Source organism: Ischnura elegans, chromosome 8 (assembly GCF_921293095.1).
Source record: "Ischnura elegans chromosome 8, ioIscEleg1.1, whole genome shotgun sequence".
Taxonomy (NCBI): domain Eukaryota; kingdom Metazoa; phylum Arthropoda; class Insecta; order Odonata; family Coenagrionidae; genus Ischnura; species Ischnura elegans.
In genome coordinates this window covers 105,032,007-105,104,095 of record NC_060253.1, presented here as the reverse complement: position 1 = coordinate 105,104,095, position 72,089 = coordinate 105,032,007, and the positions used below count along the sequence as shown (strand labels likewise).

At 38.3% G+C, this 72,089-nt stretch overlaps 1 protein-coding gene across 1 annotated transcript; it reads left to right on the top strand.

The window, feature by feature from the left end:
• The first annotated feature begins 21,558 nt into the window (after positions 1-21,558).
• Positions 21,559-53,934, top strand: LOC124164166 (flavin-containing monooxygenase FMO GS-OX-like 3). Its single transcript, XM_046541366.1, has 8 exons — positions 21,559-21,667; positions 24,467-24,698; positions 36,228-36,372; positions 39,191-39,351; positions 41,603-41,780; positions 44,924-45,074; positions 49,595-49,758; positions 52,585-53,934. The coding sequence occupies exons 2-8, from the start codon at positions 24,481-24,483 to the stop codon at positions 52,921-52,923; spliced, it is 1,356 nt and encodes a 451-aa protein (XP_046397322.1). The 5' UTR covers positions 21,559-21,667; positions 24,467-24,480; the 3' UTR covers positions 52,924-53,934.
• The last annotated feature ends 18,155 nt before the right edge of the window (positions 53,935-72,089 follow it).

The window sequence follows — 72,089 nt, the reverse complement described above, 5'->3', positions numbered from 1 at the left end:
GGTGTGGTGTGCATGTGGGAGTCCAATTGCATGCTGCATGCTGATGATTGATCACCCACTGCCAAACACCCTCGAGGTGGCTCGCAGGGTATTATGTAGATGTGGAATCATGGTGCGTCAATACGGTTGAAATTTTTGATCAAGGGGCTCTTGAATGTTATCCTAGAAAACGTTTTATTCCGGTCGAAAAACTAAACATTCAAAATAACTACATTCAGGCCCTGTTGGTGCGTTTAGGCGCCTCAGGCACGGCTATCCGGCGACGCACAAACGTGGAAATTTTTCATAATTTTTGCCTCACCAATTCGCACATGTTGAGACCACGAAATCCTAAGACGGATCATTTTTTAGAAATAAATGCCGGCCTATTAATGCATGTTGGTTATTGATCATCCCCTGCCAAACCCTAGAGGTATCTCGCAGGGCATTATGTAGATTTAGATTTAGATGCATTTAATGATCACTATTAACGATGTGCAAAATGCTTAGTATAGACATTGACGGCAAAATGTACAAGTCTTGGATCCCAGAAATATTTATCATATGAAATATAGGGTTGATTTTCTTACGTAATACAAACGATCGAGCAAAAATTACGTCACTTCCAACTAGTGTGGCTGTATAATCTCTCGCATAAGTTTTTTTTTTTTAACTTTTTAGTAATTTCATTTGACTAATTTAGGGGAGAGTTGCCTAAAATCGCACCGCTATCCTAGAAAAAAAATGAAAATTACAATGAGCCGAAGTTCCACTACATCGCGCCTGAATCGGTTGAACTGAATCGGTGATCATGAATTCGAGTTAGGGTCCTGCCGATTCAAAGTATTTTTTTACATGAGCATGAAGTTTGAATGTGAGCCACTTTTGGACTTGCGGACTCTACAACAGATGCAAGACTGGTGCTGAGGAGCGCAAGACAGTTCGAAATGTGTTTCATATTCTTACACCTGGCCTTTCAACTTACCGTTAAAACAGACTCTCACATCACGCATATATGTTCGCAATTTACTACACAATGTATTTGCAATATACATAGGAAATCTCTACACTGCACAGTAGTCTGAAATCGGAAAAAGCCGGACAAAAGTCCAAAATGGCTTTTTTCGAGATAGAGACTTAAAACTTAGCATAAATACTCATAAATGATGGCTGATTATAATCAGCCATAATTGGCTGATTATAATCAGCCATCATTTATGGCATATGCATCAGCCAATCAGCCAAATAATGGCATATGCATCCATAATTATGGATGCATATGCCATTTTACATACATTTGATCCGTTGCTGAGATACAGCAGCTCAAACATGACCAATTTTTTTAAAAATGCGCGCGATCTCGTTTTTCTCCGAAAATCTTTGAACTTAAGCAGGTAGCGTTGCAGTTGTATGATTTTTATGGAATAATATCACAATATTCCTTTGGTCAGATGCTTTGGCTATATTTTTCATGATTTTTGTAGATTTTGGTTCATATCTGCATGGTTTTACTACACAAAATGGCGTACCCATTTTTCGCGTGAAATTTTAAATAAAGTAGGCATTATCTTTCGTTTACGAAATATGGTAATCGGGAAATTTACATCACAGTGTGAAGTAGACATTTCTTAAGAACACTGCGAAGAAATCTTGGAAAAAAGTTTGCGACCAAGGAAATGAGAGCGATTTTTCGATCGCGCGTCAAGCCTGAGCTACGCGACGCGGGTCCCTGAGGCTCGGTAACTGCGGTCGATTTATCAAGTTTTTTTCAGAATTAATTCTTGAAAATCGTCATTTGAAGCATGGCACATAGTCAGCATTGACATAAAACACTATTACCAGAATAATGGATCGATCGACTTGACCGTTTAGGTTTTAGACTTCTGTCCGGCTTTTTCCGATTTCAGACCACTGTGCATTGTCTCCTTCTTACAGATATGCCTGATAAAAATTGTAGTGATAGACTTGATGCTTTATAGGCTAATAAATCATTCCGATATTGCTGTCTTCTTTGTTAAAAATAGATATTCCGGATATTAAATCATAACTACTGTACTATAGTAGAATAACAAATACTTTTCTGATTCATTCGCACTGGTTGTTCGACTTGCCGTCAAAATAAACGCCAGCACATCCTCACAAATATATTTATTTATTTCAAATTTTATAATATATGTTTCATTCCTGTGTGAGTGTTCCCTTTTTGTTTTATATTAAAGTGCTTGGGACTTAATGTTTTAATTATTATGTAATACACGGGTCATGTCCTGTAAAACTGAGTGTGTACATGAATTCCAATGAACGCATAGAAGAATTTAACCTTTGACTGATATGAGAATGAATGCTCGCAGCCCTAAGTCAGCCCTGTACTCCAGAAATGGAGGGACAGTTTGAGCTCTGTTCGACCGGAAAATCATAAAGCGATAATTTATCTGGCTCTTAATTCTTAATAAGCTTTTCAATGAAACGAAGAATTCTGCGAAATAGTCGTGACAATAACACCAATTTGTCTTTTAGATCATATCACATTGACTCATTAAGTTTACGAAATTGGGTTTTTAACTCCTTATTTTTACAATTTGAATTTTAAAAATCAAAAATTCTTAAGGCCCTGAAGGTGATATTTGACTAAGGTTTAAGATATACTATGGGATAAAATTTTTTCCAAGAAAATCTAATGTAAGGAGCGTACATTCATTACAACCATGAGATAAATGGCGTGCACCTCATAACATTATATTCTGAGTTGTTAGCACATTAAAGTACACAATCGAAGTCAAATATGAAACAACCACGCACCATAGTTATTGGAATTCAAGTTTCCATTAAAATATAATCATTGAATAAATTGCTAACTAGCCTGATTTTATGACTGAACATTGAGGCATCACGTGTTGAAGAACAGCAAAGAAAAAAGAACGTTAAGGAAGAGTTGGATTATTTGGTTTTCCGTATTTATTTTTGACTCGCCCAGTCGCGGTGGAAACTTATAAAATGAGTAAAACTTACCCCGTTAGTAGAAGACTCATTCATCGCCCGTTCCGTTTTGTGTGGAGCATGGCAAACTGAAGCTATCCTTGCACTTAAACCTCACAGCCCAGACACAATGTGAAGAATGACGGAGTATTGAGCTGACTGCCAAGTCCCTCGAATGAGACCTTGGGTGGAAAAGATGTTGGCGTAAGGCAAATGAGACCTGGATTATGATCTCTGGTCTAATAAGGAAAACAATTCGAGGAAGAGTACGGAGGATGTAAATAACTCGCACGTGGCCCTTGAAGACATACGAACGTAATTAGCCCGAAAAAAGGACAGTAAGAGCGAGGCCAGTCGAGCCCCAGAAGGACGAACGAAAAAAATCATGGGAAGGCGAGGAAATATTTTGAGAGCCTATAAGGTGGGAAGGCATCTTAAGACCTTATGAGGACGCATCACTCCAAACTGACCTGTTTATTCGTCCCTTATAACTTGCTGAAAATTTAAGCCGTCATCCTGAAATTTTAAGTGTTTCATAAGATTCCCTTCAACAATTGCCTGTAACTCAAGTTTAATTATTGAATCGACTTAAATTGCAATTTCACGCCGTATTATTCCAAGCATAAAGTTTTTAAACTTGAGATGAAGTCAAATTTCGACAATGTAGAGAATATATCTCGAAAATTTCGAGTTAAAGGACAAGTTTTGACTGGGCAAATCATCTTAAAAAGACTAAGTGACGTTTTAATTTGTTTTGGATCCCATATTTGAAAATTTTTACCTCAGTGCAGTCTGACATCTACTTATATTAATAAGGTCTGCTTAATGCTCCATTTGATATAAACATTTTAAGACGATAGCGTTAAATTTAAAGAAATTATTCGTCGCGAAAAAAAGCAAATACGATTCGACGATGATGAGTGATGCGTCTTGTAATCCTAGTTGTAAAACAGATATTTCAAAGCTTGAAAAAGTTTAAATAAAGGTAAACAGGTATACTCTTGGGAAGCATAACAGAAGGGACAATGTCACAGCCATGCTACGGTGTTTGGGATGGAAACCATTGAAATTAAGGAGAACCATTTACGGGGTAAAAGGTTTACGGGGTATGATGTCAAAAAAAAGTCTTACTCACTGGATTCACATTATTACATGCGAGGGAACGACTACAAATTCGAAATTAAGTTGAAGAAGTAATGAACGGATATTTGCATCAATCCTTGCTGTATAGAGAAATAAAGGAGCGGAATGGCCTACGTGGAGAAATTTTTAAGATCTTCCCGCAAATATTATTTTTTTTTAAGAGTAACTATTCGTCGATTCTTGATTGATGTCACTGTGGTTCATTAGGGAGTTATGGAAATAGGATAATTCGATTAATATGATATTTTTAATGGTATGGTATTCGTATTAATGTATTCTTCGTATCGTAAAGGCGTATTTTATGTTCCTTTATTTTGCTTTTAAGTAGAAAGGATGTTCATCCATTTATTATGATTCTTATGTTACCAGGCGATAATCTACTCGTAGATATAAGTATTAAGTTGATAAAAAAACACCAAAGCGTCGGCTTCCAGTCATGGATTAATTCGTTGACCAGCCTAGAGTGAAAGAGATTCAAATTGGCGAAAGTTATTTGATTCCTAAAAATTGTTTAATTGTTATGAATTCCAATTTTCTACCGTATTTTTCCAGGTTTTTTTTATTAAACATGAGGTGAGGTTAATTTTGCAAAACAATTTCTAAGATGCAGCGTGCGAGTACGTATACCTTCCTATTCATCGATCGGTATTTTTCGGTTCTAATACCATCATCTTGAAAGTTATAGGGTGAGCAGAGTAGACCCTGCACACCATTAGGTTTCTTCTGATCCCGTGAGATCCCGTGACTAGGTTGAAATGGAAAAAAAATGTTTGGTAGCATGTTGCTTATTTCGATTGGAAGTTTCATAAGCGTTATATTTAATGCCCGCTGGAAAGGAGAAATGTCAGAATTTTTATTGAAATCAATTTGTAAATATTTCATTAGTTGAATTCAAGCCTTGCGGTTTATCGTCATGTTCATGGGAGATAATAAAGACTAATAGTAAGCAATATTCCACGCAAAGTTAATCTAACCAAACCGATTTCTACATTAACTTTATCATTTTCAATGGCATAACTCTTTCAGTTTTTGGAAGTGCCGTCTCTTTTGATACACCACGGTAGAGGTACTTGTCCTTTTAAGGAAATTGCGGAGGTTGCCGCTTCAGGTTGATTGTGTTTTCGGTTCGCGTTTCTATTCCTTATCATTTTATTTGGTTTGCTTCTTTGCATTTCCAATCAAACTCCTTCCCTTCCTTTTCCATGCTTTGAAGTGATTACTGATGATTAGATGAATGTCTGGCACTTTATGAATGCTTACGTCCTCTGTATGCACATAATAAATGTGGCGAAATATGCGTGAGGATTGTAGGAAAAAATGAGGTCATGGGAAGAGGTTTGGATTTGAGTGGTCGTTTAAAACGCCATGGGTCCGGGTTCCATATCTTGGTGGTGGCAGTATGTTTTCGGAGGTTGGTAGATCAGTGCTTTGAGGGGGGAACTTCAAGTTCAACAGTCCATCCGTCGGGTGGGACGTTAAATTTGTGGTCCCCTTCGCGCCTTTTGTTAAGAGTACGCTGATGGTGATGTCGGGTTTCTCTCCTGAATTCCAATTTTGCAAAACAATGGTACTCGTGGTTTCCTATTATTTTTTTTATTGACCAAATCGAAAGATTATTACTCTTGGAGTGCGCATTTCACGCTCTTAGATTTTCGAATGACGATATCTATTTTTCGCGATTAAACGAAAAGTGAAAATTTTCAAGCGCGCGAAAACGCGACGGCTAAGTAGGAATGATGGGAAAAGTCCGTGTGACGTATTTCTGGTCCCAGCTGTCGGCGTGTGAGGTGACCTTGGGGCGAGGCTTGAGCGCTGATACGACGCAGGCTGCTAACAGGTAGCTGAGTACCCTGCTAGCAGGTAGCGCTTGGCTTAAATAAGGATTATTATTCCCCTATCAAGCGAAGGAAACTTTCCGAACTTAGGTAATTTTAATGTGTGATTATTAAGAGATGTTTCCCTGAAGTCTGTGCCTCATGCATGCATTAGTAATCTCAGACAATGTAAAACTCCTATTTACTCGTATAGAAACTAGGTCCCTGTGACGTCACGTGGAGTGGAATAGCATGGGCGCCAATCTGGCCTTTTTCAAATGAGGATCAAATTGACCGTTGCCATTCGTCTAAACTTGGATTTCTTGAACCAAATAATTTGTATATTATGAATCCACTAATGGTGGGTAAGGAATCGCAATCAATGCCTTTCGTTTTCTTTGATGAAGGAAACTGCCCTATTGTTTACCTCTTCACTACCGAAGGAATTATATATCTTGGGATCTTTTCTGTTCTCCTTATTCCAAAAACAGACTCCTGCATACCTGTACAAATTATTCATCTCCCGCAAAAAAGTTACTGGATTTCCACCCGCCGTGTTTCTGACCTTCAAATTCCTCAAGCCCGCACCAATATATATTTCAAATCTTTTCATCCAACTGCGTCTAGATTCTGAAACTCTCTTCCGCCAAATATAAAGACGTCACAATCACTTCAGTCGTTTAAAGGAAGGCTGTACTCCTATTTGAAGTCTGGGGCTTCATTTAGTCTCCTCAACTCATTGAAGCCATCATCTTAAGGTTGTGATGTCATCAAAACTCTCTACATAAATGTGTATATGTATGTGTGTGTTCATTACTGTCTGTGTTAAAAGTTATATTTTTGTGTTATTAGTGTTTAATATTTTAAAATTTTTGTCTAAATATCTACTAGTTGCTAGCCTAGCAATAATCTCCATAGTGCCATATTTTTGTCAAAATGCCTTTTATTAAGAGTTGAACATTTCCTGTATTTTCTATTTTTTGCTCTTATAGGTTTTACCTAGAGCATAATAAAAATATTCATTCATTCACCCTCCCCTCATTACCCTTTCCAAATCGTGCGGTCAAGTCAGTCGTCTCCTCGAAATATCACGCCATACCGTGAGCACAGGGCAGACAAATTGCTCTTAGCGCGTAGAGATGGAATTCCGAGTTATGATGTGCAAATCATCCCGTCGTGGGGCAGATGTATAAGCCGATCTAACCTTTCCGTCCAACTCCACCAACGGAGGCACAACGTTCACTACACACACCCTCTGCAGCAGGGGCGCAGCCAGGAATTTCGTTCGGGGGGAGGGGGATCCAAAACCGGGGAATTTTTTAAAAACGGGGTACTCAGTGGAGGGTTTCAAACTTATATTTACGCTTTTCATAATCGAAAAAAAAGCTTCATGCTTCAAACAAATCTTTTTTTTAATTCATAATTTTTCAATATTTTGTTTTCTTTTATGATGAAACAAAGTAATTGTGCTTTTATATTTCGGGGGGAGTAGGGGGGTTACCATTGCCCTTGCTTCACCACTGCTCTGCTGCGAATTGCTGGAGGCATTCAAATTGATTTTGGGCATCCGATAAATTTCATAATTTGGAATCGAAAATCGTACACATAATGATGGCAGTAACGATTTAGTAGCAGAGAGTATTCGCGATTGCATGTGTAGGGATTATTGAAGTTTGTTTGGCTCAATCTGTTTCGAAACTTGCTGTGCCACTCTCAAGGGTACGACTCCAACGTTTTTGGGAGTGGGTGTCACACTTATACAAGTTTAAGACGAGTGGAGGATAAATAAAAGAGGGCAGAGAATGACTAAGTCGTTATTACTTAACATAATTGTCATAATCATTAGTCACTAATCCTAAGATTGGTTTAACGCAGCTCTCCATTCCTCTCTCTTAACCGCAAGCATTTTCATTATGACGTATTTCTTCTCTTTTACATCCTTTTTAAGCTGTCCTATGTAACTCATTCGCGGCCGTACCTTGCCCTTCTTTCCTTACACTTGTCCATCAATGATTATTTCTACTATTAGGCCATCATGCCTCATTATGTGGCCAAATGATTAGTCCCGACTTCTTATTAGGGTTTTTATAAGACTTCTCTTTTCTCCCACTCTTCTAAGCACTTCTTCGTTACTTACGCGGTCGATCCATTTAATCTTCATCATTCTTCGGTAGCACCCCATTTCGAAAGCTTCCACTCTTGACTTCTCTGCTGCTGTCAACGTCCAAGCCTCGCTTCCACAGAGAGATACGCTCCATATGTAGCATCTGATGCATTGTTTCCTTACTTCCATGCTTGCACTCTAAGCTGTAAGAAGATTCTACTTTTTGTAGAAAGCCCTCTTCGGCTGCGCTATTCTACCATTTCTTTCTTCCTCACTCCGCATTTGGTTATTCGGCTTCCTTGGCAAGAAAACTCTTTCACCTCTCCAAAAATCACCTGTTTAACATCATCATGACGAAATTCCAAAAAGCTTGGCCAGCAACGGTTCAATCATTAAAAATAAGCCCACCAATTGCCCAACCACTTACGGCATCTTTAAAAAAAAATAATCTTCCGTTCCGAATCGTCCATCGCACAACATCGTAAGTCTTCATGGGGACTCCAATTATAAGTGTTTAGAGTCACAATAAATGGCGCTAAAGCCTCTTTCGAGCCAGCCTCTCCCACGTGAGCATAGGAGGACATTCCCTCATGCGCGGAACTAGGGCGGGGCAGAGGGGGCACGTGCCCCGGGCGGCAGATGTCAGGGGGAGGAAAACTTTGAAAATTGGTTTAATTTTTCAAAATTATGATACTTCAAATAATATTGTTTGAATTTATTTAAATTTTTGGCACAATTTATCAACTTTGTTGCACTGATACTGCTTAACAAATTATTTTCGACTAATTTTAATACAAACCAAGTATTTGTACTGGTAATATATTAGTGCATTGTAGTGTATTAATATAAGTTTTATTAACAAGTGTTTTTCGTAAATTAAACTTCTTTATAGCATACATACGGTGTGTAATTTCCACTACTGCGTATCAAATAATAGTTTAAAGGGTAATATATTTTAGTGGTTGGGGGATGAGGGCAGTAGGCGAGGGGAGCGGCCCCCCCCCCCCCCCCGACAAAACTCCTAGTTCCCGCCCTGCATTCTCTTACCAATGCAAGCCCCGGGACGACTGCCAAAAATTGTTTTAAAGCAAGCCACACATAAATTGTATACGATCTCATTAAAGTTGCGTGTCCAAAGTTTCAAAAAAATTGAGGAGCTTCGAATGATATGCGCTACCGAAATGGCTGTCGGCTGGCCTTGTCTCGGTTTCCTGGATATGAGGTCTTTCTATTCTTTATCATTGTTTGCCATGGCCAAATAAGTTTACATTGGCGTTACGACTCAGTTTATAGCGTAAAAACATTGAATGGAGAATCGTAAAAAAAGCTGAATGATACCTCAGCAATAGGGTAGTTTCCTTAATCAAAGAAAACGAAAGGCATTGATTGCGATTCGTTACCCATCATTAGTGTATTCATAATATACAAATTATTTGGTTTTAGAAATCCCAGTTTAGGCGAATGGCAATGGTAAATTTTAACCGCATTTGAAAAAGTCCAGATTGGCGCCCATGCGATGCCACTGCACGTGACGTCACAGGGACCTAGTTTCTACACGAGAGGATAGGAGTTTTACATCGTCTGAGATGCATGCATGAGTCACAGAGTTCAAGGAAACAACTCTCAATAATCACTTATTAAAATTGTCTAAGGTCGGAAAGTATACTTCGTAAGATAAGGTATTAATAATCCATATTTAAGCCAAGCGCATCAGCACTCAAGCCTCACAGGGCGGCAGCGGGAACCAGAACGACGTCACTCGGACTTTTCCCATCATTCCTACTTAGCCGTCGCGTTTTCGCGCGCTTGAAAATTTTCACTTTTCGTTTAGTCGCGAAAAATAGATATCGTCATTCGAAAATCTAAGAGCGTGAAATGCGTACTCCAGGAGTAATAATCTTTCGATTTAGGCAATAAAAAAATAATAGGAAACCACCCTATTGATTGGTGGCAAAACGCGATTGTTCAGGCAAAATGTCTTGCTATCAGAATTGTAGTGATAAGTATGCATATGCCTAGAGAAATTTCTATTTTGACCGAAAATACAATCAAAATCATACGGCTTATTTCAGAAATAAATTAATGGCAATGCAATTTTGTGAAATATATTTCATAATATATAAGTTATATTTGAAAAATGTCGTTAAAAATTTAATGAACGAACTACTGTTTTTTTCCTAAATCAAAAAAGTCTTATTAAAAGCACACCGTGGATCTTATGATTAATAAACCTGCGGAAGATGGAAGGTGCACATTGATGCTCGAAAGGTGTTTTCAAAATTTAAGCAAGTATCGTTTCTATAATTTTATTGGTACTGTTTCAAATGATTTGGGAAATTTGTCAAAATATAATATCAAAGTTCTTTACGGATACTTTGGTTCGATCCCTGTGGTCAAGCGTCCCTCGAAATATCCTGAAATTCTTCTGGCGTATTCCAAATAATGGAATACTGTGCTTAAATGGCATTTTCTCTTACTGTCCCCTTTTCATTGATAGGTTTCTTTTCATTAATTTATAATTAGTTGCTAACTTATAATTAGTTTGGCCTCCGCTAGTGCTAAATTTATTTTTGTCCATCTTGGCATCAATCATAATTAAATCGTAATACCCTTCACGGACTTTACTGTTTTGAACATGACATTTTAGAAGTGATTGTATGGGTCATTATGGCAAGTGGAACAAATAGCAACTATTTGGTAAAATGGGGTAAATCGTAATTTTCGGGGTTATCAACGTTTCTAAACTTACGAGTATCAATGTCCGACCAAAAAATCAGTCGAAATGGGGATCTGATGTCCGAAAATCTCAAGTCCAAAAGTTCTGGAAAATGGTAATTGTTATTGGAAATTATTCCCCTAGAATAATGCTATAATTTTTTCTTTGAAGTTAGTTATAATTTAGTATTATTTTAGAATAAGCCCCGTGCAACTGCGTTTGATAGAATATTCTGCAGGAATATCCCTCTGGTATTGATTAAATTGATCAAACAATTGATATCTAAGCTATAAAATGATGGACGAAGGCATGTATAATGAGTAAAATTTGTTTTCGGACGAATATAATCCCAGAGAATGTCGATTTTTTAATTTCAGAATTCCACTCATGTGTGGTACCTGCAGCTTATGCTGCTTGCACACGATACATAAGTTCACGTTCTCTCCATTTTCTAAGCTCTTAATGTTCACTTCGCTTTCTGTAAACAATCTTTTGGCCCGATAATTGCGACAACTCCCGACCTCGCTGCTATCGACCTTCTGCTCTGTAATCGTGCATTACCTCGTGGAGTACGCGCAATAAAGTGGGTTGAATAACCTTAAGAGACAAATGAGAAGACTAATAAAGATGTTACAACGATACATGTAAGATATTAGAAGATGAGATGAAAATATCTAGCTGATTATAACGAACAAAAAACGCCGTTTAATAGGGTTTCAATATTTAAAAAAATCCCGGATATGGCATGAAATTGAATTTTTTTTCCAAATTTTGAATGGCATTTCTAATGTTGGTTATTATAAATTTTCTCCTATCCAAGAATATGACTTTTATCTGAAAACCTAAAGATTTCTCTAATTATAGAAATGATTTTCACATTAATAATACTATGCAAAAAATCAGTGTGCCAGGTGAAAAAGTGATGATTTCAGGGAAGGATTTTTGCTTATATTACGTATTCCACACTTATCTTTCAGTTGATTATAATTTTTTTTCAGAGTAATACATCTGAAAACATCGAATCGTAAATTATATATTGGAGATCAAGTAACCTTAATGAAAGCCAAATTTGGCTAATGCTGTCATATTAAAACATAATTGGTGTATGTTACCGCAAACACCGGTGGAGGATTTATTTTGACCTTAGTTAGTTACATCTTAGGAAACTCTCACTGTGTTTAAGCGTATGATTTACAAACGCACCATTTGATGTTGTCCATAAATTTGGCGCAAGAGTCCCACTGAAGGATAGATGAGAACGTGACGTGGGTGACTTGAAAGAGTTGTTTTCCTCTGCCATAAGTTCCAGCCGTGCCATAAAACGGTCGAAAAATTTCGGAATTTATTGCGATAGTGACAATAACAAAGTTGTTAGCTAATCCAGTCGGATGATAAAGTATTTCGGAAGTGAGGGAGGATTACTTGCCGGGATAGGGTCGGGAAAAATAATTTGTAACCTCCAGTAGTGAGGAGAAATGAGAAGGTGCGGAAAGAAAGAATAACGCAATGTTTTTCTCGAGTGGCCTTATCAGAAGCAGCCGTGCAAGGGGAGACGGATGAAAACGAGGCCGATTGTGCAGCCAGATATTATGGGAATAGGGTAGTTTCCTTCATCAAAGAAAAAGAAAGGCATTGATTGCGATTCGTTACCCACAATTAGTGTATTCACAATATACAAATTATTTGCTTTTAGAATTCCCAGTTTACACGGATGGCAATGGTCAATTTTAGTCGCATTTGAAAAAGGCCAGATTGGCGCCCATGCGATGCCACTCCACAGGACGTCACAGGGACCTAATTTCTATACGAGTAGATAGGAGTTTTACATCGTCTGAGATTACCAATGCATGCATGAGGCACAGAGCTCAGGGAAACATGTCTTAATAATCACCTATTAAAACTGGCTATGGTCGCAAAGTTTTCTTCGTTTGATAAGGTATTAATAATCCATAATTAAGCTACCTGCTGGCAGGGTACTCTGCTACCTGCTAGCAGCCTGCATCAGCAGCCTGCGCCTAGCGGCGCACATGTCCTCGCCCCAAGGTCACCGCACTTTGCGGAAGCGTGAACCAGAATGACGTCACACGGGATTTTACCGGCATTCATACTTTGCTGTCGAGTTTTCACGCGCTTGAAAATTTCACTTTTCATTTAATCGCGAAAAATAGATATTATTATTTAAAAATCTAAATGCGTGAAATACGTACTCCAGGAGTAATAATCTCTCGATTTAGGCAATAAAAAAATAATAGGAAACCACCCTATTTGAGGTGGGAATCTAGGTTCACTTTGTGGGTTCGGTTCATGGGATTTGATTCGGTTCTTCAAATCGGTCGTAACGAATCGAATGAAACGCGAGTGACTCTCGAATCCGTGTGAACCTCGAATCCACTCTCGAATACACGTGAATCTGTCGACTTACTGTATTTCAAATATCATTCGGATAGCTATTCGTAGTGATTATTAGTTTTTTCATTATAATGAAATTTTCAATGAATTGCTTTCAGATTTGAAACCTCTTCAATTTCCTTGAATAATTTTTTTTTTAATAACTTGTAGTCCACTTGTAGTCCAATTTATTGTAAAGTGTAATTACTTTAATGTTCATAACTCTTTAGTGAAGTTCAATCCATCAGTTTAAAGAAATCTTTGAACTGTTCCATTGCATGCCACTATTTGATAAGAACGTTTACTTATTCAAATAATGCTTCGTAAAATGAAGAATTCACTTTAATGCTATCTTAAAAAAATTCCGTAACTCGAGAATATTTATTTCAATTTTTTTACCAGAACACTTTTAGAATTGATTACACCGTGAAGAAGATTTTATCATTGACGAACGTTCAACGAAATCAGTGTGTACTTTCTGCCATCAACATAGCGCACATACAAGTCAAATCAATGGTAATTAAGGCGAAGAGTTCATTTTCAATATCACCTTTTAGTACCGTAAGTCTTTCGCGAATCCAGAGAAGGGCTACAGCCCTCTCCTTCATGGGTATCCAATTTGCAGTCGATAAAATGGTAATTTTGTTCAGTTGTCGAATATATACAGGAGAGCAGAGTCCCCTTGTTCCTATCCTGGATCCGCTGCTACCGTTAATGAATATAAAATGATGATTCCTTCCGTGGGAAGCATCAACGCAGTCAAGCCGAATTCACTAGTTGACTGATAGTAAATTGAAAAATATTACTTTTTTCTTTTTTCATTAATTTTTAAATTATTTTTTTTTCATCTTTTTCAGACTTATAAAAATCAATTGGAGGAATGAGAATGATAAATAGCCTTAATAATACGTTTTAATCAGATATTTTTTTCTTTTCTCTGTCACTCTGGGTCTGCAAATATTGAGTGCGCTCACCTTCAGACTGGCATGTTTCATCAGGTGCATTACCAAGCAGCAGTTACCGTAACTATTGCCCGAAGGTGGTATTTTTCTAACACCCTTTCCGAGCATTGTTGGGAAAGAAATGACATTTTTAGGTCAATGCCATTCATTCTGGGATCCTGGACTATCGACATGCCATAAAAAAATGTCGCGCTCCATTAAAATACGGGCTGATGCTTCCACTATCGGGTTTTAAATGTCGGTGCCCATGTCAACGCTGGATGCGAAATTGTGCCGTTTGAGTCTGAGTGCGTCGTGCTTCTATGTAATCTTTCACCTCTATTAGATTTGGAACGAGATCATGATAGGGTGGTTTCCTATTATTTTTTTATTGCCCAAATCGAAATATTATTAGTTCTGGAGTGCGCATTTCACGCTCTTAGATTTTCGAATGACGATATCTATTTTTCGCGATTAAACGATAAGTGAAAAATTTCAAGCGCGCGGAAACGCGACGGCTGAGTATGAATGATGGGAAAACGCCGTGTGACGTCATTCTGGTTCTCGCTGTCGCCGTATGAGGTGACCTTGGGGCGAGGCTTTGAGCGCTGATTCAATACAGGCTGCTAGCAGGTAGCAGAGTACCCTGCTAGCAGGTAGCGCTTGGCTTAAATGACGATTATTATAACCCTATCAAACGAAGGAAACTTTCCGACCTTAGGCAGTTTTAATAGGTCTTGCCGCTCCATGCATGTGAGGATTAAAGAACATCAAAGGGCGACCAAGAACAAACAGTTTCAGCTCTCTGCCATCTCTGAACATACATGGTCGGAACCTGGCCACGACATCAAATTTGAGTAGAAGAAACTTATAGTTAAGGAGTGCTGATACTTCCCTAGACAAATCAGGGAAGCAATAGAAATTCAAAAGACACCATTGAACTTCAATAGAGAAGATGGATACTTCCTTCACAGTGCCTAGAAAAGAGTCATCAAAGAGAGAGCCAATCAGAGAGAAGCGCCCAGTCAGACAGCCAATCACAGTGCAGCTCCCATCCAGCCTACGGTATATGAGTGAGGCAGAAACCAACAGCCGACACCTTTCGACCTGAAGACGCTGGCAGGATAGCCAGCGAAACCGTTGTCCACAAACAAGCTGACGCGGAAGGAAACCCTGACGAAATGCAGAGATCAAACCATCGCCGCGGAACCTACATTCTAACAGTTTTAATAGGTGATTATTAAGGCATGTTTCCCTGAGCTCTGTGCCTCATGTATGCATTGGTAATATCAGACAATGTAAAACTCCTATCTACTCGTATAGAAACTAGTTTCCTGTGACGTCACGTGGAGTGGAATCGCATGGGCGCCAATCTGGCCTTTTACGAATGCGGTTAAAACTGACCATTGCCATTTGCCTGAATTGGGATATCAAAAACCAAATAATTTGTATATTATGAATACACTAATGGTGGGTAACGAATCGCAATGAATGCCTTTCGTCTTCTTTGATGAAGGAAACTACCCTATTGCTACATTTCTTTTGTTTCACATTGTCCTTCACGTGGTTTCCACAAGAAATGCATAAATTTTAGCGTTATTTTATAACTTTGCATATGTTTTTTAGATTATGCCAATGAAGTTAATCCTGGGATTAATACAATATTTTGCTGCTGAATGTAAACTAATTACAGTTGATACCACATTTTTAGTAAATTTATGAGCCTCGCCCGAAATGTATAATTCCCAAACATGACACAAAATTGAAATACTGGACATAGTGAAAAGAATCAGCACGTGCGAGTATTGAGTTGCAAGGTAAGGGTCAAAGGTTGGAGCATTGCATCCTAAACCCCACTCCACTCTATTTCCAAGGTCAAATACATATAGGTATCTATGTTCAAACGTCGAGGTCTTAACTTCATAGTTGGAAGCTGTAATAATAATATTTATTGAGATGCGTAATCAGAATAAACATGAATAAAACCACAGGTACATATCCTCTTATCTTGTCGTCAATCTACTGGCCTTTTTCTCCGTCTCAATTGTCCCAAGTCTCCCTACGCTCATGCGGACGAATAAAACCGTGCCTTACCTTCAATAAATCGTACCAACTTGTTTTTACGAAAATCCAATTTTTTATAGAAATCAGAATGTAAATTATATTTAAAAAAAATATTTCCAATATTTTTACGAAAAAAAAATATTGGAAAATATTTCTAATGCGGAATGAAAAATATCTGTTTCGAATACGGCGATTTCAATGAATGAAGTAATATGTTATTGCACGATAAAAGATTGAATATAGATCCTCACATGTAAAATCATCGTTGGGTCCTCTCCTGGCTTCACCTTCCCGCATGAATATGAATAAATACCAAATTATTAGCTCAGGAAGTGATATACAATTATTTCGCTGGCGTTGCTTGAATAATTCAAGTAAAGAAGAAGGTAAGAACAGAAATAAAATTTCAGCACTGACTGTATACTATACGAATCTGTTGTATTCGTTAATTCGAATCTCAAAGTGCAAATCAAAATGTCAAATTTTTAAAACTGCTTCTGAGTTTAAGAAAATTTAATATACTCACAACAGTTATGGCAATCAACTTTAGAGGAGCATAGTGCATTAAGTATATCGCAATCTGGATGGAGTTCATAGGCCTTGTGGTCATGCTTACGTCCTGTGCAGCTAAACTCATTTTATTCCGTTTATTTTATCATGTTTAAGTCTATCTTGCGTTCACATTACGTAAAAACTGTGTGAACACAATAGCCATCGACAACTAGAAATGTTCAATCCCAAATAATTCAAATATTGATCGTAGGCTTTCCCGGCGTATAGAATTGTGGAAGGTTACGCGGGATTTCCACCGGGTCAGGTTCTCCAACTCCATCTCGGCCGACGTTTCGATGGGCGAGTTGTCTATTGTCTTCAGGGCATGAAGACGATGGACAATTCGCCCATCGAAACGTCGGCCGAGATTGAGTTGGAGAACCTTACCCGGTGGAAATCCCGTGTAACCTTCGACAATTCGAATATCTTCGTCCCGTGTGCGGGAGCCAATTTTAATTCTCTCCGATTGATTCCGACGCATTGTTACCATGCATTAATACCTTGAAATTGAGACGGCATAAAACATACAATGTATAGGAAGCAGCTTCATGCTCAAGCAACATAGAAAGTAGAGCATATTGCCAATGGTTTTTTATAATTTCAAGTTCACATTGATGTTATTGTACTCACTCACCACTTGGAGGCCCACAATCGGCTTTCAACGGAAATTGTACAATTTGTAGCGTCTGTATGGGCGGTGATTTCGGTAGTTATCGGTATCCATAGCATTCCATAGCATAGCAAATTTGCTTACAATTATCGATACAATGCTATTCATTAGCTCTTAAATAGTCCAATTCATTGAAAAAAGGGATTGAACATTAAATTTCAACAACGATAATTTGTAGTTGGTAAATATTGGCTCTCGCAAATCTGATGAGCATCATGGAATGGAATAAATAGTTACTTAATACCCGCTATTTCAAATATTTATTGAACGATTCGAATGATCACAGGAATGTCTAGTTTGCTCTCTTTAGTCGCTGTGGGTGAAACCCCAGACGTTAGCATCCAAGTTGACGGAGTTTCCAAGATAAGGGATCTTATCTAAATGATGTCGCCGTTTACTCGGGTAGACATTTTTCTATACAAATACATTTTCCTGCTGCCCAGAAAATCATCTTTATACATTACCCGCCGTTTCCTTTTCAGGCTGAGAAATTAAGTGATTGCATAGCGGTTGAAAATGGGCAAAAGGTCAGGGCTTCCTCAATTTACGTAGATTTGAAAATAGGCTCCTATGCTCATACATGTTTCCCTATTATGAAGTGATGCTACGTGAAAATTTTTTGTTGATAAAACAAATAGACTGAAGCTCGGCTGAATTAAAAGAAACCTAAGGCAACAGCAAAGTAAACAAATTTCTAAATGGAAAATATTGTTTTAAATTGGTTACGAATTAGGGTGCCCTTAGCGTAACAATCAAAATAATTTACTGTATTAAAATACGCCGTATATGATTAATTTTACGCCAGAGTAAATTTTTAGAGTCCCTGCTTATATTTGAATGTAAAACTGATTATCAGAATCATTCCGGATAAAACATTTTGCAGGATGGGAAGAAAATGTCGGAAAATATAGTTGGAAACACGCTCGACATAGCAAAAATCCATGCGAAAAATTATTATAAAGCGATTATAAACGAAAACTGCGGCGTAAGAATGATGACTTTCTACCTAAATCTTCATGCCTACGGTACCCTTTAAAGCAACCTCGAGGTCTATTGACCGGCGTGAGTTTATTTTGCACAACGCGCACTGTTCCGCGAATTGAATAATTATTTTGGATACTATCGTAATAAGGCGTGGATTTTGTCGCACTGGTTAACCCACACTGAGCATACACTATTCAATTCAATCATTTGTGCACAGAAGTTCAATCCTCGGATTACTGTAATCCGTCATAACTTTCTATTCGATGCAGACACGAGTTCGAAATAAAGGATTTCGGGGGAGAGTGGTATGCGGGTTCCTGACCCTCGAAACTTGTCATCAATTCCTACGCAAGAGAAAACTATGAATTTCATTGAACAAGCTCTATGTTTCGTTTTATTACTGCTGAAATTTAGACTTATCGTGAGTGCTAACCTTAACGACCATAGTATTTTTAGTTTTGTCCTCGTAATCGTTTGTTTCGGTAATACGCTTGATTTTGCGAAAAAAAATTAATCAATTGAAGGGGTGAGAAGCCAAGGGGTACAAGAGATTTTCTTTGTAAACAGAGTTAAATAAATAAATTGATTGAAGAAATATACATAAACTTGGTGGCCAAGGGATGCGATTGGATCTCTGTTCTGCGCTGACATCGAGCGGATGTAATCAAATGCTATCACCTGAACCCCTTGTCTTTTCTCCCTCTCAATTGAGTTTTTTTTTCTTTCTCTCGACCTCTATATTTAACGACGACTAGTGCCTTGGTGTAAAGGTCTTGAAGAATTAAAATGCAAATATTTACCACTGTTTTGGTACATTTGTATCCCGTCATCCGGGATATGAATGAATTAAAGTACATAAATTTGATACATGAATGTACAAAATGATATTGAAATATATTTTAAAATATTAATAACAATATTAAGAAAGAGAAAGAATCCAGTGAATTAAAAAATAAGTTCCTTATATCTTTACGTGCTTGCAATGAATTGGTTTTGTTTATTGATGGTAACTAAGCTTATACAGTTCATAGTTAACTTAAGTTTTTTTATTAAATAAAAATAAATTTGATTAAATTGTCGATGTCTGATCTCTTATTACGACTGTTTTTTTTTTTTGAAATGCGTATCATTTCTTTAAATAATATTTTTAAAAACTACTTCCAGAATCTTCAATTTTGGTATTTTCAAAGTCAAACGTATGGCTATTGTTTTTACTGTCGTTTGCAAGGTCACACAGTATTATTCTATTGTTTGCGGATGACTTGAGTTGGGAAATACTGTTATTTAAATAAGTACTGCGATATCTGTCCTATGTAACAATCGCTACAGTCGAGGCATGGTATTTTTTATTATCATATTGCAATACTTTTTATATTTTTAGGGGTTAAATAATGCAAACCTAAAACAATTACAACTTTAAAAAATTTAAAAACATACACTTAAGGCCTCTGGCGGTAAAACTTAGTATTATTTCATTTGGACAAACTTTCGGATCTGAGACTCTGATCTCAGCCTAAAGCTTTTAATAGTTTAGAAAAGTCGGAGAATAATCCCCGCTGGGCTGAGGTGTCTCCTAAGGGCTGATAGACGGATAATTTCATTATAAGGGAAGAAATTATTTGGGGAGGGGGTCCCGAATATCCTGGATAGGTGCCTGTTCCTATGGCATTTGTTTTTCTTCCTTGTGGTCCTCTTCCCCGCCGATTTCTGGGTTACCTCCTGCATTTATTTCTTACTCATCAAAAATTTTATTTTCTTTCAGGTTGTTTTTGAGTTAAGTACATCTTGATGGGACATTATCAATCAACAAGGATGGTCCGCGTTTACGGAGTGCATACTTATATTTAACCTGGATACCGCAAATTTGCTTAATTATAGTGAATAAATTGTTCTACCTAATAATTTATGGTTTTTTCGTCATCTTTAGAATTATAGTCAACGAAGGTTGCAAGAAAGAGACTGTCCGTGATAAAATTATCCACACTTGACGAATTTCTGTCTAATGCTGACCATTTTAATTGGCATCAATGCGAAAAATTCTAATTTAATACCCGAAAGCTCCCTTTGTTTTGCAATAACTCCTAAATTTGCGACAAGCATGTACTTGACCGCTAGAACCATCAATATTTAGGCAGTGTATTGGTAACCACTGCGATCTCCATTCCTTTACTTGGCACATTTCATTTGATGCAAAGATTGATTTCCATAGCTTTAGGTTCTCTGAGCCAGTGGCGCAGCGAGGGGGGGAGGTGTGGGCGATAAACCCCCCCCCCCCCAGAGCTCACAGAAATTTTTAAGTTAAATCTATTTTACTTAAGTGGATTAATATTGCTTATAGTATAGTGTGAGGATTAATGAAATATCCCTCAGAATACCGTAAAAATCTCTATTTTGAACCATTTATCTTTTTTTTCCGGCGGAAGGCCTCCGCACCTCCCGCTAACCCTGGCGGGTATGCAATACCCCAAACACCCCATTATTAGTTGCGCCTGTAACCCCCCCCCCCCTTGCCTTAATTCCTAGTTGCGCCCCTGCTCTGAGTCCCAATTTAAAGTTATTTCAATGCATTTGCCATAACGTAATTGCGTAATTGTTATTTATCTTTTGTTTTTGTACCTCTCTCCATACAATATTGTAATATTTCACATCTATGCATGAAAAATAACTGCGGACTATGATTTTTGAAAATTTTTCCCTTCTTTAGCCTGGTGTACCTCGCTTGTTTTGGTTACGCGGCACGAAGCACGTACCTGACATGTCGAATGCGTCACTCGGTCGAGACGCCCCATTCGACCGTCACTCCCAAGGCCAATCTACGTCGGCGTGGGCCGCTGTCGGGGTTGCGCGTCACCTATCGGGGGAAAACAGTGGCGCAACGTTTTAAAGAGATCACAGCCACTAATGCCGGGGAAATAAGGAAAGTGTGCATCGCGATTTCCTCAGCGGCGTCTTGACTCCTTTACATAAGCAAAGAGCAAGGAGAGAGAGAACGGCGTCTCGGCCAACTTCCGTGGGTTTAGGCTCCCCGTCCAATCACAGCCCCGGAAGCCAACCCCTAACCCCCACTCCACTGTTTGCAGAGGATCCGCTCCGATTATGATTTCGCGGGGGGGAAAGGGTTCACGTCTTGTGGGTGGATTCCCCCCTTATCACGATAGGTACGTCATAATGAACGACTGCTTTGGAGGAAAGGGAACCTATATAATAAGCGCGATCGGAGAGTTCGTCTTACATCAGTCGTGATTGCGTGACAGAGGATAGTGTGGACCAGTTGTACGATCACTGAGGAAGAAGAGGAGACGTGTGCTACTGAACACCATCTCTTCAAGTCAAAAGGTAGGCACAATACTTGTGTTAAAATGCTTACTTCGTTACTCCTGCATGCTCGCTACTCCAGTTACTCTGTTGTTCCATAGCCGAGGAAATAATTTAAAATTTAGGAATGAATTTGGAGGTAGAAGCTCACCATAAAAGTTCAGAATGTCCTCAAAGATACGTCGATATGGGAAGACCTGTTCCGAAGAAAAATTATTTTCGCCTTTGCCTTGACTCAAAAAGTGTAACTTCGTGCCTTTGTAGAGAGGGAATTAAGCGTCTCGAACAAGATTAGTGTGCGGTGCTTACTTTATAATAATTAGGCATAAGTATTGAAAAAATAATTATTTATTGCCTTAAGATATAGAGATATTTATATTTTAGTTAAAATTGTGTACGATTTTCTGGCGGTTGCGTGTGAACGGTAGGGAAGAGTGTGATTAATTTCAACTGGCAGTCAAACAAAGAAGCAAGAGTAGTCTTAAAAGTGAAATAAAAGAATGATGGGCAAGGGGAAAACCTTTTTTTATAATGAATGCCACAGTATCAAAGGTCGAGCAGTATCCCCTACATTTCCGACGAGCATGTTCTTGACCATTTGAACTATCGAGACTTTGGTGGTGACTTGGTAATTGTGTGATCACCGATCCCCTAAACTCGGTACATTTCATCGAGTATATTTAGTACAGGACTGCTTTTTTCATCAACGTCGCCAAATGATTCCAGCTCGAAAAAAGCTTGCTATCATTAATATCACAGTTATTAATACGAAAAAATATTATGTAAAGATGGATTTCCATAGTTTTAGATCTGCTGAGTCCGAATGTTTAAGTTGTTGTTTTAGCTTTTGTGTAAACAGGTTTTTGGGAAATTCAAATGGGAGTTTAGGAGACTTACGCAGTTGATAATACGATTTATAGCATAGTGAGGAGAAAACTATGTCTCGAAATTTTAACCCAGGAGAGCTGATGTTAGTAGAAACCAAAATTACTGATGAATGCTTAGGTCGAAAACGCACACTACTAATGGTGTTGAGGTCGAAAATGCACAATTTTTAAACTGCAGAAAAATTTTAGCCAAGCGCCCCGATTGGCCACGAGTTTGCCTTTTCGCAGGATGCTCTTGGCAAAGGCAAATCCTTCGAATGCTTTGCCTGAATTTGCCTTTGCCAAGAGCATCCTGCCACAGGGCAAACTCGTGGCCAATCGGAGCGCTTGGCTCAAAGTTTCTGCAGTTTAAAAATTGTGTATTTTCGACCTAAACACCATTAGTAGGTAATTTTGGTTTCTACTGGAATAATCTATCCAGGGCTAAAATTTCATGACACAATTTTTCTCTACCCAATATTCGATTTCACTAGCACTGCTTAAATACCTAAACGCCATTATGATGATAAAAAATAGTCTCATATCTATGCTTGTTGCAATTAAAATTAATGAAAAAGTTGACGCAATATGATCACAATGAAGACAACAATATATATTGATTGGACGTAGCCCGGACCCTGGACCCTCGGGTGGTAGACTTGAACGCTACCACTAACCCACCTGACCCGTCTGTTGAGTGGTGCGATATTATAGAATTATACGCGGCTTGCAAAAAGTACCGCATGAAAATTAATTAATTACAGCCAAACTAAGGCCCATTCCACGGAACCACTACTAGTTTAGGGATGTGTTTAACATTCCGAAAGCCATAAAAAATACCGCATTGAAAAAGGCGGAGCAAGGTACGTGGTCTCCCCTTGTAAATGTGACATTTTCAAGCATAAATCAAGCCGAAAACTGTTGTTTATTTTTGGACAATATTTGAGCAGTTAATTGTTAATGATCCTAGAGAACATTTCTTACCTTTGAACAATGGCGCCGACTCCATGGGGCCTGAGGGGGCCCGAGCCCCCTCAAAAGTTTGTTATGGGTATAAAGAAAAATTGTGTCAGGCTTGTAATTTTCCCCGGAGTGTCCAGGTATCGAGATTTAAGTTATCAGGATTCTAATGTTGATCATATGACTATTCTAAAATGCTTAAAAAACTTAAAACTCACTACTTATAAAATTTCCCGGGCAAGATCCCCGGTTTGGGCCCCCCCAATATTTTTGCAAGTCGGCATCCCTGTAAATTAATAACAGCAGAAAAGCAAGTAAGATTATATGAAAATATCATGTATTCTATTCTACAGCAATCATTATATTTTACGCCATTTTAACGGACTGACAATTATTTCCATAGCTTTTTTGATGAAACAAGAAAGTATTGGAACAAAAAATTAATTGTAAGGATTTGCTGGAAAATGTAGCGCAGAAGAATTTTATTTTAGTTATAACCCTATGGCAGCCGATAACAGCGGAATAGTATCTGTTCGCCTTTGACCCATTTCCTTCCACCGTAGCCATTTGGCTACATTCTACCATTCTGAATATATAAGGCTTTCGAAGAAATCCCACACTCATTTTTCCTATCGAATTGTGGCAAACATGTTGTTGGAGCTTCCAATAACTTAATACTCGTGTTAGTTTCGTAAGTCGGCATCCCTGCCTTTGAATAAAGACTTATGGCCAGCTATTTTCGATTAGTGACCACGGTGCGCCGTAAGGTGTTTTTCCAGAAGTCGCTTATAGTCTGTATGCCGTAGGGTGGTGCACGGGCCCGCCAGCTACCTGAGCTGGTCCGCGAGCTGCTAGCGCCGGGGGGAGGGAAGGACCGGCCATTAAAACTCTATGGGACCGACTCAGGTAGCCGGCAGGCCCGTGCACCTCCCTACGGCATACAGACTATAATATGTTAAAGGTTCCAATTTCTTTTTGTTTTCCGATTCCGCAGTTTTTTTAGCCAGGATGGAAGAGGGGAGAAGACCCCTGGACGTGTGCGTCATCGGCGCTGGGCCCGCGGGCCTCTGCACATTGCGCCACGCTACGGCGGGCCCCTCGGCGGCCCACTTCCGGTGCGTGGCCTTCGAGCAGTCAGGGGCCCTGGGAGGCACTTGGTTCTATCGCGAGGAGACGGAAGAGAGCGACGGCACCCCTGTCCCCTCCAGCATGTACTCCTGCCTAAGGTGAGTGATTGCATGGCATGCGGGGTCAACATTCACCTGCTCATTTTTAATCAATCATGTGTGGTATTCCATTTTAAGGTTTCTTGGTTGGATAACTATTTCTTATCTATTCCGCTATGCATTCAAAAATGAATCAAACATTATAGTACTCCAATGCAGAGTAATATTAAGCTTGCTGTCCTATATATAGATAGAAACTACAATTCTCAGCATATGTATTACGATTGTTTTAAAATGTTTACCCTCATTCCTTTATCATCCTGTTAATATTTTCGCATCACATTAATACATACATCGTTGTTTTGTATAAACAACTTTTCTGCTTTATTTTTCATGTACCTGATGAGCTTTTTGGTGAGTCAATTATCCTGAACTTGTTTTTCATCCAATTGTTATGCCCAGAGCATAATTAATTCTATCCTATTTCACAAAAGCGGTACAGAGAGCGGTTTCTTGGTTGGATAACTATTATCTATAGCCCTTCCTTTTTTTATAAAATAAAGCGACCCGGATTTTGATGGAAAATCATCATCATCTGACTTAAATGATTACCTATTTATCTTATTGTTGTAACCTTGCTAACGCAATTCAAGAAAATATGATTTTACGTCAGATGATGATGAAAAAAAGAAAAAAAGGTATAGATAATAGTTATCCAACCAAGAAACCTTATTCATAAGATCAACACCCTGAGTGCCGCTTATGTGGAGCAGAATAGAATTATTTATGCTCTGGACATCACAATGGGGTAGTTTCCTTCATCAAAGACAACGAAAGGCATTGAATGTGATTCGTTACCAACCATTAGTGTATTCATAATGTACAAAATATTTGGTTTTTGATATCCCAGTTTAGACGAATGTTAATGGTCAATTTTAACCTCATTTGAAAAAGGCCAAATTGGCGCCCATGCGATTCCACTCCACGTGACGTCACAAGGACCAAGATGCTAAACGAGTAGATTGGAGTTTTACATCGTCTGATATTACCAATGTATGCATGAGGCACAGAGCTCAGGGAAACATCGCTTAATCATCACTTATTCACTTATTAAAATTGCCTATGGTCGGAAAGTGTCCTTCGTTTGATAGGGTATTAATAATCCTTATTTGAGCCAAGCGCTATCTGCTAGCAGGGTACTCTACGCTACCGCCAAGCTCGGCAGCAAGCAGCCTGCATCGTAGCGGCGTTCATAGCCTCGGACCCAAGTGGCCTCACACAGCAGCAGCCAGACGTCACTGGGGCTTTTCCCAGCATTCATACTTAGCCGTCGAAAATTTTCACTTTTCATTTTATCGCGAAAAATAGATATCGTCATTTAAATATCTAAAAGCGTGAAATATGTACTCCAGGAGTAATAAAATTTCTATTTAGGCAATAAAAAAATAATAAGAAACCACCCTATTGGAGCAAAAAAGATTTTACAATAATTTTCTCATCAAGCAGCTCGTGAAAAATAAAACAGAGATAGCTCTTGACACAAAAATACGTATAGTTGCAGCATAGATATACAGCAGTATGATACTAAAATAATAACAGTATAACAAAAAACAAATTTGTAAATTTCTGCAACATTCTTAATACGTAGGCTCAGATTTATTTAGCAGAGTAAGTTTGATTATGATCTGCATTTAGTTGAGCCATGCATAATTCATTATTGATTTCATTAATATTTACGGATCCATGACTCAATAGTTGTAACTTCACGCCTCTGAAGGAAGAGAATTTCCTGCTTCTAATGAAATCATCGTATAATTCTCTATTTCATGTAAATTTGTCATTTTTATTTTAAATATAATTATCTATTATACTTAAATTTGGAAAATTTTAACGTTGCAATTGTGAGAGTCCTTGGTTTTCAAAAGGTTGTGTACAACTGCTGCGGAGGATTTTGAAAGCGATCTAATGAAAAGTAGGCGAAGAAGTGAGAGCAGTCTTAAATGTGAAATAAAATAAACTGTTGACGTATAATTAAGTCGACGGTGCGGAGTTGGTTTCATACGTTTGTTTTGCGAGTAATAAAAATATTAGCTGTTTTATTACGTAAGTTGCCTCATGAAAACGAGCTTTAAATTAAACTTTCGATTGCGAAATACCCCTCTTGTTCCTTAAATCCCCATGTTTAAAGTTCACTTGAGCAGAATGCGTTAGACACTTTTGGCTTTCATTCGCTTTCTTCCAAAATTTCAAGTATACGCGCAGTCATATATTATGCGCAGGACACCCGCCGATCCTTAAATACTGAAATTCATGTTCTCCTTCAAGTAAAAACTATTTAGATTTATTGATGTGATTAACATTTGACCAAGAAATTCTGATGTGCCACTGCCGCGTCCTGATTTTTATAAACTCCCGGACATTACAAATAGAAAATGAAATACTTAGGCAGGATCGGGAGAGGGGCAATAAATCCGAGGGATTGTCCAATGTGTATGTAAGCTCAAAGCATCATTTTAGATCATCATAGCTTATGGTGGTGTAAGAGGAAGATACGGTGATATTTACTGGGCCATTGATATTGAGAGAGTAATGCACGGGTAACGAAACTGAATTATAAAATATCTTTCAGCCTCTGGGAAAATCATCGGATTCGAGGAGTAGTACAGTGATTTATCGAATCTGGAATAAACATTGCACGAACCAATGTTTTAGTTAGTTCGAATTCCGTATCCTATGCCATAATGAGGACTTGAAAGACTTGTTCGGTAAGCTCAGTCTAATATTCGCTTCGGAAGAATATGCCTTGGTATGATAATAATTGCGCACCTGACCTTCAATCGACAAATCCGGGTTCGAATCCCGGCTAAGGCAAATGATTTTTTCCGTGGTGAATTTCACCCTTGATATAAATTTTCACGTACACACTAGACTGCGTACAAAGCCTCGGGGTAAATGCTTTGGAAGACGTCCATAGTCCAACACAATCCACGTCGGCTAGAGGCCAAGGAAGTCCTGTAGTGGGGATTAATAAAATAGTAACATACTCTCTAAAAATATAAAATCAAATTTATTTACTCTCAGACTATAAGGATTTCAGGCAAAAGGATTGGGCCAAACGCTCTTCGTATAGATTTGATTTCCATTTTTAGTGCTTTGCATGCTTTGAGCTTATCATTTACGGTTCGGTTTTCCGGACATTGCTGGTAGACTGGTCAAGCAAAATAGAAAAATGTATATTGTATGACTGAAGGTGTCACTCAATGCATAGTATTATGTTACTAACACTCGGTGCTTAATGAGAAGAACATTTTTACCAAAGAAATTTTAATCCTAATCTTTATTATTCGTTAAAAACACTTACCGAGACATGATGGACGAATGCTAATGCATATGCGAGGAATTTCGTCTAAAATTCATTTACATTTTTGACCGATATAAAACTAAAATCAAAATTTTTGTCGCGCATTAATGTAGTAACAAGCATGTCGATGTTCTAGCATGTAGGTAATGAGGTTTTAGTCTGTAAGCAGAGAAGGTGGGGGTCTGAAACTGAAGCCTACGCCAACCACGTTCCAAGATATGCCGTACATCGCGTGCGTGCTTGCAAGTAGATCGAGTGTCTGTGGCGATTGCGGATGGCATTTTACGACGAGCAGGAGATTTCATCGCTGAGTCTACTTAGCAGCCCGTCATTTCCAACGCCTCCCCCTCCACCTGGATTGAGCTCACGCGTTCGATAGCTTAGGAATCACGCCACGATTTCCATAATGTTCTACCGACCGGAATAATCCATTTATTTTATGTGCACTGAATTTAAATAAGGCGAATGAAGTTACTGACTTCAGCCTTAAAAAAACGCAGACTATCGACATTCTGGAAACATTCTTGTTTGCCTCTGTTATCCAGTTTGAAACTTATTTCTGTAAGAATGCTGTGACGGTAGTTTGGGATCTTTGGGCGCAAATTGTAATTTTATACTTTTCCATCTCATTGGAGAAATAATTTTATAAATTTTCTTTAAGCAAAGTCTTCATTCATATGGAATTATGGATAATTTCTTAGTAATGCCTGTAAAATTAAAATCGGTTTATTTATAAATCAGTCAGTCTGATTTAATACATGAGGTGAATTACCAAAATAAAACTAGTTGCGACGGCAATATATACTAGAAAATATTTATGCAAGTGGTCATTCATGAAGTATCGAATAGTACTGTAGAATCACTATTACTTTACCGTGGAATATTACTGTGGAATATTCTATCACTTGACACATGGTTATAAACCGCAAATTATTTGCTGATGCAATGGAAAATTATCAATTAATTTAATTAAACTTCATAACTTTTCTATGAACACCATGTTTTATTGGATGATATGATAAAAATTGTTTAATTTTACTAAATATGTTTGTACCATGATATTTATCAATATTCATCAAAATAATTTACATGGAATTTTACGGTTTCGCAAGGGAATATTTACACTGATTATTATGCAAGGAATTTGAAATACCTCAGGAGGTGGAAAGGGAGACAATTTGAAGCATTTTCTTTGTCTGATAAACATGGGGTCGCAACTCCTTAGTTACTGAGCCATGGCAACACAAACATTTTTGTGGATGCACCTTGCCAGGAGCACAGCTAGGAATTAAGGCTACTGGGGGTTTTTAGGTGCAACTAACGCTCGGGGGGGGGGGGGGTTTGGAATACCCGCCAGGGAAAGCGGGAGGCGCGGGGGCCCTTCCCCAGAAAAAGTTTAAGATGGTAAGTTTCACGGCTTTCTGAGGGAAATTTAATTGATCCTTACTCTAGTCTATGAGTAATATGAAGTGAAATAAGTGAAATGGATTAACCGTAAAGTATTTAATAATAATGATGGATGGATAGAAAGTTTAAAGAGCTTTAATTATGTGAATAGTTTGCTCCTTTGTTTGTGAATCATCCTTCCTCCTAATATAAGCTAAAAAATTTGCCTCACCTAAATATTTTCATAAAAAAATTCCCTGAGCTCTAGGGGAGGCCCCTAAAACCCTTCCTCGCTGCGCCTTGCAGTTAAAATGAAAACGGTTTTTCATGGGTACTCAGTCTTTGCGATTTCGATTCCATTTAATACCTACTCTGGATTTTTAAGCCATAGTATTAAATAAAATATCAAAAAGGCTGGATAATCAAGAAAAACCGTTTTCATAGCAAATGTAAAGTACATAAAATAAAATGCTTGCATTTCCAAAGTTCAGAAACCACGGAGTTGCAACCCCATGTTTATGGACCAAAAAATGCTCAAAATTGCCTCCTCTATCACCTCTTGAAGAATTACAGATTTTTCTTGAAACACTCTGTATCCTACCTTTAAGATTTATTATTACCTGAAATTACGGATTAGTAGTGAAATAATTTTTTGAGAAATTGGTCGATCAAATACCATTTTTCACCCACTATCTTCAATCCTTATGTCTCACCATAAAACATGTACATGAAAAGTTTCATGCCAATTTTTACTCTTAAAAAAATTACTGCAGGAATTTTTGCAACTGCTTTCTGGACTACTGATTTGATGATTTATCCCACTGTAAAATTCTTGTCGCAATGAAAGAACTTCAGAGTTGTACTCAATTTCAGTCTCTCTATATTTATTTCTTCCTTCTACCTCGTGATGTAATTAGAATAGACTATTTACATATAGCGTGTAAACTACATTCCAGCTAATAATTGCATCGCGTGTAAAAAAAACATTGGGGCGCTTCTGACGGACCATGAATCTCAATGATCGAGATTTTATAAGTAGGCGACCATAGCTACATTTACGTTCCCTCCATTAATTATTCGCAGCCATGACAATGAATCACATGCAGCTAGCTCAATTGCAACATGGAAATCTCTATTTGCGACCTACTTATAAATAATTCACGCGTGCTCAATACTCGTACCTCTGAAGCTATTATTTGTGATCGCATCTTATCTTATAATTATTGGCTCGCGACGTCATTGCGATTAAAATCTTGGATTGAGAACATGTAATACTATTACATAACCTATTAAAATTTTTATCAGACGGCTTCTACTATTATTGCACAGTGCTTTCCAAATTTTTCATTTGAGTTATTGGGATTTCTGCACTCAGGGGTAAAGACATTTTTAGCCGTCTTATCGAAGAGATTTCTCGTTATTTTTTATTTGAAATGTATAAAGATAGAAGTAGATGTTTGTTTCCTAAAAGCACCGCATTACCATTCACAATAAATCAATGTTATAATAGAGGATAGTCCATATGCGCAACATGATTTGAACTGATATAAAATGTATGCGTGAGGTAAATTTGAGTAAACAATAGTGAGATAGAATTTTAAAAATTCACGCAGTCACACTTTCCTGTCACTTTTATTACACAGTTATCAACAGCCTACACCACCATGGATAATTTCATTGACAATTAGTACACGGAAGTCTTTCTCCGTATTGACTCTAAGGATTCTTTACCCATTATAACCCAACATTGATTCTAATCAACATCAAAAATGAATAAATGTTCTGCTCTATTTGGGAAATATCTAAACTACGCGTTATTTGTTCTGTGAGTTGTAATGACGATACATTTAGCTGCCACGATAATTATGATTGCGTGAAAAATTGTCAAGTTTTCAAAGTAAAAACTCTTGAAATCTGATCTCTCCCTTCTCTTGGTTTGAAAGGGTGAAAAGAATAAGATTGTGGTAAATTGCGCGAAACTCCATTGGATATTCCTATTTTATGGAAGATATTATATATTTTTATTTATTTATTCCCATGTCATAGAAAGCATCTCATATTGGCATTCAATTCGTGGTTTTTCAACAGTTTAACAACAATACGAGCACGAACTACCACGCCCTGGGACAACCTGCCCAGGTGGAACTCGAACCCGCGACCTCTTCTTTAGCAGGCGAGGAGGCCACCTCCAAGGCTGGCAAAAATTGATATTTAAAGAAATTAGAAAAATCAAAGCTGAAAATCAATGCTTTTGTCACGTAATGAAAACCACGGATCATAGCAATTGAGAAACGGCTATGTTCCGACTCGATTTCCAATCTCATTGTAACATTTTTTAGATATAGAATTAACTCAATAGCATATAACACTGATTTACAACAGTGATTTATGTGGATGAAAAATTAGAAATATGATGGGAGTTTATGAGGTTAATGAGAGGAGAGTGGTCATTTGTCGGTAGTGGAGATGAACCAAAATGTCAGGATACAAGGGGATGAGGAAGGAATATTTAGTGCGGGCATGCAATCAGCCGTATTGCACAAATTATACGAAAATTCCTCAGATAAAAACTCGTTCACCTTGACGGGGATCCGTTAAGCTATGCACGGAAATATTTGTATGTTACAAAAATGGATGAGAAAGTAAAAGAAAGGTGCTATTTCGCACTCGTCCGGCCGCACCTTGAGAAGCGAGCGTATGGGACCCGGTACAGAAAGGCTTAATCCGCGTACTGAATAAAATACAAAGGACGGCTGCGCGTTTCGTCAAAAACCGCCACGGGCGTACAGACAGCGTTACCCAGATGTTAAGTGAATTAGGCTGGGAACCGCTGGAGATTCGGAGGCTGCGCGCTAGGCTTAGATTGCTTGAGCATTTGAGAATAGATATCTTTAAGAGCGACACAGAGAACATAATATTGGAGCCACACTATTTTTCCAGGTCCTATAGAAGCGATAAATTAAGAGAGATGTTTTGCCGAACGGATAGATATGGGAATTCGTTTTTCCCCCGAACCATAAAAGACTTTAATAAACGCTAGACCCAACTTCGTTAGAGCACTTCATTTTTTTAGCTGTAAACGGCTGGTGTCCTAACACCCCCTGCCACACGCCTTTTAGGCGGCTTGCGGGGTATTATGTAGGTGTATATGTAGATGAAATGTATGTAGCCAGAGGTGAACGACGCTTCGGTAGCTTGACTGGCGGTCAACCGGGATTCGAGGGATCCAGAATCGCAACCCGGTCAAGACGAATATGGAATATAGGCAGATTAAAAAGTAGAAAAGTCACCCTGAATAGTTCTATCTCTTCCATTTTTTCAGAAATTACAGAGGGGCCCTTCCCCTTTAATCGCCATTGAAAATGGCCAACTGTGGGAAAATACGGTATATCTACTTTGGCCTCCTAGCGTCATCAATCATTCCAAATTCCGGTTTATTTAGCATTACGTTACGTCATGCTGTAGTTTTATCCATTTCAATCATCAAAATGATCTACTTCTGTTTTTCTCACATGTCAATCACGCATTGATCGTTGGAACCGCATTAACGTTCAGTGAGAAGTTCTTAATGAAGCCTCTCTGAGATTGTGTCTGTGCTTAACCATAATACTAATAGGTTAGTTTCCTTCATCAAAGAAAACGAAAGGCATTGATTGCGATTCGTTACCCACCAATAGTGTACTCATTATATACAAATTATTTGGTTTTAGAAATCCCAGTTTAGACGAATGGCAATGGCCAATTTTATCTTCATTTGAAAAAGGCCAGATTGGCGCCCATGCGATGCCACTCCACATGACATCACCGGAACTTAATTTCTATGCGAGTAGATAGGAGTTTTATATCGTTTGAGATTACCAATGCATGCATGAGGCACAGAGCTCAGGGAGACATGTGTTAATAATCACCTATTAAAACTGCCTATGGTCGGAAAGTTTTCTTCGTCTGATAAGGTGTTAATAATCCTCATTTAAGCTAAGCGCTACCAGCTTGCAGGGTACTCTGCTACCTGCAAGCATCCTGCATCGTATCAGCGCTCCAAGCCTCGCCCCAAGGCCACCTCACTTCCGGCAGCGGGAACCAGAACGACGTCACACGGGTTTTTCTCAGCATTCATACTTAGCCGTCGCGTTTTCGCGCGCTTGAAAATTTTCACTTTTCATTTAATCGCGAAAAATAGATATCGTCATTAAAAAATCTGAAAGTGTGAAATACATACTCCAGGAATGACAATCTTTCGATTTAGGCAATAAAAAATAATAGGAAACCACCCTATTGGTATCCCGAGTTTCCTGAAATGGTTATTGTTTATGTGAGGGTAGTAATAAAATGACAACATCATAGAGTGCCTAATCTAAATTATTCTATTCGACGAGAAAAAGGTGATAGAGGCACTCTTAGCTTACGCATACATTAATCTCTTATATTTCCGGAGAAATCTACGTCAATATGGCTGTTTATTTTTATCAAGTAATAGCCTTCCTTCGGGTCAATGTGATTTGTACTCAACGGAAATATTGTCATCATAATCGAACGAGATATTCGATGTTTAATTACTTTCACAGGGGTTATTGCATTTGAGTAGGATTAATGAAAAAGCGATGGTCGTGCACCACACATCCAAAGAGGATAAATTAATTTTGTAATATTTATTGCTTGCATTTTCGAATCGTCGTGTCGCCATGAAAGAGATGCTTCTGCACTGATTTGATTGAATTCTGCGGTTGGCATTTCCTGATTCGTCTGATTCCATCACAGATGGAAAATTCCTAAGCCAATCTCAATAATTGAATCAGTTGGTCGAATCACCATAGTAACTGGAATCATAAAGATCGAATCATTTGAAAGAATGGCTTTGCTGATCTATAACTCATTACTCGCGTATCGCTATAGTTACCCAGTGAATTCTAAATAGGCAGTTGCGTCTTCTGAGGAAATTCGGATCGTCGAACCTGAATCGTTTCAAATGTGATAACTTGAGTTGAATAAGTTGTCTTCTTCGCCTTTTATTTCTAGAAACTTTCTTGGAGTTATGGACTTGGATTATTTTTCTAAGTAAAAAAAGGCATGTACGTAAGAAATGCAAGGCCAACGTTAAGGAACTAAATTCCTCCAACTGAAACACTTTCATGCATAGAGTTGTTTATTGTTTCGAAACGTATGTTTATGATTTATCAACCATTTACAACTGCAATAAAATGGGAAAAAAATTGTTTTCAAAACTTTGGCCTTTCGTATTTTTTTATTTAAATTAATGAGAAATGAATTAGTGAAAAAAAATCCAACAACTTGATTTCAATCAAATTTAATTTTGCATAAATATACCTGCGCATGCAATTTACGAATGCCTTGGGCACTATTTTAACAAAAGAGTATTCTCGAGTAGCCTCTACATGGGTTATTACCCACCGCGTATTCAAATGGGTTTGCGAAAGTCGCCACTCGCGTCGGTGACGGACAAAGCGAACCCAATTTCACGGAGAAATAAGTAAGAAGTAGGGCCACAAGTTAATCAGAATTTATTTTCGATGTGATCCATGAGATTCATAACTGTTCAATGCAATTCAATGCGATTGTTAATATTATATCTAGGTAATATTGAGCATAAATGGATAAAGCTCTAAACTCATCACCGCGCTGCAGAAATTTTTGAATACTTTTCAAAAAGCGACCACGAAAGTGGCAACGAAAGTCAATATCCCATGGGATGGATGATGCCTCCACTGAGTGCCTCTTTGGTTGAGGGATTGTTGAATTGAAGTTACCACGCTCTCATCTGTCCTCCGCGATTTGTTTTTAATACCAGGAGACAAAAACATTTTGCCTCTGCATCTAAATACAACCCCGCATGACGCCTCAGTAGCAGTGTGGCGGGGGTTGTTAAAGACAACTGATGAAAAGAAAATAGGGTGGTTTCCTATTATTTTTTTATTGCCTAAATCGAAATATTATTACTCCTGGAATACGTATTTATCGCTTTTAGATATTTTAATGACGATATCTATTTTTCGCAATTGAACGAAAAGTGAAAAATTACAAGCGCGCGAAAACGTGACGGCTAAGTATGAATGCTGGGAAAAACCCGTGTGACGTCGTTCAGGTTCCCGCTGCCGCAAGTAAGGTGACCTTGGGGCGAGGCTCTGAGCGCTGATACGGCGCAGGATGCTAGCGGGTAGTAGAGTACCATGCTATCAGGTAGCGCTTGGCTTAAATAAGGATTATTAATACCTTATCAAACGAAGGAAACTTTCCGACCATAAGCAGTTTTAATAGGTGATTATTAAGAGACGTTTCACTGAGCTCTGTGCCTCATGCATGCATTGGTAATCTTGGACGATGTAAAACTCCTATCTGCTAGTATAGAAACTAGTTCCCTGTGACGTCACGTGGAGTGGCATCGCATAGGCGCCAATCTGGCCTTTTTCAAATGCAGCTAAAATTGACCAATGCCATTCGTCTAAACTGGGATTTCTAAAACCAAATAGTTTGTATATTATGAATACACTACTGGTGGGTAACGAATCGCAATCAATGCCTTTCGTTTTCTTTGATGAAGGAAACTACCCTACTGACGAGGGTACGTATGACGAGGTCCACCTTGCATTTATTTAAGCCTTTAGTTTTCGGAGGAAAAACGAATTTCCATGCCATCCGTTCGGCGAAACATCTCTAACAATTTATCGTTTTTGTCAGGCTTTCAAATATAGTGGGGTTCTAATATGATGTTCTCCTTGTGGCTCTTGCAGCATGTAACAAAGTTCCTGGTTAAAGTAGACACCGCTCATTAAGTGCTTCAACCAGAAGACTGGTATTGAGCCTGGTATTTTTTTTTGTTATTGCAGGACGACATTGCCTCGGGAAGTGATGCAGTTCGAGGGTTTTCCGTGCCGCGCCGGCGGCGAGGGCCGCTCCTTTCTGCACCACACAGAAGTACTCAAGTACCTGCAGGACTACGCGCACCATTACAACCTCCTAGACCACGTAAAGGTAAGCCCTGTGCTCTCGCGGGGACGTCGGGAAACATCTAGGGCAAACGCGTTTCCATGGAGTCTAGAGATAACTCAAGGAGATTGTTAATACACAGACGGTTTTTTTCCGAGTTTTTAGCGTGATCAAAGTTCCGCCATCTTAGTTTGACATTTACGTGTGGACTTAGTCTCCGACTGATATTTTGAGATGGCTAAGTTTTGTTCCGAAAACGCAATAAATCAAGTGAAAAATGCTACCACAATCACTAGTATTTCGCCGTTGATTGTCATCGGATTTTTCCCATCATTCACGACACTTCTATTGATGTATAAACTCAGTGTCCTGTTTGCCACTTTACTGGCGGGGATATCCTTGTAAATACACTTTAGTACGGTAATTGCTATATTTCCGTTGGCTATATTAAAAGTTAATCCCAGTGTAAATGGAGGGAAATGACTAGTTTACGCTCATAAAATTTTATTTTCAGCTGATTTTTAAAAATTTTATTGTACAACGTAACCGTGGTGATTGATAATAATTGTTGCCTTGGAAAAGATGTTTGAGAAATTACTTCGCGAAGCCTACCTAATGAAGCGAGAAAAAAGGTTTAAATTGTACGTTATATAGTTTATTTTAATGTGTTAACGAGTTGTGGTCAAAACTTTCTCCTAATAGTAGGTATGCATTGACCCTATTGGGATTGCCAATTTCTTTGGTCAGTGTGGGCGTGGCTGATCCAACCCAAGAACCCCCATCCCTGCCACACTTCGCTCCACACTAGGAACCAGTGCTGCCCCCCCACTATATTCCAACATCCTTGAAATAAGTGTAGTGACAGGTTCGGAATGAAATTGAACTACTTAAAGCGGTGGTGAATTATAGTTCTAAAAATCTTCTCCGCTAGCGTCTATTTGGCACTGCCGTAGTATAAAGGCAAAGCTACGCTAATTTCAGCATGGATGAACAAAAAGGTTTGAAAAGAAATATCTTGATCCCTCTTTTATTTAACGATAAGGATCACATACTATGAAACAACTATACTGCGTTGAACGTCGTAATTTTTCTCCGAAGAGCCTCATTAATGGGTGAGCATATTTTACCGGCATTGGTAATTTAGAAATCACCGGCGAATGGCTTTATATCTCAGGAAATTTTTATGATCTATTTCAAATTTTTAATTCAGAACGCGAAAGACTAAATGAAGAAAGTATGTGACGAGGTCATTAGCTTAATTATTCACAACTACCTTATAGCCTTGCTCCTTCGCTCACTCACAATAATCCCTTAATTTTTAACTGCACTTATAGCTGCTCAGTTTAAATGTTGAGGGCCTCGGCGGCGGGGAGGGAAAAATTCTTTTGCCAGCTACATAAGAGGTCGCAAGTTCGAGTCCCTCCTGGGCAGGTTTCTCTATCCAGGGTATGGATGTTCGTGTACGTTTGATTGTTAGGTGAAAAAACCCCGATCAAAAAGCCAATTATGCTGTTTTGGGTGGTACAGGAATAAATGAAATCCTTAGCGTAAAGCAATAATATCATCTATTCCGTTACAGGGCTCAATACTTTTCAAATGACATCTCTATCCGCATATTACCATAGCATTATCTAAATTAGATAATTTTTGGGTGCATTTTGGTTTTACTGTAATATTTACTTATCATTTCATCAACTATTTCAATCAATGTTTTATTTCCGCAACAAAATTCCTAGATGTGACTTTCGTTTCGCTGTTTCTACTAACTTGCGTCCGTATAACGCGGGAGTACATCAGGCGAGTCAAGTTTTACGAAGGATAATTCGTGGAGAGTGGAAGTAGCCGGAAATGGTTTAATTCTCAAAAGCCGTGAATGCGAGCGTAAAATTCAGGACATCGCCCGGCCATTAGCCCTATTCCAGACGCCCATAAACCAATGTCTGGGCGTAAAGGGCCTAATGTTCCCCAAAGCTAGCTTCGCTCTCCAAACAGTTGCGAATCCTGCGGGCGAATTTTTGATTGAACCTCTGAGACAGAGAGTATGACACTAATGGAGTAGGTACTCATGCCTGGGTTCGCTGTACGAGCTTTATATCCGCTAGTGATGATGGAAACTGAAATTTCATGATTAATACGTATCCTTACTCATCCATTCCTTTGAGTAAAGTAATACTTAGCAGGCCCGATAGCGATGGACGCTTGCACGACTATATTGGCATGTGTATTGGCATTGTTCTTTGATTCCCTTTTTAAACATGTTATAGACATCTAGTAAACAATATAAATAAGAAAACGTTATAGTCTCAGATTTTACCTCGTGGAATTTTTCAATCATGATGATGGAAGAAAAGCGCTTCTTTGCTAAGGATAGATTTTTTCAGGCTTAATCTGGTTGAATTCCATTTTCGCAAATTTTCGCGACATTTTTATTATTTTCCCTCCCTTTAACTATCAAAAATTGACGCAGATATCTAGACAATAATTTATGCCTTATAGATCGTGGCTTCGTGGTCAGCAACATTTCGATGGCTAAGTTGTAACAACACGTATCTTAAATATAGCAACTTTTTAGGAGAGCAAAAAAAGCGATTAATTTTTTTACTTCTACAGTAAAATTAAAAACCCAAAATTCACAAAAAAAAGCATTCATTTGCAAACAAATAGTTGTTTTTTGCTTGTATTTTATTTTTTAAACGTTATCACTCTTTGTTTAAGACACCTGTCTCAACACCGACCGGATTTGAGATACGTGTTTATAGAACTTAGCCATCTACATGCATTATTATTTTCCTCGCAAAATTATTTTTTCGAATCGGAGCTCAAAACGAGCGAGTTTGACGTCGTTTCGTCTTTTCGCCACCAGTTCTACAGCCGAGTGACGTCAGTGCGGCCCCTTGTGCTGGCCGACGAAGGCGAGGGCGGCGGGCGGCACCAGCGCGGCCGGAAGTGGGAGGTGCTGGTGCAGGACACGCGGACCAATCAGGTGCGGCGGCACGCCTTCGATGCAGTCTTCGTGTGCAACGGGTGAGCGCCAGTCTTTTGTTTCGGTCGACGCCGCGAGGGCGGCTGCAATGAGCGAGACCACACACGCACGCGAAACCTCAATTTCCTCTCTTCTAATCCAGCAGATTAATGGCCGCTCCTGCTGTTTTTTTCTTTTAGTGATTTAATCCTTTCGTTAAAAAACAACTTTTGTGGCGTGGTTTTTTGCATTTTTTCTTTTTTCTTCACATCACTTTCTGTTTATGGGAAAGGTTGAAGAAATTGACGAAATGCATTATGAATTGGGTCTTACTCAATGAATCATTGAAAAAATCAGGTTGATTGCACAGTATTTGAACTTAACGGATTGAGTTTTAAAATGTATGTCAAATGCTATAAAAAATGCCTGCTCTACAAGGAAAAACCTCCAAGACATGGTCGAAGCTAAAAGTGATGAATGTAATGTGCCCTATATGTGAGAAAATTAACTTATAATTTAATGCTTCAAATAGATTTTCTCTACTTATCATGCGTACATTCAGATTACAAAACTGTTAAAATATTGGAAAGTAAGGCAGAAATGAATACGTTGCAGAAATTTTTGAAAGCGGAAAGAATAAACACCCCAACTGAAAACAGCAAAAGAAAATGGTGATAAGATAGATTTTATGAGAAAAAATTGTGGGGTATTAAATATCTCCTATAATCACTTGAGTTTGGAATAAGGATTGAGGCCACCAAGATGTCGTCAAATAAAATCTCCCAAGTACGAACCGATTGGTGTTAGCCATAGTTGCCAAAATATTAATACATGTAATGTTCTAGTAGAATAGAAGTAACACAATTACATGCATGTATTAATACATGTAAGTAATTCTATAAACGTAATGGTGTATTAAATAAGCGTACATATTTGTGGCAATGTGGTACGGATACTATCTAGTCGAATCTAGAGTATATTTTTTAATGTAGAGCATTATTTTCTCGTAACGAAAATGATTCGACTTCAAGTACCGCATTCAATTGCTGATTACTCAAAGAGAACTTAGGTGACTAACCTTAGTTTTATTTTTATTACTATTTAAATAGCATTACGAAAATTATATTATTTTATTGTCAAAGTGACATGGTATATTTCACCTTATATCATTTATTTTGGCACGGTTAAGCAAACATCGTCAGAAGAGCCTGCATATGTATTAAAGTTTTTAAAATGCAATTCCCAGTAAAATTATGCCCACACAAAGGCGCTAGTCCATAAAGCACAATAGAACATTAGCTTGAGAGATGACTATGACATGAATGTTAAAAATTTGGTAGATTCTACCTTGATAATTCCAAATTTTGGTTTTCAGATGTTTTATGCTTGGTTTATTAGCAAGTTAATGTTTGATATGCACTGTTTTCGCACCGATATTATTCATGCGAAAATACTAACACATCGATTCGGGATGTAGGCACCCACGCAGTACACTCTGATGGATGAATCTGCGATGAATACCAATTTTTATGAGTATTTCATTAGCTAAATCCTCTAATTTATATTTTATTATTTATGAGGTACTCCAAAACAAGTGAACAATGACCTCAATACTGCCAGTGAATATCGGAATACGACCAGCGCCTTCAGAGTGCGAGATTTCTTCAATGTGGCCAACTACTGTTTGAGCGCGGCGAAAAAAACACGAATTTTTATCCGTTATTTTAAATAAATGAGAATACGTTTCATTGTAAAATATAATAGTGATATTTTTAATTCGATAAAAACTTATTCGGGTTAAAAAATTCGATTTAAAAAAGTATGTTACAAACCCTAGATAGCTGATGCCAACAGGAACCAAATTTACTGGCGTCTTTTAGGTCGAAAGTGCAGCATTTTTAAACTAGAGAAACTTTGAGCCAAGCGTTTTGATTGGCCGCGAGTTTGCCCTGTTGCCGGATCCTCTGGACAACTCATGACTTTTAATGCTTTGTCTACCGGAGTTTGCGATGTTACCAAGGCATCCGGCAACAGGGAAAAACTCCCGGCCAATCGGAGCGCTTGAATCAAAGCAGTTTAAAAATCGGGGCTTTCAGGCCTAAAAATAACTCAAATTCTAAAAATAACTCAAACTAAAAATAAGAAATTTTGGTTCTTACAAGCATCAGCTATCAGCTATCCATGGTTAAATTTCGTGGCATGATATTTCTCCACCCCGCATAATTTTAATTTCGTTTCCAATGATCAGAGGAGCCTATTCCGATATTATGAACATGAAAATGACACTCAATCTGAATCCGTTTCCTTCGGCAGCCATTATAGCGAGCCGAACGTGCCTCCGGTTCCTGGGCTGGAGCTGTTCCGGGGCACCGTGATGCATAGTCGAGAGTTCCGCCGCAAGGAGGCGTTCGCGGGCCGCACTGTGCTCGTGTGGGGCGCATCCTCATCCGGACTAGACATCGCACTCGAGATATGCGCCGTCGCCAAAAAGGTGAGCCTCGCAATTTTCGAGACGTGATATCGAAGGATTTATATCGGTGTTTATAATGATACATACTGACATCCAGCTGCCCTGTTGTAATATACGGCGTCCTAACTTCATGGTTATTATCTATTTACTATTTCTAACAGAATAATTTTATTTTTATCGAGTTTATAATGTTACAGTAGCCATTTTTACATCGCAGCTATGCATAAGAATGTACGAGAATTTTTTTCGTATAAATAAATGTAAAATTGAATCGATTATGTTAAATAAACTATTAGATGTAGGTGCTGTGCCCTCATATGATTCTCTCTATGAGGCCCTAAAGGTGGAATTCATTAAATAGCGAAATGTTGGAAAATGATGATGTTTTTAATCCCCCAAACTGGCGTCCAACACTCGATATTTTTAATGAAGAGATCGAATAGGAAGATACTGTACTATGAACTCAAATGTCATAAGAAAGCCAGAAAATTGAACCTCTTCTAAGTTTTAGACGTCGCAATCACGATTGCATTTATATTGAATTAAATTATGACTGAATATGGCCATTAAATGCCTCGTCAGGTATAGTGAGCTGGATGGAATGCCAGAGTGATGTTGGAAGAATGGACTTATCGCCTTCTTAAATGACTTGCTCACATCAGTAACTGATATGTTAGTTCAAACGCTCTCGCTGGTTAGTACCTTGTAGTCACTTTTTATGATTGAGTAACGAATTAGGCCAAAACGCGTTTGTGTCCGAATCCATAGTTACCACTTATGTGTTATCTAATCACTAGCCGGCTCATTTCGTAATCAAGATATGTTAGAGGCATATTTCGACTCGTTTCAATATTGAACAGTAAGTGTTTTGTAGTGTTGGGTCAGTGCATACAATGTGATATGACTCCCACTTAAAGGATTGCCTATTTTTAAGGGACAGAATAAACCTGCTGCTTTTGGGCAGTGAATGACCCATTACAAACCAGATGTACCACCGGTGAAGCCAATAATTTGGAGAAAGTATCTCATTTGGAATTCGATATAATTAGTAGATATAGGTAATTCATTGAATAAGGAAAAATCTTTTTGCCCAAGATTATCTGTCAATTTTTTACCCAGTCTGACCAAGAAAAATTGTTTATTTAAGGCACTATGCACTTTTGGATACTATTTTAAATATATTAGAATTTTTCAATTATAATTTATTTGAAGATTGTTTACTCGTTATAACTACGGAAGACATTTATTTGTCTACATTATGACATTGAAAATGGTGCATAAATGTTCTCAGGCCTTGTTTTAAAGTCACGCGGGTTAGTATGAAACAATCGCATTACTGTTGCTGGGCCAAGTAATGAATAAAGCTGAAATGTAAAAACTTTTTGTGGAGCATATTTCCCTCTCCAACGGCAAAATGTCATCACTTACTTTCATGCCATGTTGAAATAACAGCTTAATTGAAAATTTTATATGATATCAATTTTTAAAACTTCATTTCATGATTGGCTTTTACGATGAGGCTTTTTTGAGTACGTAATAAAGGTAATTTGGTTAATAAAATATCGTAACAAATCTCTGTCGGTGGATTAAATATCTTTGCATCGTGAAATAACGCGATTTAAATTAATAAAATTGGAATTAATATGAAATAAAACGAGAACAAAATTATAGATGACTGCCTCGGATGAAAATAATTAAAAGCATTTCATTAAAATTACTCTGAAAACAGCTCGGGGCAAGGGTATGAGAATGAAAAGTCAAAGATTAAATTATCGGTTAAACAAATTCACTGAAATTCGCATCGAAAATGATGACTTAGAGGGATAGGTGATCAAGTGTCACCATCAGTTGGCGTTAAAACTTGCCAGTATGATGGGAAATGAAATTTTGTAGGTACCTAATAGGTTTAGCTCAATCGTCAAATGGGTTTTATTCTTCTGGGAATTATAGATAGAAAGTACTAGTAGATTAAAAGTCTAAAATTATGCTTCACGCGACAGAAAATTGCCGCAATATATTGTAAATATTATGATGACTAGTAAATTCTGTGGAGTATACTCATTTGTCTACATTATGGTATTTAAAATGGTTCAGATATGTTCTCAGGCCTTGTTCGAGGTCTTATGGGTTAGTATAAAATAATTTCATTAGTGTTGCTGGGCCAAATAATGAATAAAACTAAAATATAAAAAAATTCTCATTACTTCCACGCTCTTTCTCGATCCAAGCACTGGAGTGAAAAAGTGCTCATAAATGTGAATGTGGCTGTAATACCATTTTAAGTATTGCGATATTGATATTATCGGGGGTTGCATAACAGCAGGCGTATTGACAAAATCACATTTCTTGGTATTACATTTACATCAGCGCTCAGAGCCTCGCCTCAAGGTCACCTCACTTGCTGCAGCGGGAACCAGAACGACGTCACACGGAGTTTTCCCGGCATTTATACTTACTCGTCGCGTTTTCGCGCGCTTGAAAAATTTCACTTTTCATTTAATCGCGAAAAATAGATACCATCATATAAAAATCTAAAAGCGTGTACTCCAGGATTAATAATCTTTCGATTTAGGCAATAAAAAAATAACCCTATTGTGTTTTGTTAAACGAATTGTTGGAAAGTGCGACGACGAAGTTAGCTAGTTTACCCTGGTTAGACCCCATTTGAAATACACCGCCGATGTTTGGGATTCTCATGAAATAGACATAAAAACTAGTTAGTACGCCTAAAGAGAAGCCTGGCACGTGAAAAATCGTCACGGTAGTGTTGATAGTGTTACTTACCTCCTAGAAAAACTCGGATGGGAATCTCTGTCAGACCGTAGACTGAATAATACATTAAACCTATTATGTAAATTCAAGATCAGTTTATTTTCCGACTAAGTTAGCCATATCTTTGAAACGCCAAAATATTTCGATGGATCAGATGCATGAATGAGGAAGTATAATTTTTTTGTATGCTTAACGTTTTTGGACAGTGTGGTATGCATGTGGGAATCCTATTGCATGCTGCATGCTGGTGATTGATCACCCCCTGCCAAACACCCTACAGGTGGCTCGCTGGGTATCATGCAGGTGTAGATGTAAACTACGTCTACATTTAGGAAATTCCCTCGAATGGGGTAATAGTCTCTCAATGTCCATTTCCCTCACTTTCATCTCAGGTAATCGTGAGCCACCGCGTGCCGCCCGTCATATCGTCCGCTTTGCCTCTGAACGTGGTCGAGGCGCCCAACGTCGTCTCCGCCTACGAGACTGGCTTCCGCTTCGAGGATGGTACCAACTGTGACGTAGATGACTTCATGTTCTGCACGGGTGAGCCACCTCCTATCTATCATTAAAATGGATTTCATATTTAAGGACAAAATGTTAAACGTTTTATATTGGTGTTTAAAATTATATACACCGACATCCAGCTACTTTGTTGCCTTATAAACTGTCATACGTCATGAGGTATATATAATGGGGACTGTATAAACTGTCATGAGGATACAATTGAATGTCGGTTTCATGTTGCACATGTTGGCTAATAGATGTCTCTTTTGGTGGTTTCTAGACAGTCCTCTGGATGGCAGTTCTCTACACTACTCCCTCATACCTATATAGTGTTTTATCGGCAATCCAGAGGACTCTGTTTTTAGAGACGTTATCTTATTGTTTTTTTCAGTTCTATTATTATATTTTTAACACTCACTAATAGTGTTGGATGATTCATCAAATATGAAGTAGCAATAATGATGTACCATATACAAAATTCTATGGCGTTCCCGCTTTAAGATGATAAGTTATTTCTTTATCTAAACAGAGTTATGTACAGAAATTAGGTGTCGTAAACTAACGAGATTAACTAGATCTCTAGATTAACTAGAACGACATTAACTAGTGGTGCATTTAATTTTCCACTCCATGTCAGCGCAGAACGGAGACTCACTCGCATCCCTTTGCCGTCAAGTTTTTGTACGTTTCTTCTATCAACTTTTGTACCTAACTCTGTTTAGAAATAAAATCACTCGTACACTTTGACCTCTCACCCGCTCCACTGTCTCCATTTAGTTTAATAAGCTATGTGTTGTAGGCATTGTACCCTCACATGCTTCTATTTGGCCCTGAAGATGAAATCATTTAAATTTCCAAGCATTGGCTGAGAATGATATCTGAGAGCAATAGACTCCGGGCGTTTTCAAAAGAGCAAATAATACAGTTTGACGCCTTTCGCTAGGAGCAGGCGACGCCGGGTTTCTCTCCACCCTTGCTTCCCAACCAATTCCTCATGACGCAAATGATCTTAGCTGGCAGTCGATTCCTGGAAATACCATACCATACGGAAGACAATAAAACCACGTGACAATTTACGAACTATCCCTATCGAGGAAGACATTTCGCGGTCCTCACCTACTTCATCAACACCGTCTCATGGGTCACTATGACAGTTTGTACACCTATGCGGGCATTTTTCAACAAGAAGTTTTCTTACCATCTGCTAACAATAAGCTTAAACTGGCCCTTATAGACCCCTCCTGGAGGTTCTCAAGACTGGGATTTAGTGGAGTGGTTTAGTTTTTTGGTTTTAAAATTTACTTTTACTCATGTGTGAAGGCTGGGATTTTTTGTCATGTGCCTGAGTGAGTGAAATTTATTATTCTACCAATCGGTTATATTTTACGGCTGCTGTTCACACTCCGTATATATCAGAATAACATATTTTTAGATGAAAAATGTCGCAAATTCCTCTCAAATCAATAGCAATATAATTCATTGATAACCGGTGATAATAACTATGTACTTAATTATTGGGGTTAAATTTAGTATTTATGAACTGATTTTCAGATGTAGTAACATTGTTTCCATTTGTGTTGCGTTGAGTGATCTAAGTAGCTATTTCTCTGTTGATTAATAATCTTGCACCAAACTGAGGTTAGGAAACACTTAAGTATTGTAAGATTAGGACTGCTGTGTTTTGCTGGATATTTGAGTGTCCTATTTGGAGTGACGTCGCGTAAGTGTTGAGTGGTTAAAAATGAATTCAGAAGTAAAATTGTTAGTGAAGTCATGGCTTTGATTTTCGCTCGCATTAATGTTGATAAAACTATACTCGGATCACATAGATATTGTGTGAAAATTCTATGAACCTGAAAATTTTTATTGTTTTTCAAATGGAACTCGTAATTGTGAAAACGTGTAGGTACGTACACGCCCTTCGGGTGCGCCAATGCTAAAATCGATATCGAAGACAGCTGAGAAATTGATTGAAGTACATTTAAAAGGGAACAGAGAGTAAATTTCATCGCGTAACATTATGAAACTCATTACGTTTTATATTTTAAAGTGACTTCATCCAAAATATTTGCTACAGCATCCTTTGACCTTTTAATTTTGAGCATTTAGTTTGTAGCTAGTTCATTTATTTATTTTTTGTATTCTTTGACGCGCTATGTTCGCTCTACGCTGTTTTTGATGGAACTAAGAGATTCTATACGCATTATAGAGAGAATTTTATAGCTTGGGGATTGCACTACTTTGTGTTCCTCCACGCATGCTTTTAGCGTGCGTGGGAGATTAATGAAGAGAATGAGATTAGATTTGCCTTTCATTTTTTCATCTGAGTTACAAAGCCGTAGCAAGGGCTTGATGGTGTGCAAGTCAAATCCCCCTAAAATTTTGCCTGTCTATGGGCTAGCTGACTAAGCACTATCTACCTTCGTGTTGCCACAATCATTTTTGCTTGAAAAATGATCGCGTTTTTCCTTAAAAATATTATAATCGTCATGAAAACGGAAAACTTGGGCTTTATGGTGAAATAGCAGAGTAATTTAAATGAATACTATGAATAAATACCATTTAATTTCTCGCATGGATGCGGAATCAAGTGCTGAATAGTATTGTTATCACAACTGTCGTGTAGGAACGCGACCGCGACTCGAAGTGTATCCCACCAACGAAAAGATTGTTTCAAGATCTCATTCATACAGGTTGGTTTGGCAGAGACGGCGGAAGAAGAGCTTTGAAGTTGCATTACGAGGTGAAGGTGAGATAACACATGTGTGTTTTCCACCATAAATCACGGGGGATAGTCATAATCTCAGCCGTGCTTTGTCTTGTTGATACCCTTATCTTGTAGACGCTATAGTGTGCTATTATCAGCGTATTTGCATAGAATAACGATTTATAACGGGTATACAAGGTCAACCAATTGAATTTCCAGCATTCAGAGTGCAATAAATATAATTTTAATGGAATGAAAATGATTCCTGTTTGGTTGAAGAAATATTGAGATATTTGTACCTGCTCAAATACCGTGGAGTATGCACATTCGATCACGTTTGATCCGGACTTCCGCAGCGCCGAGACATTACATTCTGAGAAAATTAACCTTACGTTATTTTACAGTGCAGTTATTTTCTTTAATATACAGGCCTTAAATACAATGCAATAATTCCCGTATGTGAAAAGTTTAATATAAAGTACCGTTAGCTGGGGTTACTTTGGGCCAACTTTCCATAATATCTTGGAATAAACTTATGTAATTTTAAAATTGATATAAAATGTACATAAATGTGATTTAAATTATTTACAAATAATTTACCTTAATTTTAAGGCTGTTTTTGTACCTCTAACTATTTTACAAGCAGAATTTTTTTCAAAATTTTTGGGTCAAAGTTGAATTGTGGTAACTAAGGCCCAATCTAATAAAAGCATACAAATCTGGTTCAAAATCATGAATTGGAGCAAAGATAATCCACACGAAATATCTCCTAGTGTTCTGTTTTCGAGAGCTCCTTTATTTCAACCTGTAAATTTATTTTATTTGGGTACACATAAAAAATATATGACAATATTTCTGCTACGAAAAATCATTCTATATTTCAATGTCTCAATGCACATGTAGCAAGTTATTGTTCAAAATTCCCTCTATTCTGTGGAACCTAAACCTTGACTAATTCAGGAGTGAAGCCAGTGATACCACCTATCGACTGATGAAAGTACGGATTCGATAACTCAATGCAAACATGGCAAAATACAGATCTAGGTACCTATGTATCTTTTTGCATTTCTGGGTCAAAGTTACCTGGAAATGGCTAAAGTTACCCCAGTAGGCCGAACACAATATAAACTATACATTTAGTACAATATCCAATACTAAATGTATAGTTATTTACTGTATTGGGGAGTGACGACTGCCTAACATGCCAGGTGGGCCTCTGAGGAGGCACGAGTGCGGTACGTTGAAGAATGGGTAGAGGGAGTACTCAGTACAGCCTTATCAAGTTACGCGGTCCAATGCAATGCGGACGCTTGTGTTTCTTTCTTCCGTTTCAAACCAGTTTTTTTGATTGCTATTTCAGCTAAGCTCAGGGGTGCCGACTTACAAAAAATATTGGGGGGGGCCCAAACCGGGGATCTTGCCCCAGGAAATTTTATAAGTAGTGAGTTTTTTGTTTTTTAAGCATTTTAGAAGAGTCATATGATCAGCAGTAGAAGCCTGATAACTCGAATCCTGATATCTGGACACTCGGGGAAAATCGACAATCCTGGCACATTTTTTCGTCACACTCATAACGAATTTTTGAGGGGGCTCGGGCCCCCTCAGGCCCCATGGAGTCGGAGCCACTGGCTAAGCTGAACAGTCAAGTAATTCGAACAGGATTCGGTTCCAATTATTTCGGGGGTATTAGCGTGGCTACAATGCACTCTTTCCTTCTGCTTTGGATCTCCATGTAGGCATCGTAACTTTGGGTTCAGGGAATTTTTTGATTATCAAGTGCCACAATGTTTAATGCCCATTAATTTTGTGCAACCCTAATCACATATGTCTTGGTCTATTTCTTTACCCCCAGGTTACATCTTCCACTTCCCGTTCCTGAGCGACGACTGTGGTATTCAAGTGCACGAAAACCGCGTGACTCCGTTGTACAAGCACCTCGTGAACATCGAGCACCCGTCCATGTGCTTCGTGGGCATTCCGATGCTCATGCTGCCCTTTGTCCTCTTCGACTACCAGGTCAGTCAGCATGCACAATATATGGGCCATATTAAAAAAAACTAATCCAAGAACCTCTAAAGCCGTGTTTACACAATGAATTTACGCGTGGAGGCACGTGGCTACAATGAAGATCGGAGAGATGAACCAGATAAGAACAAGGGCTATTTCCTGGACATGCATTCGGGTATTTTCGTAATTTTAGGCGTAAACACGGTGCAGTTTAGGTGGTTATTGTATTTATGGATCTACCCGCGCGGGTATATGCAATGTTTGAACACGCCTTCATTATTTCCAGTCCATATTCAAAATCACGTGAATTTATCGGCTATTTTGGGCTGATAAGCATTCCAATTTTATCCAATGAATTCAGAACTACTAATGGCACGAAAAGACTTTGATGAAATAACAAAGCTTATTCTGTTGGGTTGCTATGTTGGTGATTGGTCACCCCCTGCCAAACACCCTACAGGTGGCTAGCAGGGTATTATGTAGATGTAGATTCTCGGTAGCCGTATGGTTTCGAATACCTCCTTCCACGATTTCGCCGCGGATGTCATTGCCCACGCTTCACTTCCGTATAGAAGCGTACTCCAAATGTAAGCACTGATAAATAGTTTTTTTACATAAAAATAAGTGGGGTAGTTGCGACTCCTTGGGTTAATAATGTGGTAGTTTCCCCTTGCCTTCCACATCGCAGTATTACAGCCCTTTAAGTAAATGATAGCCTAGCCGAGAAATGATAGTTGCTGTACCGGCCAGTGTGATATCCACCTTCACACTATAAAAACTGCTGCTGGTGATGCGAGGTATAATAATTGGTGGCCTCCTGTCACTAACTCACGGCACCTTCACAGGTTTAATGTATCATTGAAATGGCCTACCCCACGCAAGGATGGTCCAATATCCCCTCAGATCGCCGTCCCTTTTCGTCCACGACTGTTTATTCAACGAGTGAACTCGCTAATGTCACAGCTTACCTTTATTTCTAGAGAACGACCCACCATCCGCAACACGGTGTACGCACGCGGTGGCTTTAAGCTTAGCCTTGATTTCTATAATATAAGTTAACTAATCGATACCTCCACTGCATAAACGCTCAGCAATAGCCCACAGAATCCAATCCGCTCATTTAGTACTATAAGGGCTATCTAGATGAGCGGATTCCATTCGGTGGGCGATTGTTGAGCGTTTATGTTTTGGAGGTATCGTAATATACCCCTTCATACGTCATTAAGGCAGGTGGTTCAAACACCAACCCTAGCAATGGACATCAAACTTTATATTTTCACCTGCGGAGACCATAAGCGACATGATTTTAGGCTAATATATTCGGATTGCACTGCGCGATTCAACACGCGTTTGATTTTCGTAGTCCAGAAAAAGCTCACAAGAAAAATTTCTTTAGCTAGAACCAATATTTTGCCATTGCCCTATTAAAAAGATCAGAGGTTTCAACCACTCACTGAGCTGAAAACAATGGGATGTCGGTCGCCATGCAACCGCAGTTGAAGCCAGGCTCCGGGCCCTCCATGCATGCTCGACTACCACGCAGATTTTTAATGGTAAAAAAAAACACAAAATTCGATTAAAATTCAAAATTCCGCCGCATCCAATGTATTTGAATTGGGTGCAACTCTGGAGGTCTTTCTCAAGATGGTCAGATGCGCAATTTTTCGCCTTCACGTGAGGAGGTTGGAAATATAGTTGAGGTGGAGTGACTGTGGTTCCGAGTGTGGAGCGAATTGTGGCAGAAGTGGGGGTGCTTGGGTAGGGTAATAGGATAAGCCACGCCCACTTTGACCAAAACATTGACAATCCCATATCGGTCAATGCCTACTATTTGGTGAAATCTTTAGTCACCACTCGTTAATACATTAAAATATATTATCAAACGCACACGTCAAACATTTTTTCTTGTTTATTGGGAGGATTCGCGAAGTACCTAATGCCTCAACCATCTTTTCCAAGGGAAAAATTATTATCATTCAACACGGTCACAACTGGTTCAGCTGAAAATTAACTTTTACAAGTGCTAACTATCCATTTCCCTTCACTTCTACTTTTGTGTGTTATTTGATTACAGCCAATGGAAATCACGGACCGGTCGCAAATAAAGTACGAAGGTATGTTTTCGAGAATATCCCCACCAGAAAAGTGACTAATAATAGCTAAATAGTAGCAGGGGCGGGCGCAGCTAGGAATTAAGACTAGGGGGGGGGGGGTTTCAGGTGCAACTAATACTGGGGTGCTTGGGGTATTGCATACCCGCCAGGGTTAGCGGGAGGTGAGGAGGCCTTCCGCCGGAAAAAATTAGGATAAATGGTTCAAAATGGTGATTTTTACGGCCTTATGAGGGATATTTTATTATTCTTCACACTATTCTATAAGCAATATTAATCTAATTAAGTAAACTAGATTTAACTTAAAAATTTCTGTGAGCGCTGGGGGGGATTTTATCCCCCAAACCCTCGCTGCGCCACTGGTGGTGTTACGAATGACACTGGAGTTCCGATTCGAGTTTTCCGATTTAGATTCCGATCTTGATCGGAAAAATCGGATTATAATCACCACCGGCTAATGTAAAGTGGTTTATGGCAGCAATTCTCATTTAACTCAGTGCATTTGCAGAACAAAACTTATTGTTAGCCAACTCAAAATATAAATTCGAGTCCAAAAATTGTCAAACTAAGATGGCGGGCACCTGACCACGCCAAAAACTAGGGAACAGCTCCTTCGGATATTGCAACCTCCTCGCCTTTGCTTAAGCAAGGGGTATCGGTATTCCATTCTTTATAGTTCAGTTAAACATCCTTCATGCCAGTCCCTACTCTCTCCTGATCGCAGGTTCGCTACTTCCTGGGCGTGCTGGATGGCTCGCTGGTGCTGCCATCTCGCGAGGAGATGCTCCGTGACAGCGACCGCGACTTTCGGCGCCGCGTCGAAGGCCTTAAGATGCCGCCTCGCCACGCCCACCTGCTGGACTGGATGCAGTGGGAGTACTACGAGGACCTGGCCGCCAGGATCGGCCTGCCCGCCCCTGACCCCGTCGTGCGCGCCATCTACGACGACACCAGGCGCGCGCGGCGCGACCGAGTCATGCACTACAAGACGTACGTGTACCGCGTCATCGACGAGAGCCAGTACGCGGTGCAAGAGAACGAGAAGATATACAACAACTGCTGAGGCGCCCTGCGATGCCTTGCATCGCGGTTGAATGATACGGAAGACCTCGATCTTCGCTTCGAATTCGACCGAAATATTCGGTGGATCGAAGCATCCCACGATTGGAAAAAAAGTGCTCACATGAAAGCTCATGATTGTGGGAAAAAATTGCAGTCGTTTTTAGCAGGGAGTTTTGCGTTGGTGTTACAAATAATGGAGCAACTGTGATGAAAACGTGACTAAAGCCTCGTTCACAGCAACTTGACTTAAGGTCGTCTAAAAGTATGAATGCAATATTCCACCAATCATAGCTCAAATCTAAAAATGGATTTGAGAGAGTTTTAGATATTTCATCTCACTGTAGGCAGACTTTAATCCCTGGCTACTTTCAAGAGAAATTTAAGCTTATCATACTGATGACTAATCCTAGTTGAGATATTCCACTTGAAGTTGTCGTGAACCATTAGGAGCTCTTATCATGCGTTCAACTCCTCAGTTACCACCGAAATAATTTACCAAAGAAGCAGAAAAAAATGTGCGGTAACAATTTAATCAAAAAAGGACGCCATCGCCTTATTTCAATGGGCCTAAGTTTTTGATTGAGGAGAAATGTATATTTTTGAATTTTTGAAGTGTTGCCAACAAAGCTGACAAATTCAGAGTTTATAAATAACATTTTTGAATATTTTATCATCACCATTTAATGTAGAAGCCACGTACGCGGTGATAACAGATGGTTATGCTTGGTGTTCGATAGGTTTGTTATTTGAGATGAATGATACCAACTGTAATGCTTATAAAGCAGGTTACGCGAGGTCTGTGTTATTTTGAGCGTAGTATTCACATCATGCTATATAGTACATAGTGAACCCGTACATTATATAGCATACACAGAAGTTTCTTTATCCGCTCTTTCTGCCATTCGAGCGCAACTATAACTACAATTTTATTCATACTCATGTAAATAAAGTATTCACTAATCCTTAATGGCATGTGTAAATAATTTTATAAATAAAAAATACCCTACAGACACCTCAACCCGTTTTCTTTCAATGGTATCTTGAAACCTAAGTGGCGATTTCGGTGAAGTATTAGGGCTCATAATAGTAGCCGTGATCTAAGCATCGGTGGCGCTTATTCCCCTTTAAAAAAAATTTCAGGAAGTTTTCTGTCGTCCACTGGGATAGGGCGTCCATTTGGGCATCCGTTATACGTTTCGATCGTCGGCCAGAGGATCATTTTCAAGGCCAGATGAAACAATATAAATGACACTCAAGTTTTGGATCGAAACGTTGGTTCAGACAGACAACCTGATCCGGTGGCTGGCCCGAGAAGACTTCTTGAAGCAGATACGCCTAGAAAACACCAAATTTTATATCATATATTTTTTCCCAAGGAAAAATATTTCTAATATAATTAACTAATCTTCCAGATTTTACAGTTCCAATACAATTCCAGAGGAAAAGTTGATGACCCGTTAAGTTTCTGTAAATGTTGTAATATCTAAATTTGGTCTTCTTTTCGAGTAGGAATGCATAGTTTTGATTTTTCTCTGAAGAACTGGCCAAAGTCTCATCCTCATTTTGCATGAACTCTCCTCAGTAAATTTTGAACATTCATTTTGTGCGTTAATGAGCTATGAAATCGACCTATGTATTCTTGCTGCACGCCCCGAGGTATACACGCATGGGCTCAGAGTCTCTGGAATTAACCGTGCGCCTCTTGACTGTGCAAAACAGCAAAAAATTGAAAATACGATAGGAAATCCTCTCATTTGACCGGCACTACTTGATTTGACTTCCTACTGGCCTTAGACGCCAAAAAAGTTATAGAAACGCTTATTTTCGGTACATTTAATCAAAAAGGTTTCCTGATTATCCTTGAGATCCTTGGTGATCATATTTTAAGTTTTGTTTATGCCCTAAAGAAGATGTGGGTGCTCATAATCAATTTATATGGTAATACGAGTATATATCTTGGTCATTAAGACTGCATACAAATTGTATTTAATTAAAAGTAACTCGGTGAAACATAATTATTTTAGCTTTTGTCCTGGGATGTAACAACAGACATTGAAAAGTTCCTTATGCACTTGAAAAAATCATGATAATAGTACGAGTGCTATTAATAAACCATGAAATCAGACCATTCAGATGGAAGTATTGCACCCTTCAAAGAGGGCGCAACACTCAGTCACTCATTCTACACCCATCGCATTTTGTATTTTTTTTCTACACTCGTTTAAAACTTGCGGAATCATCTTTAAATATTCACGGTGTATAAGGAACACCTTTTTCTACATAGTCTTGTTTCTAATATAAAAAATAATTATATAATCTTTCAAATTTCTAATTTAGGCAAATTTCAGGTCATAGATCTACTTTACGCAGCCTGAAAATTTCAAAATGGCGAGTTTAAAACGAAACAATGAAAACTAATTCTGCCTCACTATTTCCAATGCCTTACAGGGGCCTCTTTTCAATGCACAACGTAGCGGAGTCCTGTGATATGTCTTTCATGGTGTAGTCGAGCGGGTGCTGGATAACCTCTGAAAGCTTTTAACCGAAGCTCGATCCTCCACGACAAATGCTTCTCGCGTCAAACGGGGGGGTTCAGTTTTTTCGTTTCGTTCAGGCGGGGATGGGGACGGGGAAAGGGAAAGAGAAAGCGCTCTCTACAACATTAATTCCACGTCCGTGAGTGTGCAGAAAACTTTTCAGCGTTGTATTCTCGCCCCACGCATCCGTTTTGATTACGTTTAGGCTGATTCTTAGAAATAAAATCTCACATAGAATCTCCTCCGCTTCTTTAGTGTGTGGCTGTACTCTGCCAAGCCCTTCCTTGTGGCTTGCTGCGTGTGTTCAGTGTACACGGAAATCGCCCCAGGGCAAACACCCAAGTTTTAACGGTGGAAGACAGAATCAACTTTTGGATAAACTTCTCGCATGCCCGTCGCGCTGTTTTTGAAGTATTGTATGCACGCAAACTCATCCATTATCTTCGGAAGTTTTCAAGATGGGTGCTTTGAGTGTTCTCTGCAGCTCATTAAAATTTTGGAGATCCTTCAGTCTGCGCTTTACATGTACTTAAATGCATATTGGTGGATACGCGGCCGAAAACAACGTGGCTAGTTACACCCAAGGATCTTTTGGCAAAGGTAAGGTACCATTTTTTTAGCGTCAATTTTCTTAGAACCGCTATGCGTAAGACCTGGTTACACAATTCATTAGCCCATACGAGTAAATGTGTGAATATATAAACTATTATTAACTAACCGTTGGAAAGTTTTGTCTCTGCATGATTCGGACGTATATTTTGTTGTTATGCTTAATTATTTTATAACCGTGTGGTGTTCATATGGCGATCTTCTTGTATGCTGCATGCTGGTAATTGATAACCTCCTTCCAAACTCGAAAGGTATTATGTAGATGTATGGAGCATCAGAACGGAACATGCGCGCAGTGGCGCAGCGAGGGGTGTTTTGGGAATCAACCCCCTCCCCCCCAGAGCTCAGAGAAATTTGTAAGTTTAATCCATTTTACTTAATTGGAATGACATTTCTGATAGAATAATGTAAGGATTAAGCCCTCAGAAAGCCATAAAACTCACCATTTTGAACCACTTATCTTAAAATTTCTCAATTTATTAATCTCGCACCTACCGCTTATCCTGGTGGGTAAACCATAACACCAGTATTAGTTGCCCCTAAACCTCCCCACCAGCCTTAATTCCTAGCTGCGCCCCTGCATGTGCGAATACATGAACCAAATTAGAACTGCTTCTATGTTGCAGAAAAGTTTCTCGGGTTTTCCACCGGTTGATGTCGTCCATGCCTCCCGACGTTTCGATCCGCGATCCCCTGAGGATGATCAGCAAGTCGCGGTTCGAAACGTCGGGAGACATGGACGACATCAACCGGTGGACAACCTGAGAAATTTTTCTGCAACTGATACGCCGGGAAAACCTAAGATCATACATGCTTCTATGTTGTGTCATTCCATTCGCAAAAGTTGAGCGATCACACTGAGAAATATCGCGTTCACGTATTTAGATATTATCTGTCACGGGTGAATGTATCGTGTAAGGAAGCCTTTGAAGGCGCAATTAAGTATCCCCACAATTCATGGGGAACTCCTCCTTTCATCTACATCTACATCTACATAATACCCTGTGAACCACCTCTAGGGTGTTTGGCAGGGGGTGATCAATCACCAGCATGCAGCATGCAATTGGACTCCCACATGCACACCACACAGTACAAAAAGCGTCACGTATACTAACAAATCATACTACCATATGCTGTTAGAAATAATAATAAAATTAAGATACATGCGTTAAGTGTTACATATGTTAGTAGGCTCCACTACAAGTCATTCAATCTACTTATGAGTTCTATCGCTGCCGTTAAAATCTCTTATTGATCGTGGAAAAAAAGACATTCTGAATCTGTCTGTTCTACAATCTATCTCTCTTATTTTATTTATATTATTTGATCTTCCGTAGTATGTTGGCGTCCGTAAGATATGGTTAACTTCGTTAGAAAAGACACAGCTCTTGAATTTATCTAAAAGGTTTAGTCTATTTTTCAATCTACGGTCCGACAGAGATTCCCATACGAGTTTATCTAAGAGGTCAGTTACACTAACAAGACTATCGTAACGACCTTTCACATGCCTGGCAGCTTTTCTTTGCACGCGTTATAACTCTGTTATTAAGCCTTTTTCATGAGGGTCCCAAACACAGGCAGCGTATTCTAAATGTGGTCTAACGAGTCTAAGCCTTTGTCAAGACTTAGACTATTACGACGTCACCCGTGACTCATCCCTGTGTTATCCCTGCGCATTCGACGAATTTTACATGGCGTTCCCCTAGATATTCCCCGACGAGTTTTACATGACGCTCTCAACCTGTTTTTCCTCCCGTACCACCCTATGCGTATATAACTAATATTGTATCCCCAAAAAGGTAACGTGACAACATAATTTCGCTACGTGTAGGTGAAACTTTTAGCTATAAATAATTGTATAAATAGAAACTTTGCTTTAAATACCCCATATACTATGCATGATTATTTCCTGGTTAAGAGATACATAGCTCCTGGCGTCCGCCTTTACCGATTATTTTCGGCGTACCTACTGGTTCGTACCGCACTTCTAAGGTGCACGTGTACCACCGGCGGGGAACCACTGCCCTAGATGCCAAAGATACCTCGCAAATGTCATGAGTGGAAACTTAAAAAAAACTACGTATTTATTTTATTCCGAAACAAGGAACACAAAAGTTAAATAATGTATAAATCTTCAAATGCTCTTATGTTACAAGTGAAAGGTTCCCGAGCTCAGCGCAGAGCAAGGAAAGTTTTCTTAGCGGTCGACGAATATTGCTTCTGTTGTTGTTGTTATTGAAAGAAAAATAGAAACCGTCCTTGATAATTAACCAAAGACATGCTTCCCTAGCTCATTATCCGTACATTTACATGCTGAGGGATAGTAAATGTTTTCTTTCTTTTAGCCCAACTTGAGACTTATCAAAAGCGAAAGCCGAGTTTGCTGGAGTTCAGGGGTGCCGACTTCCAAAAACATTTGGGGGGCCCAAACCGGGGATCTTGCCCCGGGAAATTTATAAGTAGTGAGTTTTAAGTTTTTTAAGCATTTTAGAAGAGTCGTATGATCAACATTAGAACCCTGATAACTCGAATCTCGACATCTGGACACTCCGGGGAAAATTGACAAGCCTGGCACATTTTTCCTTATATCCATAACGAATTTTTGAGGGGGCTCGGGCCCCCTCAGGCCCCATGGAGTCGGCGCCACTGCTGGAGTTCTTATTCCGCTATCTGGCTGCGTTCCGTGGCTCATAATTTTAAGCAGGCAGTGAATAAATAATCTTTTGGGAAACGATTTCATAGCAAAAACAAGATATTCAAACATTTAGACATTTCATATTCCCTTATCTTCGCCAGTAGTGATCCCTACATCAGACCCAACTAGATATGCCTGTGCTTGAAATTATATGAGCTAAGTCTTCCGTAAGTCTGTTTTAGTCTATGCCTCACTCACCGGTTTAATGAATCGGGAGCATTTTTGGTAAAAACTCTGAATGAATGTCGGCACGCAAGAACTTTGGCTCTCGCTGGAGTAAGCATGCGTCACTGGGAGTAGGAAGGACTGGAATACATGGTGTCAAGCAGCACCTTGGCCCTCTGCTGCAGAAAAAGTCGAAATTATCTTTGAAAACCAAAATCACTCTTTACAAAACCATGCTGAAACCACCTCTGGCATATGAATCTCCGGTCAGGCTGATGGCTTCGAAGACACACCTCACAAAAATCCAGAGAACTGAAAGCGTCCTCCTGAGAAAAATAGTTGGCGCGCCATGGTTTATCAGAAGCAAGGACTTACGCAAGGACCTACACATAACACCTATTCTCCACGATTTAAAAGAAGATCTAACACAATTCAAGAAATCCCTCAGCCGTACCGAAAATGAAAAAATAGCCAACCTCTGGAACTATACACCAAATTCAACTTTTAATAACCGAACTCCTAACTCTGCATTCCTCCCAAATCATATCCCCTCCCCCTAAATAATCACACCACCAGAAATACTAAAATGGCATAACGAAAAAACACACCAGGAACGCATTTTCCAGAAACACACTGGAGACAGCCAGAAGGCTGGGACTAGTGAACAAAATAAAACTCCGGTGACTCCAGAAATTCCGACGAGGCGAGGCGATAAAGCAGCAGAGCAAGGAGCCTGGAATTCGAAGCCGAGGAACCTTGTGTCCACCCTCGCTCCGATAGGAGTTTTATCTTCCGGGCTCTCAGTCCAGGCGACGGCTCAAGCTCCCTCTTCACATTCTTATTTAAAGTTGCCTTTCATCGGAGAGGCTTGATTGACGCCGTGGATTAGGTAGTTGATATCACGAGAAGAGTGCAAATTCATTGTGTTTATTGTTTCTCGGGTTCAAGTCCGTATGAATGCAATTTTTTATGCATGTTACTTTCTCTTCGATGAGTGCGTGAGCATTGATGATTTTATTCTCCCTACCTAAATATTTCATTGGAGTTTTTTTCTCGTCCTGCTCGTCGTTCGCGAAATAATTATGAGCACTCGTGATTCATATTCTTCTAGTCAACAAAAGTAATCTCCCTCTTTAGATTTCTGTTTAACGCCACCTTTCATCGGAGATAGGGTAGTTCCCTTCATCAAAGAAAACGAAATAAAGGCATTGATTGCGATTCGTTACCCACAATTAGTGTATCCATAATATACAAATTATTTGGTTTTAGAAATCCCAGTTTAGACGAATGCCAATGGTCAAATTTAACTGCATTTGAAAAAGGCCAGACTGGCGCCCATGCGAGTCCACTCCACGTGACATCAAAGGGACCTAGTTTCTATACGAGTAGATAGAAGTTTTACATCGTCTGAGATTACCAATGCATGCATGAGGCACAGAGCTCAGGGAAACATGTCTTAATAATCACTTATTAAAATTGTCTAAGGTCTAAGGAAAATATTTAAAAGTAAATTTAACATTCTTTCCACAACATTTCCTAGGGTTAGCTGGAATACCACGACGATATTCAGATTATCCTGATTCATACACAGCATGAAATATTGTTTCTACTTTAGGTAGATCAATTTCTATAATAGGAGTTATTATATTTTTTGTTTATTATTTGGGAAGCATTAGCATCTCAACCACAAGTATTATTATTTTTTAAAGTAATTTATTCATTTATTAATTTACTAAGTATGTATACAAGAAATAATGTTTACACAATAGTTTAAATTTTCAAATGAAATCATAAATATTCCGGTCCCGCTAAGCCGAAATTGGCTTGTCAGCAGGTGCCAAATTAAGCAATATAATTTGTCTTGTAAATTACAAAATTAACAATTTCATTAACAGGTGCAATTTAAGTATTATGTCCTGCATCACGTCAAAAACAAAACAAATTAAACATTTTTTAAAACATTCTTAATAAAAAATAAGCATATCATTATATAAAATACTTTTACACTTCATTATGAACAACCAGTCAATAACCATGTCTTAATTTTTCTTTTAACTTCACTCAACGTTTTTAAATCTTTAAATTCACCCTTCAGATTATTAAACAGGTACAACAACTTTTAATTGCCTACAACCCTTATGCGTATAACATCGCGGAATCTCATACTTTCCTAAAGCCCTCAAATCGATATTACTATTATTATTTCTCTCCCTTTTTTATCTATTATTAAAATAATTATCAATCATTAATATGTACTGATACAATTTATCAAGTGGTAGTGTACCAACGTCTTTAAAATACGAGTCACCTGAATATCCACCATCTTCCTCAAAGTTTTTTTGATGAATCATTTTTTAAATCCTTTTTGATTAGACTTCAGATCCCCACACAGTAAGGCCATATCTGAGAAGGCTCTCAAAAAGACCATGATAGGTACATCATTTTGAGTACATTTTTCGTGACGCTGTCCTTCAGATAATAAAATTTGTACATAATGCATCTGAGCTTTTGGTTCAATTTTGATACATGAGAATTAAAAGTGAAATTACAATCAACAATCAAACCCAAATATTTATATTCGTTCACTTGTTCTAAAATATTACAGTTACAAGTTATCATGTTGGAATGTAGACATTCATGACCGTGTGATTTAATAGGTATTGATTTAATATTAGAAGCAAGATAAGTTATGTGCTTTGTTTTAGATTTTTTTAAATTTAAAATTAAATTATTGTCATGGGACCATTTTAACATATTATTGATATCATTCTGCATATTACTCACCGCATTTTTGAAGTTGACATGACTAGATATCAAGACTGTGTCGTCAGCATACAAAAGTAAATTACATTTTTTAATACATTCATGCATATCATTAACATAAATTAAATACAAAATTGGCCCCAGAATCGATCCTTGGGGCACTCACATTTTTATGCTGATAATATCACTAACAACATTTTGAACTTTCACTACCATTTTTCTATTAAATAAATAATCTTTAAACCAATCAAGCAACAACCCTCTCACTCCAATATTGTATAACTTTTTAAGCAACAATGTGTGATCAACCATATCAAAAGCCTTTTTATAATCAATTTAAGTTATTACAACATTCTGTCCTCTATCTAAATTATTTCGAATATTCTCTGAAAAGTATTCTAAGGCATCCTTTGTACCTTTTTTTTTGAAAACCGTATTGATGCTCAAAATTTGCTCTATTTTTGTCCAAAAATTTAACAGCATATCTGCCACATATTTTTCTAATATTTTACTCATACGAGGTAAGATAGATATGGGCCTATAGTTCTGTGTTTGAAGGTGATTTCCACTTTTGTAAATCGGACGAACAATAGCTGTTTTCAATTCAACAGGAACAATGGAATTTTCTAAACTAGTGTTATTAATTTTTTTTTAAACCGGTATAAAGATGCTGTTAGATTTTAAGTCTTTAATTTTCATCCCATCAATTCCAGGTCCTTTATTTTCAATGTTCTTGAGGATATTTTTAACATCTTTTTCAGTCGCATAATTTACCACTATACTATTATTTATTGTAACAGGACTGTACCCGTATAAAACTTCCGAACAATTTATTCTAAGCTCTTCGTTATCTTTTGAGTACTGCTTTACAAAGAGATTGACCACAGATTTTAAATTCATCTTACCAGAGAAATATTTAACAATAGTATGATCAGGCCCCTTATTTTTATCTGCTCCGGTTATTAACTTAACTAGTTCCCAAATCTTTTTTGCATTATTACCTGCACGAATTATATTATGATAGTAAAAACTCTTTTTTGCTCGGTAGATATCTTTATTAACTTGATTTCTAAAAGTTTGATACTCCCTTCTATAACTCAAATTCGAGGGACTATTTTTCCATCTCTTGTAGAGGCAGTCTCTAACTTTAATTTTTTCAATTATTTCTTTATTCATCCAAGTTTTTTTATTATCTTTATTATCCTTCCGAGAACGTTTTTTCATGGCTTTACTGTATATTCCTTGAAACAGACGTGATAATTCTAAATATATATCGTTGGGAGATTGCAAATCTAACATTTGAAGATCGTTTAAATCAAGGCTTGAAATCAGCTGTTTCACCGTTCTTTCACAAACATACGTTTCAGAAATTGTATTATTTAAAGTAGTCAATTTCAATGAGGAAAAATTATCTTTTTTAACCATACCAACTGCTATAGCATAAGGATCCGATATGCAAGCCTGAAATATTACCCCATCACAATGAAAGGCATTCCCTCGGTAGAGTATATGGTCAATGCATGAGGAAACTAAATTTCCATCTACTATCATCTCGTATTTTCTTTAATTAATTGTATATATCCTCTTTGAGCTAATGCATATTTATAATTATTAATATCTGTGCCAAGATTGGACATGAAATTAATGTTGAAATCTCCACATATAAGTACATCTCTAGTTTGTAATTTAATAATTTCATCAAAAAATTCCTCTAAAAAATCTTTAAATTTGAGGTTAGGTGGTCGATACAGTCCCATAACAGTTATATCTACTCCTAATATATTTACAACACAAGAGATCGCTTCATAAGAAATACTATTAACCGAAATACAATGATAAATTTTATCATTAGAGACATAGATTAACACGCCACCTCCTCTGCCAAAATTTCTAAGTTTAAATATCATTTCATAGCCCGGTATTTGGAAGTTCTCAACTTCTTCTCCCTTTATATTAACTTCCGTAATAACCACAACTCCAACTTTGTTATTCACACTAATTTGATGCAAAAGAATAATTAAATCATTGAAATATTTCCTGAGACTTCGTATATTCAAGTGTATACACATTTCATCATAAGTCTTAACTATTTTTGAACCTTCAGATAAATTATACGTATGACATTCTCTGTAATCATCATTTATGATAGATAACAAATCCATTCTTATACTTAGTATTAAAAAAAAGTTATATTCACACAAGTTATTAGGAATTTCAAAATTTGTTTAGGTCATCTTCTGACCTTATTCTGACAAAATCTATAAATACTTCAATTGAATGATACCAAAAAACACCACCAACTGAACATAGTTACTCAGAATTACCACTAATAATTAAGTTTTAATGTGGCAGAAAAGTGCTATGGATTTAAGCTCCATCCATGGGGGCTATTCCTCCCATTAAAAATGGCAACATAAGCACAAGTAAGATTTCAGGAAGCTGCATCACCAATAATAGAACAAATAGTTAATTTTCATGATCACACCATAGTAATTTTGCTTATTATTACTGTAATAGTAGGATATCTAATATTATCATCAAACTGAAATAAGAAATTGAACCGAATTTATTATATGGGCAAAAAATCGAGACAGCATGAACAGTATTACCAGTATTTGTATTAATTATAATTGCTATACCTTCCCTACGATTACTATATTTAATAGATGAAGTGAGAGAAGCTTCAATTACTATAAAAACTGTAGGACATCAGTGATACTGGAGATACGAATACTCAGATTTTAATCATATTGAATTTGATTCCTATATAGTACCAGAAAGAGATTTGGAAAAGGGCATATTTCGATTATTAGAAGTTGAAAATCGAGTAATTTTTCGCCGATTTATTTTTCTATAAATCGGCCTCAGGGACACATGTGGATGAAGTGGGGGTTGGAGAATCCGACGCTCTTACATAGAGCGCCCTCTTTCGAAGAACATGCAGTATTTAAAGCCGTGGGTGGAGGAATTGATTGCGGTAGTCAGCGACGTCCATGATTAGAGAGAGAGACGGAGTTAGGTACACTTGCATGAGGGTGAGTGGATCTTACCGCTAATAGACGGTGTAGGTGGAGGTAGCATTGGTTGGGACTCTGTAATCGCCCTATTGCCCCATCGCAGCGTTCATCCCGAGGACTTATCTGAAGACGACAGAGCAATACTCCTGAGCACACACGAAGTGGGCGACATCCAAACCCGTACCCGCCGAGTTGCCTCGTAGGCTGTAAACTCGGGTGTTATAGATTCCGCCGCGCTTATTGGCGTATCGCGACCTCTGCCACCAGTCTGGATACATGGGGCAACCGTATGGGTAAACGGAGAGACTATTCCCGAATATTAACCCATTTCCGCCCAGATAACTTTCTGCTTGCGATATTAAAGTATTTAAGAACGTCGCTCCTATGGTCCTCCATGGTAAACCAGCGAATCTTTTTGGGGATAAATCAACTTGCTTCTTGAGAATGACCCGTAGCTATATAGCTAAAATAACGAGATCGGTATCTAATGTATTAATAAATTTCTACGAGTAAACGTAATAGAAAGGACGAATATTCAAATCAAGCATATTTTTGATGAAGAAATATTCAAATAATTTAAAGAATGCCATTTCTTGTTTACTTTTTTGTCACGTGCATGTAATTTACAGACAGTTTGAATTTATACTTTGAATTTCCGTTTCTTACTCGTATGTTTCGGTCAGGAAGCCTATATCGACCGGCTTCAAAAATGAACCAACACGAGTATTAAGCTATTGGAAGCTTCAACAACATGTTTGTGACAATTCGATTGGAAAAATGAGTGCGGGATTTCTTCAAGAGCCTCTTATGGTCAGAATGGTAGAATGTAGCCAAATGGCTACGGTGGAAGGAAATGGGTCAAAGGCGCACAGGTACTATATAGTACCTGTTATTCAGCTGTTATCGGCTGCTATAGGGTTATAACTAAAATAAAATTCTTCTGCGCTACATTTTCCAGCAAATCGTTGCAATTTATTTTTTGTTCCAATACTTTGTTGTTTCATCAAAAAAGCTATGGAAATCATTGTCAGTCCATTAACAGGACGTAAAATATAATGATTGCTTCAGAATAGAATACATTATATTTTCATATATTCTTCTTGCTTTTCCGCTGTTATTGATTTACTCTGCCAAGTTTTGGTTGATTCCTTGTCATCAGTTATTCTTACTAGACGATGCTAATACTTGAAAATGTTCCTGCATCTTAATTAACAGCAAGTTGAATTATGTGGAACGGCGGTGAAGAGTGTGCCAATGGCAAGTAGAATGACCAATGTAACGCTTAGGATAAGCGCAACTGGGGATATCCATACCCCATTGGGTAATTCAACCGGTGGTGGAGATTGAAGCATGTCGCCGACAATTCCTCAGGCAAGGGTCGTCAAAGTTTTCTTAAGCAATATACAGTAGGGCAGTTTCCTTCATCAAAGAAAGGCGTGTGGCAGGGGGTGTTAGGACACCAGCCGTTTACAGATAAAAAAAAGTGCTCTAACGAAGTTGGGACTACCGTTTATTAATTAAAGTCCTTTAAGGTTCGGGGGAAAAACGAATTCCCACATCTATCCGTTCGACAAAACGTCTCTCTTAATTTATCGCTTCTATCGGACCTGGAAATATAGTGTGGCTCTAATATTATGTTCTCTGTGTCGCTCTTAAAGATATCCATTCTCAATTGTTCAAGCAATCTAAGCCCAGCGCGCAGCCTCCGAGTCTCATCGTCATGTGCGTCAACTGACAAGGAGGCTAGCCCGTAATGTAGCACGGAGCAGGGAAATTATAATTTTTTTATTTCAAAAGCTTTAAAATTTTTATTCGCTACTTTTTAGAATGGACGTAGTAGATATGTTTACTTGTTAGCATGGATGTAGTATAGATATTTCAAGCCCGCCTCGTGGACGGCGGTGAAATTCGCATTTGGTAAATTAAAATGAATCAATCATCGAGCATCGCGATGAAAATCGGTAAAATTTCCAATGGAATTAAGTATCCTTGGTCTGTGCAGTGACCTCGAAAGTCGAAGTTCCGTGGTTCCATTCCCGGTCCAAGCGAATTTTTCCCCATGGCAATTATTGTTTGTAGAGAGTTTTATGCTTACTTCCGAGGAATCCAAGAGTCAATATTTTTACCGAATTCAGAACACTTGAGACGCTTGCAATGAAATTAAAAAATAAAATTTAGGCTTGGAGCTTCAGCCGTACTCCACCTCCTATATTTAGAAGTAAACTGAGAGATTGAAAGTGCGACATATCTTACGCGAGATTGTGTAATTACCAAGATGACTGCGGCACCTTATGCAATTTTATAAGATAAACATAATATACCATCAAAAATAAAAGTAGTGTAAACTTGTTACAGTTTTACCGCTTGGCGTACTCCATTTTCGCCTGCAATTAATGCATGTAATAATAAATAAGTGGGAATTCCTCTGTGATCCTTTGTTCCCATAGGCTACTCTTCCTGGTTGCCATTAAAAAATGTTGTAGGTGTAAGTCACATTTATGAGAATCTGCTCGTATTTGCCGAACTAATGTATAAAAAAACAGGCTCTTATCCTATATAAGAGATAAGAGTAAATTAATTTTATTTTGATTCAGAGTCTCTAACAATTTCAGAAAATATAATTTTACCCTCCTAAGCTACAAGAATTTTAAAAATCTATTAGGTTTTACACTAAGAATCGACACATGAGAAAATTCTGACCATTGGCTTCCAAAGCAAAAGGAATGGAGAAGGATTGTAAATACTCCTAAATTTACCTTCACCGAATTGGTTGAGACTAATGGCAATGGAGACTGATATCAGGAAATAACATTCCGAGAATTTAATTTTACGGTCCCTAGAATATATATCTATTCTGTGGGCCATCCCCTGTCCATCCCTTGCGTGCCATTCGCTAAATTGTGAGCGAAATCCCTCCATGTTTATGAGCTGATCCGATCCATCTTCTTTCAGAGAGCAAAGAGAGCAGAGGATAGGGCATTAGCTGCACCTGCTGATCTCTATGGAACGGTCTTCGAACTACCACAACGCCATCAGCCGTTTTACCTTGCCATTTTAAGGTCTATATAGAAAACCCATTGTCAAAGAAGCCGTCCGATACGGTATTCATATAAAAAAATTAAGTGAGATACTGATTTTCAATATAGGAAATCGGTAAAAATCGGGATTGCGCAATCTGACGTACGTGCGAAGGCGCAGTCAAAATTGCGTCGTGTAAAGCGGTGAATTGCTATAACAAATGCGAGAATGCGTGGATGAGAGATGGCAAAATAGCACCTGTTCTAATTTCGTTCATGCATTCGCGCAATTCCACGCCATTTTAGAAATTAATGCAGCTCTAACCTGCGCAATTCCGTGCCCCGTGTAAAACGGCCTTAATGCGATTTAGCGGACAAGGAGACCTACCAGCCAATCAGGTATTTACTCTCTTCTTGTCTCACGTATTCCCCAAAAGAGGACGTTTGTTTCTCGGAACACTTCATAAATACTCTACACCCAACCGCTTAGTTTTCCTCACATCCCAATCGTAGCCGGAGTTGCATCCTGGCACAAAAAATCGACATTTACCCATGATATCCATGGTAAAACACAAATGGTAATTTCCACAATATTTAATATAACACTTAACGACCGACCATGGTTTCGACGATGGTAATGCAACCAACACTCTCTCAGTATTTATACCCAGGCCAAGATAGGAGGTGGGGGGCATACGGAATTGGAGTGAGGGGAGTGGGAGGGGGAAACGGTTTAGGTGAACAAATGAGTGAAGGCCGAAACCAGAAGACATACAACAAGAGGAGCGTGAGTGAAGGGCAGGGTTTTGACGTCATGGGGAAGCTTAACTATCACAAAGGTGAGTCAGTACAAAATAAAACATCATTACAAAGTCCATCCGGGCTATTGGCTATTTCAAATTTTTCCATAAAATCTAATTTTATCCCTTTGTCAATGCAATGTAAAATATCCATGTCAAAATTGCTAAAATGGTTAATCAGACATAAATGATAAGCAAAACAGGATTTTTCGTCATTATATATAATTTCGTATTTATATTTAATCATATATAATTTCGTCATTATAAATACCGTGAGAGTGTTGGTTGGATTACCTTGATAATGACAAAGTGTTGAAAGCATGGTCGGTCGTTAGAGTGCTGAATTAAATGATGTGGAAATTACCATTTGTGTTTTTATCATGGATGTAACAAATATTCTACAAAATCAAGCCTGAAACGATTTTATACCCATAATATTTTAGAAATATCTTAATGCTGGAGAAATACTAAGAAAAACACCAAAATTGGTCAAATTTCGGCTCAAGAAGGATGATAACACCACCTCACTCATATGCCGCCACTGACAATAAGCCAAATGCACAGAAGCCTATCGATGGTCGCGCTACAAGTGGCAAAAGTTGGAGTTTTAATTAATGCGCGCGACTCGTGTTCAAATTGTGACTGCTACAGCTACCTAGTGGAGCCTCCTACAGTAATATAAACTCTATGGAGCACTTGATCAGTTTTATGAAAGCAGAAGAACAACAACAGTATTCGAGTATGTAATTTGACCCGAAGCATCTATTTCCACGGAATTATGGCCGATGAATTAATTTGAAAATATTTAAATATATATTATATTTTAATAGCAAATAACTTTTAGAATAATGAATTTTACCCTATTATCTTTGGCACAGAAAGGAATTTAATGGCAATAATCACATTTTACATATTAAACGGTAAAAATATAGCATTTTTATACCAGATGCGAAGTTAAAACACTATATCCAAAAATTATACATATTCTCGACTATATATGGCCTCGCCCGAAGATACGTATGTTTCACGGTGATGTATAAATAGACTGGAACAATTATTTTTTGACATATGTTCGTATTTCTCGTCTTCAAAGTAGAAAAATATCTTTTCTCTCTGATACCAAATGAAACATCTATCGCAGGCGCATATATTGTGTGTAATATTCGGACAGATTTAACTATGATATTTCCTAACATTTAAAATTACGACTTGTTTGCTGCCTGCACTCTCGTTTGCCGAATACAGCGATTTTTTTCGCCCTAATCCTTTTATTTCGGCCGTATTTAAAAAATATCCGTCATTTCGATATATTTTCTGCCGTTGAAACGAATGTGAGTAGAATAAAACTAATCTTCGTATAATTACTTGTTTTCAACGTTTCAATTCTTGACATCCGTAAACCAACCGACAGAGATTAATGATTGAATAGGTTTTCATGCCACATGAGCAAATACGAAGAGTTTCTCTTTAAAGAACAAAGAGAAAATTTTTATTTTATCCTCTGCTGAGATAAATAAATCAATTGGTCAAAAATAAAACGGCTATTATAATTATTTACAGCCGTAAAACATTCCCATATTTTGTGCCGTTGAGTAGGTACCTATTTTTTGCTCAAAAAGTGGACTATCCTCATGCCTGTTAACTTTAATTAATATTTAAAAAGTATATCACTACAAAACTATATGTCTCAGTGTTCTTGTTGATCTGATAGTTTTACAATAAAGTCTCTGGGAAAAGCAATAGTGATTACTTCCTCATACTTTGATTTTTATATAATGAGGGTGAAATTAGTGTTGTAATTTACTTATTTATTCCCATAACTACTAACGAAAACTAATAATTACAAAAGTTATTAAAAGTTTAATGTTGTATATATTCACCTATTTCTGTGGTTATTTGTAAAACTTGTTGTGTACGAGGTGCACTCAAGATCTAAGGCCAATTTTTTTCCCGACTGGAAACAAAAATAAACATGTGCATTGTTTAAGAGTGAGCGCGCATTCTTTTTCAAAACGTGACGGAGATGATTGCACTGAATGATTGAGAGAACTCTTTCTGCGGCGTCTAAAAAGAGAATTGTTTTGGATACTTGAAATGATGACATTTTCCTTCCACGAACTGCGTGAAATCATTCGTTTTCTGCATTCGCGTGGTGTGACGTCATTAGGGTGGTTTCCTTTTATTTTTTTATTGCCTAAATCGAAATATTATTACTCCTGGAGTACGTATTTCACGCTTTTAGATTTTTAAATGATGATATCTATTTTTCGCGATTAAATGAAAAGTGAAAATTTTCAAGCGCGCGAAAACGCGACGGTTAAGTATGAATGATGGGAAAGGTCCGTGTGACGTTCCAGCTGTCGGCGTGTGGGGTGATCTTGGGGCGAGGCTTTGAGCGCTGATACGACGCAGGATGCTAGCAGGTTGCAGATTACCCTGCTAGCAGGTAGCGCTTGGCTTAAATAAGGATTATTAATACCCTATCAAACGAAGAAAACTTTCCGACCTTGGCCAGATTTAATAGGTGATTATTAAGACATGTTTCCCTGAGCTCTGTGCCTCATGCATGCATTGGTAATCTCAGACGATGTAAAACTCCTACATACTCGTATAGAAACTAGGTCCCTGTGACGTTACGTGGAGTGGCTTCGTATGGGCGCTAATCTGGCCTTTTTCAAGTGCTGTTAAAATTGGCCATTGACATTCGTCTAAACTGGGATTTCTAAAACCATATAGTTTGTATATTATGAATACACGTATTGCATTGCATCGCAATCGTGTATAATCGTGTATCGCAACATTGTATCGCAATCAGTGCCTTTCGTTTTCTTTGATGAAGGAAACTACCCTATTGAAATTCATCGGCAGTTGAGGGAGACATGTGGTGAATTAGTCAAGGATGAGTCGAAGGCGCGTTCGTGGGTGCGACAGTTTAATGAAGGCAGAACATCGCATGGCAACTAAACACAACAATCTCGTTGTCGCACAAGCCGGTCGGACGTCATGATCCAGCGACTGGAGAGGGTTGTTTTGTGGTATCGCCGAATGATAGATCGCCTCCAGTGTTGGCATTTCCGTGGGTAATGCACACACAACCCTGGATGAAGACCTGAAAATGCCTAGCAACAAAAACGGTGGGGAAAGGCTGCGCGCGTGCAGTTTCACGAAGACAACGCAGCCTCACATCGAGCTAACGTCACTCGAGGGTTACCAACTTTGAAGTGATTTCTCATGCTCCCTACTTACCTGGCCTGGCTCTTAGCGACATTTGGCTGTTTCCAACAATGAAAGACACTCACCATGACCACGGCCGTCTTTAAACAGGCCGGATGGATGATATTTGGCAACAACGCGGAGGAGGCCTGTTTATTATTTGTTTATCATTCTACAACAGTGGACTCGTGGTGAATAAGGTACTCGACATGACTCGTTTGAAGTTAATTTTCTTCTTCTAAACCCTATTTTTGCAGGAGATGACGTTAGAAGATTCATTTTTTAACCTATCATATTAGCTGTAGTCGAAGGTAAGTTATTTATTTGTAAGTTGAAGCGTTGGAAGATGAT

Bases quoted from the DNA above. Each gene is read 5' to 3' on its own strand.
- LOC124164166 (XM_046541366.1), top strand. From the start codon at position 24,481: ATGGAAGAGGGGAGAAGACCCCTGGACGTGTGCGTCATCGGCGCTGGG. The intron at 45,075-49,594 runs GTGAGCCACCTC...CTTTACCCCCAG, and splicing joins TGACTTCATGTTCTGCACGG to GTTACATCTTCCACTTCCCG. The intron at 49,759-52,584 runs GTCAGTCAGCAT...TCCTGATCGCAG, and splicing joins TTGTCCTCTTCGACTACCAG to GTTCGCTACTTCCTGGGCGT.